The sequence below is a fragment of the Saimiri boliviensis genome, chromosome 16 (genome assembly GCF_048565385.1).
Source record: "Saimiri boliviensis isolate mSaiBol1 chromosome 16, mSaiBol1.pri, whole genome shotgun sequence".
NCBI lineage: Eukaryota > Metazoa > Chordata > Mammalia > Primates > Cebidae > Saimiri > Saimiri boliviensis.
The window spans coordinates 81,303,582-81,374,729 of NC_133464.1; the positions used below are offsets into that span (position 1 = coordinate 81,303,582).

Consider the following 71,148-nt stretch of genomic DNA (forward strand, 5'->3'; position numbering starts at 1 on the left):
TCATAATGATAAAAATTTGTATTCATTTGAGAAGTAAGCTTAGGGTATCTGGAAGATTCCCTTACTATAAAACATCTTATTTACCAAATAATACTTAAATAAGTCCTCACCATATCTGAAACAAACATGTTTCCAAATGCAGATTATATTTCAGCACTTAGATGTGTAAATCACATTTTTCTTGCTGACCATCAGGTAGAAACATGGCTCTGAAAACCCAAGTTCAGCATTTGAAAACCTCAGCTAAATGAATGATTAAACTCATTCAAAAGCTGAGCCTAGTATTTATCGGAGAAATGCAGCTGAAAACCACATAAGGCCTTAATATGATGTGGCACACTGAACATCAGTCCTAGGTAATCATAGGTTTCCAGCTGAAGAGCTAGCGTTTACATCACTCTCTTTTGAAAGACCAATTTCCATAACAGTTCAGTTCTTGAACAGAAAATGCGGAGTAAAAGAATTATGAGAGCGAGCATAAACGACATACACAGACATCTGTAGCCATCTTTCTTTGCTTACACATAGAGATGCAATAAACAACTAATTCTGCCCAGTAGTATGCTCTAAATTTAAAGAAATGCACCTTCGGAGAAGGCCACTTTGGTAATGTTTAATAACTGGGAAAACTTTACTAGGAGGGCTGAGAGAAAAATTCACACAAAGAATCTTCTAGAAGTTGGAGCTCTGCATCTGACTGCTGGAGTGTTCCTCCATTTCCAATAGGGATTTTTTTAACAGATTATTTTTGACTTAGCCAGGCAGGGAGCCTATTTCAAAGCTCCCAATTTGAAAATCATGGAAGCTTTATAAAGTTTTCCACCTGCATCTCTTTTTAGGAACACAGTTCTTTATTCTCTAAGGGATGAAAACCTCTAGCATATAAATACTTTGTTAAGCTGTCAGTATCAATAGGGGGAAAAAAATAACAGTGGACAAAGAAGAAACAAATTGCATCTTCGAATAAGTTTTCTTGAAGCTCTTGTTAAAAGCTATAACCTCTGATGTTAACTAAATTTAACCCATTCTGACCCTCGTGGCGGCCCTTAACCTCTTCTTTCTTCTGTTTCCTGTGGCTGCTGGAGAGAACTGGCCCAGTCATTGGAAAAGCGTTCTCTGTAGCACACAAAGGCCCAGCCTTCCTGCTACCCCATCAGGAGGCCCCGAGTCGACCGAGGGGTCAGCACCTGTGCCGAGAAGCAGGTGACAGTGAACTGCCTGCATCCTTCTACGGCAAGTTGTAAGAGTGACTATCCTTCAAATATCACACTGCAGCTTCAGGCATTCAAGCCACTGAAGTTCAGATTTTCTTTGTGAATGCAGACTTTACACAAATTAATCTATTGCTGTTCAACTGAGTGTAAAATTAGTAGATTTACTGTTGCAAAAAAAAAAAGGAAGAAAAAATAAGAGCTTTCACTTCCACTTTGGTAAGGTCAGGGATGTGTCCTAGGCTGCCAACAAAGCAGGCTTTAAAAATCTTCTCAGCGGAACCTAGCAACTTGCAAGGCGAAAAAGCAGCAAAACAATGACTCCAATGTACAGTGGAAAGTCTGCTTCCCTATACAGTAAACATCTGAAACTCCACATCTGAGGAACTTCCCAAAATGTAATAATTTGCCTTTAATTCCATTTGTCTCAAAGATGGGAAATTGTGGGAGCACAAATTTGTTTTATCACAAGCATTCTATTTGCTGTCAGTCCTCTCCTCCTTAAATAGTCTTGTAACTATGTCTCTTGTAGGTGTTTAAAAATAGTATAGAGTTGCATTCAATTTTTTTTATTTTGAGATGGAGTATTCCTCTGTCACCCAGGCCTGAGTTCAGTGGTGCATTCCTGGTTCCCTGCAACCTCCACCTCCCTGGTTCAAGGGATTTTCCTGCCTCAGCCTTCCGAGTAGCTGGGACTAAAAGTGCACACCTCCATGTCAGGCTAATTTTTTTTTTTTTTTTTTTTTTTTTTTAGTAGAGATGGGGTTTCACCATGTTGGCCATGCTGGTCTCAAACTCCTGACCTCATGATCTGCCTGCCTCAGCCTCCCAAAGTGCTGGGATTGCAGGCATGAGACACTGCGCCCGACTGGGTTACATTCTAAATGTCAAATGCTAATTCATCATTTGGTCCTGGTTTGCTTTATCTACACAGTAATCAGCATAGTACATTTTGCACTAGCTCTTTGTTGTTCCGCATGATGTCCTATGATGGCAATAGAAATTATTTTCATTGTTTCAAAATGATCAAAGTTAAAAACTCAATACCTCTGAAATGGAAAGACATGTCTCTGTTGTGTTCCAGATGAAACTTTTGAACCTATTTTCTGCTTCTGCAGTTGCACAAGAGACTTTTCACAGAAGATAAATGGATCTTCCATATACAAATATTTTTATTTAGCAGTTATGAAAGCTTTAAAAAATTTATTACAATATGTCATTCATTTTGGACCAATTTATTTTGCTGATTCACAACCACCAGCACGTTTTAATAACGGATACCATCATATTCTGACAAAAGAAATGATTAATCTGGAGTCTAATGTTATGGGAAATCTTACTCATGGTAAGGAAATTCATTCTGAATCTAGTAAATAGTGTGAGAGCACACGAAGGGTTATAACACAGATGCGGTCACCAGATGTTCTCCGGCTCTACTGCAGAACCAGACTAAGTAGAAGCATGACAGATTTAGGTTACAGAAAGGAAAAGATTCCCGTCTTATAAAACATTGAAATGAGAAGCTAAATCTCCTTGCCTCGAGTTTTTTTTTTTTTTTTTTTTTTTTGTCTTGTTTTAAGTATAGAGATGTATACATGTTTGGAATGGATTAATTACAATCCTGCCTGAGGAAAATAATGAAGTTTCCACAAGAAGGCTTCCAGCTTTAATAGTTTTTACATACAATAATAGACACATGATATTAGGCTGAGAGTATCTTCAGGAAGTTTTGAATGAGTTACCTAACACTCAGCCAAAGCCTCTTGCATGCCTTGTTACTATGACTTTTTTAACAAGTCTGTAAACATCAACTAAGGAGAGCATGGACCCACTTGGCTATTAAACTGACATTGTAATGACGGAGTTGCTGCCATTGAAGATAACTGCTCTCAGCTACATTTAGTTGGTACTACATAGGATCTCACACATTATAGACTTCAATTCCACCAATTTTAGCACAACTGCTCAGGAAAGAATTTATAATCTGGGGAGGGAGGAGTATATAATCTATGAACAATTATTTGTTGGAAAATATTCTTAATATCTGAACCACATGGGCTTTAAAGTTTGAAGATGTTCATAACTTTTAAAATAAATCACCCACAGACTGATTCTTTTGTGGATCAGATATGTTGTACCTCAATGATCTTGGGTTAAGCAAGTAAATCTCACATGCAATCTTGTTTTGGAAGGTCCCCTCAGCATTGGAAAAAGGTAGGGGAACTTGAAAAGCTAACAGGCAAGAAGAGGGACAGGATATTTCCATTATCCCTTCACCAGAGCAAATCACCAATATATTCATTGAAAGAGAAAGTTCATGGGCATGCTATGGAAATTAACGCAGAAATTACTATGTGGTAGAAAACACAGGCATTTTTAGAGTCATCATGATTTGAGTCTTACTGAGTTACATTTTTGAAGGGGGTAAATTATGTGTAGAAATGATAACAATTAGGAAAGCTCTCCACATATCTGAGTCCTCTTCTCTGTACATAATGAATCAGTTTACAAAAGATCTTTGGTATAGTAATATCACTTCCCCAAACCAAAGTCTTCATCTTTATTCAAGGATCTTCCAAGTCTGCCCCCACCAAATGGAGCTCAAGGCTTTCAATGACTCTTTAAAAGCTGCCAAATGGCTGGGGGTGGTGGCTCATACCTGTAATCCCAACACTTTGGGAGGCCGAGTCGGGTAGATCACCTGAGGTCGGGAGTTTGAGATCAGCCTGGCCAACATGGTTAAACCCCGTCTCTACGAAAAATTCAAAAATTAGCTGGTCCCACAGGCATGCGCCCGTAATCCCAGCTACTCAGGAGGCTGAGGCAGGAGAATCGCTTAAACTGTGGAGGCGGAGGTTGCAGTGAGCCGAGATTACACCATTACACTCCAGCCCGGATGACAGAGCAGAGCAAAACTGTCAAAAAAAAAAAAAAAAAAAAAAAAAAAAGCTGCCAAGCTTCATTTCAGCTGGAGGTCAAAGTATAGTTCAAAGGAAAAGATTAACAACAACAAAAAAGGCTTCTCTCCATCTGCGGGCAGGTCTGTAATAGCATCCCATCTCTGCATGTCTCAACTCCCAGACTAAAGCACCATCTTGTAGGTGTGGAGACACCTGACAATGGAAGTCTAGAAAGCTTCCTAAACCACCTGCTCTGGACACCGCAGCCTTCAAACAGGGTTTGCAAATGGAGGCTGGCCGGTAGCTTGTTACCAGCGATTACTTGGTGTGAAATTATTTGTGCGATTACCTTACCAAACTTGAAGTATTTAGTTTGGGCATTAAATGTTTCAATTACTTGTACATATTTCATACCGTTTAATGTTCTCATGTACTTTTAACTTTACTGCTTCTCTCACTACTTCAGTCCAGCAATGCAAGGAACATTTAAGGTTTGACTGAGTTTGGGGTTGTCTTTTTTTATTATTATTTATTTTTTATTCTGCTACTAGTGTGATCTTGGGCAAATTTCTTTCAGTTCCCTCATCTGTAAAATCGGTAATAATAGTAATTGGCTCATAAAGTTGTCCTGAAGATTAAATAACTTGAGATATGTTCAGTACTTAGAACAGCGTTTGGCACATAGGTAAAAGCAATAATAAATGTGGGCAATGCTAGCTTCTCTTCATACCAGGAATGCAAACATTCCTGGTATGAAGCTAGATTAGGTGGCTTCACTAAGCCACGACTGTGGACTCGCAGTCCGCCCTCGAGGAATCTCTTATTGAAGCAGAAGATGAGGGGGGACAGAGGGTCCACACCCCCAGCACCTGGCTTTCGAGCGGGCTCCACGGGTCTGGGTCCGTTTTCCCCTTCGCCAGCTGGGGGCCCCGTTCGAACCCCTCCCATCTACAACGCTGAGGCCCCGACGCCCCGGCCTCCGCGACATTTTGCCTCTGGGAGCCGTTCGCACTCCGAAGCTCACCTGCAAATCGGGGACAGCGCCCTTTCACTCACGATCCTTATAAAAAAACGCTTATAAAACATTTTATTCGGTGTTACATTAAAAAGACGTTTGTGAAAGCTCTTTATAAAGCCCCAGTGGCAGACCGAGATTGGTGTTAATGTAACTGGAGGACAGCTGCTCTGATTGCCGCAGAAACTGGACACCGGCCTTCACCGCACCTGCGGAGCGGCGGGAGCCAGGTGAGCAGCAATTTCCCGTCTGGGACCTCCCCAGCGCCCTTCGCATTTTCGGTCGGCGGAACTGAATCCCAACAGCAGAAAACACTCCGCACGTCACCTCTCCTTTAAAGGACGCGGGAAGAAGCCCCGCCCGCTACGGAGAGCGACGGGGTATCGCGGAGGGGCCGCTTTACTTGCTCCCGCCAGAGCGTACCAATCACTTGCACCGGCACAGGTAATGCTAAATGTGAGGCGCGCAGAGTGCTGCGCGGACGGGCACTGGGAGGACGTGGCGTTGGAGGGTGCGCCTGTAAGGACATCGGGAAGGTCAGGGCCACACCGTCCTGCCGCCACCAATGGCGGAGAGGCCCCTCAGGTCCTGCTGCAGAGTCGACGGGTTCTGCCAGGTTATAAAGCCATTTTCAGAGAAGTCGCTGCACAAACTTCCCAGGTTGTTGGACTAGAGTCGGCGCCGGCCCTGCTAAACTCTCCTCTTTCCAACCCACCTTGCCGGCCTACCTTCGTGCGCACGCACGCACGCACGCACGCACGCAGTACGTCCCCACGTCCCGCCGCGGACGCGCCGGTGGTCGCCTTCTTGTGGGCGTGGCTGCTGCTGTGACCCAGGACCCGGTCAGCTGCTCCCGGAAGCACTCTTTCCCTTCACTGCCTGGCACCGCTAGGGCAGAGCAAGCCGGGAGAAAGGCGCCTGCGCAGGAAAGGCAGGACTAACGCATTATTCTTTCCGCCTGCTGCTGCGGGAGGAGACCTTAGTGGGGAAGGTCGCGAAGGGACTGGGATTTTTTTTTTTTTTTCTCATGTATCATTTAGTAGGCTCTGTGGCTTAAGACTCTGAACGAAGTAAAGTAAGTTGTCTTACTGAGAAGTCTCAGCTCCAAGTATGTTATGAAAGACCTAAGTCAAAGAAAAGTGGAGGGGGAAGGGAAGAGTCTGGCAAATGACTGCTAGTTACTGTGCCAGGTACAAGACAATAAGAAGTCAGTTTTATTCCTTGGTTCGTAGAATTTACCGTCTAGTGATGGAGAGCAGTAGTACTAAGATTATCGCAAAACTGTAATTGTAATGAATGTTTTAAAGGAAAGATAAACTGGACTATAGAAGCATTCAGTGTTAAGCTCAGTATACTGGGTTTGGGATGGGAGACCTGGCTTAATTTGGGAGGTAATCAGAAGAATGAGCTAGGCATTCATCTGGTGTTTCCTAAACCAAGGACAAGAGTATTGTGTTTCCAGAACCCAGTGACCAGTGTGACCTTAGGCATAAAGGAGAAGCTGGAGAGGTGGCAAGGGCCTTTTGGCCTGGTGAAGGTGTAGCTCTTTAATCTCGAGGGCAGTTTTATTTAAGGTGAGGAGGGTCCTGGGTGTAGTGAACGCAGTGCAGTGGGAACTGGTTGCCAGGGCTCAAGCTGAGTTAAGAGACTGACAGGAATGCAAACAAGGTGGTGGGTGTTTTAAACTGAGGGTGGTGATGGTGCTTGTGGAGAGAACTGGATGGATTTGAATGGGGTTTAGGAAATGAAGTTGATGAGTCTTGGTGTTGGGTTGACTATGAAAGTGAAGGAGAGTGGAGGTGTCAAATGCGTCTTCTTGGAGGTGACAGGAGGTTCTGGATGGGTAGTGATCCCATCACTAAGATAGGGAGTTCTGGAAGAGGACTAACATAGGATTAACATAGGAGAATAAGTCAGTTTGTTTATTTTTTTTGAGAGTCCCGCCCTGTTGCCTAGGCTGGAATGCAGTGGCATGATCTCAGCTCACTGCAACCTCTATCTCACGGCTTCAGGTGATTCTCCTTCCTCAGCCTCCTGAGTAGCTGGGATTACAGGCTCGCTCCACCACACCTGGCTAATTTTTTTTTTTTAATTTTTAGTAGAGATGGGATTTCACCATGTTGGCCAGGCTGGTCTTGAACTCTTGACCTCAAGTGATCTGCCCTCCTCAGCACCCCACAAAGTGTTGGGATTACAGGCGTGAGCCACCTCACCTGGCCATAAGTCCAACTTTTAATACTGAGTCTTTAGCTCTGGTTTTAAAGGCTTTTTAAAAACATATTCAAGATGGTTATTATTTCAGTTTAATAGCTAAAGAAACATGGTTAAATAGTTGGCCAAAGATACATGTTAGCTTTTTCCAGTGTTCTAAATGGGAGTTCTAGCACTTAAACAGCTCAGCTTCATTATGGGAAGTACTTTGTGCTCCCTATGGAAGAGCAAAACCGGAGCCAAGGGAGGGCAGCATGAAGGCCTCGTAATGATAGTGCAGGTCGTCTGGAATTAAGACTCTGCTGATCAGGCTAGAATGGGGCAAGCAGGACAGTTTGCAGGCAAGACTTTATGAAGTCCTTGCAGAAGCAAGGACTTTATGAAACTCCTTTGGGATGTTTAAAAGAGTTCTCAGGGTCATAGGAATTGGCAAAATTAATTTCACAAATATTTAATCCACTAGAATCTATGCAACTTTGATCCAGCCTCCCAGGAAAGAACAGATAACAGTTACGAGCTTGTGAATATCAGCTATATGAGAAAAGCAGTGAGTGAACAAATAATAGAAGTTGTTTTCGTCTCTTCAGTCCACATGATTTCAAATGCATGCAAGCTATTTAATTTCTTACAGGACAAGACTGCCGACCCACTCACCCCTAATAAGTGTATCTGCTAAACCATACATTTAAATCATGTTCCAGGAAGTTTCCTTGCAAATACTTTATCAGTACTTCTGGTAGAATGCAAAATAACAGGGACTACAGCTGTCCTTTGGAGCAGTAATCATTGTCTTTTTTTTTTTTTTTTTTTTTTTTTGATACAAGAATGTTCACAGCAGCTATTCATAAGAACCAAAAAAATGGGAACAGCCTAGGTGTTCATTAACAGAAAACTAGATTTAAAAACTGCAGTATATTCATATACTTGGAGGACACTTCTTAGAAACAGAAAGGAACAAAGTAATATACCTATGTGAATGAATCTTGTAACATTATGCTGAGATGCCTTACAACAAAGAGTAGCTAGTGTTTGATTCCATTTGTAGGAAGTCTTAGGACAGGCTATGATGGGGAAAAAGTCAGAAAAATAGTTGCCTCCTGGGGATGGAGATCAAGTTGAAAGTGGCAAGAGGGGACTTTATGGGATGATGGTGATATTTTACATGTCAATAAGAGTTTTGGTTACAAAGGTATATGCACTTGTCAAACTCAGATAAAGTCTGAGTAATCATTGAATTAAAAATGGATGTCTCATACTATAAAGTTATGTATTTTAAGTTATTGACATTAAGATCATTGGCTTTTAGAATAATGTGGGTGTCTCGGAGAGTATAGTTGTGGGAGTGAGAGTGCAGCAAATGCACCAGGATTGTCATAAGAACCTAAGCGTTTCTATTTTGAGTTAGTCTCCTGGCCTTTCAGCCTCGTGTTGTTTACCTCACAGGCATCAAAGACTTTTATCAGAGAACATGGCTTTCTATTTTTTTTCAACTTTGAAAGGTTAACGGCAATCTCAGGCATCCTAGCATCCTTGACCCCACTTATATTACAATGTTTTCTTACTCTTTTTCTTTTTTTTTTTTTTTTCTTTTGAGACAGAGTTTTGTTCTTATGGCCCAGGCTGGAGTACAATGGCACAATCTCAGCTCACTGCAACGTCTACCTCCTGGGTTCAAGTGATTCTCCTGTTTGAGCCTCCCAAGTGGCTGGGATTACAGATGTGTACCACCATGCCCAGCTAATTTTGTAATTTTAGTAGAGATGGGGTTTCTCCATGTTGGTCAGGCTGGTTTCAAACTCCCAGCCTCAGGTGATCTGCCCGCCTCAGCCTCCCAAAGTGCTGGATTACAGGCGTGAGCCACTGCACCTGGCTCTTACTCTTTTTCTTAAAGTTCATCTTTTTTATTTTTTTTCCTAATCCAGTGGTTCTGAACAGGATAAGGAAGAGGAAACATCTGTGTTTTGAAAAGCATCTCCAGGTGATGCCAATAGGCCCCGGTTTCTGAGAAACACTGCCCCAGCATACGCAGGTTAACTTTCAACCATTCACTAGCAAAAAATGGTACAAGTTCTTCCTCAAACTGAAACCATCACCATTGTATTTTTCATAATTTTTTAATTTCAGTAGCTTTTGGGGTACAAGTGGTTTTTCATTATATGGACAAATTCTGTAGTGGTGAATTCGGAGATTTCAGTGTGCCATCACCCAAATTATGTACATTGTACCTAATGTATACTTTTTTTATGCCAGCCCCCTCCCATCCTCCCCATCACTGTTTATGATGAGACTTTTAGACTTTAGTTTGAGGAAAACTAAATGAAGAAATAAAGGCAATATGCGTTACAAAAAAATTAGAATTTACAGTTTCTAAAGTTCCTTATTTATGGGTCACTTAGATATAGGCTTGAAACTGATAAAGGGAATTTTTAAAGAATTATGTACAAAGCCAGAATGCCAATGTATTAAATTACAGTGAAATTTAGAACTTACTTAGACTAGAATAGTTACATTGGCATTACTAGTGAACCCTTCCTCCCTCTAGACTATTAATTTGTTCTTTAAAAATGTATTGAACACACATATAACTATAACCTACATTCAGCAAATGCTGCCAAATGTGCATTGTTTATATTTCCGGCTAAATGGTTTCAAAGTAAGTGACACATGTCATGACACTATCCTAAATACTTCAGTGTTTGTTTCTTAAGAATTTCATTTTCACTCCTAAGGAAATTAATAAACCGGGCGCGGTGGCTCATGCCTGTAACCACAACACTTTGGGAGGCCGAGGAGGGTGGATCGTTTGAGGTCAGGAGTTCAAGACCAGCCTGACTAACATGGTGAAACCCCATCTCTACTAAAAATACAAAAATTAGCCAGGCAGTAGTGGTGCATACCTGTAATCCCGGCTACTTGGGGTTCTGAGGAAGGAGAATCGCTTGAGCCTGGGAGGCGGAGGTTGCAGTGAGCCGAGGTCACCCCACGCACTCCAGTCTGGGTGACGGAGTGAAACCCTGTCTCAAAAAAAAAAAAAAAAAAAAAAAAAAAGGAAAATTAACAATACTTCCCTAATAGTAGCTAATAGCTATTCCCTATTCAGATTTTCCCCTCATCCCCAACATGTCTTTTCAGCATAATTATGTCTCGTTGATTTTTTTACTCAAGAATAGCTTCCCCCTTCCCTTTTCATTCCCAAAAGCTTTGGCTTTTTTAGACACTAACCAGTTGTCTTGTCCCATCTGGATTCGACAAGCTTGTTTCCTTTTAACTTCTTCCACTTTGTTCCTCTGAGTCTGGCCCTTGTATACCCTGGAAACTGGAAGCCAGGTCCTGACCCTGCATCAGGTTCAGGTCGCATCTTTTTGACAAGGCTGCTTCATAGAAGGCGCTGTGCACTTCAGGCGGCTTCCCATGCAGAGATATGGCAAGGATGGCAGGTTGTCCCACTGTTGGAGTTGCCGAATCTGATACTTGGTTAGGATGACAGACAGCTGTCTCCTTGGCAGATACGCTTTTCCGTTTGGGTCTGAAAGTAATCTGTGGGTGACCCTTTGGCATCAGCTCTCTTGCATCCATCCCTGCCAGAATCGGTGGTTTCATTGACGCTGGAAAAATGGTGATTTTCTTTCTTTAAAAACAAAACAAAACAAAAATAGGGTCTTGCTCTGTTGTCCAGACTGGAGTGCAGTGGTGTGATCACAGCTGACTGCAGCCTCAACTTCCTGGGCTCAAGTGAACCTCTTTCCTCAGCCTCCCAAGTAGCTGAGAGTACAGCTGCGTGTCAACACACCAAGCTAATATATTTTTTGTAGAGACTGGGTCTTGCTGTGTGGCCCAGGCTGGTCTCAAACTCCTGGCCGTAAGTGATCCTCTCACCTTGGCTTCCCAAAGTGCTGGGATTACAGGTGTGAGACATGATTTTCTAATTAATTTTACTTTCTTTTTTTTTTTTTTTTGTATTTATTAGCTGTCATTCTCCTCTAAAGAAGAGCTTTTCCTCATCAACAAGGGATGATTATAGTTCTTCCTAAAAAGGTAGGATAAATGCTCAGTTTTTTAAATTTAATTACCAATTTTCAAAGCAAAGAATCAAGATAATAGTCCCATGCAGTTGTGGCAAATTATCATTTTCACAGATTTTTGCATATTCAGTGTGTTGCAATGAATGACAGTAATTATGCCTTAATGTTTAAATTACACCAGAATTGACCAGTGGGAATCTCTTCATGCTGCCAAACTGTAAATGACATGTAAACAAACAAATCATAATGCCATCATGAAAATCTGAAAGCTAAATAGTTGACAAAATAAAGGAACTGTTTTTAATTGGGATAATGTTATTGTGATTATCAAAAATATTAAAGAGTACCTCTTAGAGATAACGTGCTATTTACCAAAAAAGTAGGATTGACTTTGAAATAGTTCCTGGCTGTTGGGGAGGGAGATAGTTGAGGGGGTAAAGATGAAACCATATGCTGTTTATTCAGTTCTTTCTGTACAAGGTTGAAAAGTTTCCTAACAAAAAATTTTAAAATTACAAATTCATGTTGTTGATAGCTGCAATTTAAATTTAATATTACAGGTTGTTTTAATTTTGTATTTATATTTTTATCTATAAGGGCCTATTTTGAAGAAACATATATTTTCAGTTTTGCTGATTTAAAGCCAGTATTATTAAAGGTTAATTGCAGTGAATTGCATTGCCTACTATATACATCAAAAACATTTGAAGCTTTTTAAAAATTTAAGCTTGAATTTGAATAATGGCAAAAGACGTTAAAAATTATATAGTTTCGCCGGGCGCGGTGGCTCAAGCCTGTAATCCCAGCACTTTGGGAGGCCGAGGCGGGTGGATCACGAGGTCGAGAGATCGAGACCATCCTGGTCAACATGGTGAAACCCCGTCTCTACTAAAAAAGTGCAAAAAATTAGCTGGGCATGGTGGCACGTGCCTGTAATCCCAGCTACTCAGGAGGCTGAGGCAGGAGAATTGCCTGAACCCAGGAGGCGGAGGTTGTGGTGAGCCGAGATCACGCCATTGCACTCCAGCCTGGGTAACAAGAGCGAAACTCCGTCTCAAAAAAAAAAAAAAATTCTATAGTTCCAGTGTTTTTCTCCTCTTTCCTTTTCCTTCATTTCCTTCTTGGAAAGTGTTTTTAAAGCGTTTTTAAAAACGTACATCATTTTTCTGAAACAGTCTTTATTTTTTAAATAAATCAAATGTGTTTTCAAGTATAAAAATAATACTTCCTCATTATAAAAAAATTGAGAAATACTGGCAATTAGGAAAAATAGGGGAAAGAATTGCTTTTGCCTTCAACTTCAGCATTTTTTTTTTTTTTTTTTTTGAGACGGAGTTTCACTCTTGTTACCCAGGCTGGAGTGCAATGGCGTGATCTCGGCTCACCGCAACCTCCGCCTCCTGGGTTCAAGCAATTCTCCTGCCTCAGCCTCCTGAGTAGCTGGAATTACAGGCACGTGCCACCATGCCCAGCTAATTTTTTGTATCTTTAGTAGAGACGGGGTTTCACCATGTTGACCAGGATGGTCTCGATCTCTCGACCTTGTGATCCACCCACCTCGGCCTCCCAAAGTGCTGGGATTACAGGCTTGAGCCACCGTGCCCGGCCCTCAACTTCAGCATTTTTAGAATTTTTCCCCATCTTTTCCTATATCTAGTTATTTTGTTTGCTTGTTTGAAAAAATCCTACATTTTGAAATATTTTTATTTTAATATGTTGATAATTTATTAAACAAGGCACTTTAGCTTTTATTCATAACTACTAAGGGAAAAAGATAGCCAATACTGAGTTAGTATTAAAGCTTAATTGCAGTGAACTGTTTTGTCTACTGTATACATCAAGAAAATTTAAATAATTTATATATATATCTATTTAGTAATATGATTTTACATGTGATAACTTCTATATCCTTGTTGCTAATACAGACTTTGGAAAGAAGCGACACTGATTCTAGACATCAAGTTTATAGAGCAGGCTTGTAAGCAGGAACTTACAGTCCACTAGCAGAATACCTAATGAAATTTGGGACAGGATGCTGCTGCTAGTTTTCTGATGATAAGTGAAAAAAAAAAACAAAAACTTCTCTGATCTCTTCAGATTTTTCTTCTTTTTTGGTTTGGAGGCTTCCACCATTCACAAAAGATCTGACGTTTTATTAAACAGTGTCTCGGTGACTTAAAAGCAGTTTGCTCCCACCTTAGAGCCTTTATAGCATCTACAGCTGGAGCCACCAACTGGGTAATAACCATAAATCAATGCATGTCATACACTGTGGATGGAGCAGCTGGCCACAGATCCTCACAAAGACTGGGAGCATCTGAAATGCCAGCTAGAAATGTGAGGGGTGTGGCTTGTAGGCATTCGTGTGCATTGGTGGGGCGTGACACATCCAAAGGCGTAGAGGTTCAATGCCAGCAGCCCCGCCATAGCTCCTTGGCTGTTTCCTTTGGCCTGTGGATTCATTTGACAGGTACATGCTGAGCCAGGCAAGGTCATGGGTTTGAGGTTGGGGTGTGCTGTTTTGTAGAGGGGTCAGGGAAGGGCTTGCTGAGTAGGTACCATTTGAGCAGAGAAGAGGTAAATGAACCAAAGGCTGTCTCAGGGAAGAGTGTTGCAGGGAGAGAGAACTTCTGGCTGCAAGGACTCAGAAGAGGGGTGTGTTCAGTGTTTACAAGGAACAGCAAGGAAGCCAGAACAGAGTGAGCCAGAGGAAGCACAGTTGGCACAGGCCAGGTCACAGAGGGCACGGTGGGTCGTTACGAGGGCTTGGCTTTTACTTGGCGTGAGATAGGACCCAGGGGAGGGTTTTGGGGTTGTGGGCAGAGAAGGAACATGATCCAATTTATGCATTTTTTAAGGATTTCTCTGTGTGCCCTGGCAGTAATAAACCCTAGGGCGTGAGAGCAGAGGCAGGAAGACCAGTCAGAAAGCTGTTTACTGTGACGAAGTTGAGTGGCATGCACGGCGGTTTGGGGTGGGATGATAGCAGTGGAGAAGGTGAGACGCAGTTATACTGGTTGAACGGCAGGTTTTGCAGATGGATTGCTGAGAGCAAATGAAGAGTCAAGGATAACTTTGGTATTTTTGGCCTGAACAACCAGAAGAATGTATTGCCATTATATGAGACAGGGAAGACTGAGGGAGGAGCAAGTTTCACATGGAAAATAAAGCATTGAACTTTGGACATGTTAACTCTCAATGACTGTTAGATATCTAAGTGGAGATGTTGGGTAGGCAGCTTACCCGACAGGTGTAGAACTCAGAAGAGACTGGCACTAGAGCTATAAATTGGAGTGCTGGGTGTTACCAGGCTAGGTAAGGAGGGTGTTTTGCACGTCCATCACTTTCTGTTTAATTTACCATATTTTTTTATATCACTCTTGAACATGAGGGGTGAGGGATCAGTGGGTCGTACAGCCTGGTGGGATCAAAGCCAGGGAGCAGAGAGAATTTCCAGTTGTAAACACCCCAGGAGGTTCTGGGACCGTTCTTAGAGAAGCACCCTGAAGACACCTTCTGTTTTCCTATTTCATCTTTGAGAAGTCATACCTCTCTGAGTTGGTGATTCTCTAATGATTCTTAGCATGCCCTAGATGAGATGAATGGGTCCTCTCAGCACTCTTTAAGCCTGTACTTCTGAGGTTTACCAGGTGCATGAATGAAAGGACAGAGATGCAGTTCAAACATCAATGTGCCATTTTTAAGTGCTTCAAATTCAATCTTAGAACCATAAAGTAAAACCACGGTCACCATACATGCCTCTGTTAACGTTTGGTAGTAATACCTGCCTTGAGAATGATCTTTATAGTTTATGAGGTCAGCACTTTGATTTATGTCACAGTGTTTTCTGACGGTCTCAGTTATTCTTCCAGTGGGCTGGCTTCCTTCCTGGAGGGGCCCCTTTCCCATAGTGTGTTCCTATCTGCTGTATACCATCAGGAGTATTGAAAAATTGTTAACAGTTAATTATATTAAAAGTTTATCAATTGGTGTTTATGAATCACCAAGCTTTTTACATACTGCATCCTCATAAATAAACCCCTAAGATGATACTCGCTTCTGGAGTTGGCACTACAAGATGCATGAGAGATTACAGTAGGCCCTAGAACAACACCAGTTTGAACTGCATGGGGTCCATGTACATGTGAATTTTCCTCCACCTGTGCCACCCTGAGAGCACAAGACCAACTCCTCCTCCTGCTTGTCTTCCTCAGCCTATTTGATGTGAAGACAGTAAGGATGAAGACCTTTATGGTGATCCTCTTTCACTTAATAGTAAATATATTTTCTCTTGTGATTTTCTTAATGACATTTTCTTTTCTCTAACTTCCTCTATTATAAGAATATAGTATTCAAATACATACAAAATATGTGTCAGTCAACTTTATGTTATTTGTAAGGCTTTCAGTCAACAGTAGGCTGTTAGTAAGTTTTTGAGGAGTCAGAAGTTACACAGATTTTCAACTGCACAGGGGGTGTGTTTCCCTAAGCCCCAAGTTGTTCAGGCGTCAACTAAATAGTCAAACGAGATGATGTGTACAGGAAAAAAAAAAAGTGAAACCAAAATGCTATGTAAATCTGGTTTACTCTAATAGCCACTTGTCTCAGGGACAGTACCACCATGAGTTAGTCTGGCCAGAGTCACCTGCTAGTCCACTTTATCAGTGTAGACTTTTGTGTGTGGATCTGAAAGTCCAGAGAACAGCATTTCCCTCACACTTGCAATTACAGTCTCCACAGCCTCACACACGCCCTGCCTTGTACCACAGTGTCAGACCACGGGCATAGGTGATTGAATTTTAATGAACTCTTCTTACTACTGTCTTAGGATGGCTGCTCTTTCACTAAGGAGGTTAACACTACAAGCCATAAAGTCTGAAAAGAGTTGCATTAGATGTCTTGGTAAACACATTGTGCAGAAGACAGCACCAGCACCGTCGACCCCTGCTGCTTCTGCCCCAAGATTCTCCTTCCTAGTTCATGCAAAAGCCTTTAGTACCGCTGAAGACACCCAGAATGAAGGAAAAAGCAAAAAAAAAAATGGCACAGCTTTTAGTAGCACTGGAAGAAAAATCAGTCAGCGAATTATTCACGTGTTTGATGAGAAGGGCAATGATTTGGGAAACATGCACCGAGCAGATGTGATTAAACTCATGGAGAAGGAAAAGCTCCGGCTGGTTCAAAGGAACGCCAGCACAGAGCCTGCCCAGTACCAGCTCATGACAGGGGTGCAGATCCACCAGGAACGGCTGAGGCTGAGGGAGATGGGGAAGGCTCACCCCAAAACTGGTAGGTATTTTGCTCTTGGCTCTCTGAATCCTTTAAGAGCTACAAATCAGCATTTTAAATCCTCGCATTTGTCAAGGTGCCTGTGACAATAGGGAAATGAGAAACTGGAAAATTCACGATTCCACCACCGTTCCCAGTGTCTATGTGTTTGCTCCTTCATTCTTCACTTAACACCTGTTCCCTTTTTTCCCTGTTTTTCCATAATACCCTCCCCATTGTCTCTTCCTTTTAAACCTATGTAAAATGAGGGCAATACCAGGAGAACACACCAACGTGAAGAGAACTCTTTCCCCTGTCCTGTGGCCTTCTCCCAGTGCCACAGCAAGCAGAGTAGCTGATGGGTGAAATGGAATGAGATTAGAAGGGGAGCGTTTAAGTTCCCTGCCCTCTGCCTTCTGCTGGGCCACTCATTTAACCTTTCTCTTTTTGTTTTTCTTCCCCTTCTTCAGTTCTAAAGTGGAGGTGTTTGGTGAATTATCTGGAAAAATCTTTTTATTTTTTTGAGATGGAGTCTCTGCCTGTCGCCCAGGCTGGAGTGCAGTGGTGTGATGTCGGCTCACTGCAACCTCCTCTTCTCAGGCTCAAGCGATTCTCCTGCCTCAGCCTCCCCAGTGGCTTGCCACCACGCCCAGCTAATTTTTGTATTTTTAATAGAGACAGGGTTTCACCATATTGGCCAGACTGGTCTCGAACTCCTGGCTTCAAGTGATCTGCCTGCCTCGGCCTCCCAAAGTGCTGGGATTACAGGCATGAGTCACTGTGCCCAGCCTGGAAGTGCCTTTTAAACTCTAAAGTGATTCACAGAGCATCTCCCATCCCAAAGCGTTTTGTTACAATATCATTAGCAACACTCATTTATATATTTGACCAGTCAGTTCACAAGGCACTTGTCATTTAAGCCTCACAGAAGACATGAATTGGATATTAAGCAAAGATGTTTTTCATAGTTCCTAAAAAGTGCTGATCATTATGAAAGTTCAGTGGATGGCGCACGGGGACAGGCGTCAGATGACTGTTCCCAGCACTGCATGAGGTAGTGTGCCTTCAGAAAATCACATTATGTGCATTATCTGTGGCTCAGTTTTGTAACACCACATTTAACAAAGATGTTGACTGGAAAACTATATTCAGAAGAGACCAGGGAGGATAACGACATCAAACTGTGTCACCAGTTTGGCCAACATGGTGAAACCCCATTTCGACTAAAAATAAAAAAAGTCACTGGGCATGGTGGCTCACGCCTGTAATCCCCAGCACTTTGGGAGGCCAAGGCAGGTGGATGGCTTGAACTCAGGAGTTCAATACCAGCCTGGGCAATATAGCAAAACCCCATCCCCATCTCTACAAAAAATTTAAAAATTAGCCAGGTGTGGTGGTGCAAATCTGTGGTCCCAGCTACTCGGGAGGCAGAGGTGGGAGGATCCTTTGAGCCTGGTAGGCCAAGACTGCAGTGAGGATCTATGATCATGCTACTGCACTTTAGCCTGGGTGACAGAGCGAGACGCTGTCTCAAATAGGAAGGAAGGAGGGAAGGAGGGAGGGAGGGAGGGAAAGATAAAGAAAGGAGGGAGGGAGGAAGGAAGGAAGGAAAGAGAAAGAAAGGAAGAAATCAAGAAAGAAAGGGTCTCGTTTTGTTGCCCAGGCTGGAGTGCAGTGGTGTGATCTTGGCTCACTGCAGCCTCCATCTCCTGGGAACCAGTAAGCCTCCCATGCAGCTGGGACCGCAGGCACACACCACCATGCCCAACTTTCACGTTTTGTAGAGATGGGCCTTGCTATCTTGCTCAAGACAATCTGCCTGCCTCAGTCTCCCAAAGTACCTGGCCCCCAGTCTTTATGATGAACACTGGTGCATACTTTAGGGTCTGTGAACCTAAATGGATCAAACTGCTGTAGCAGCAGTGTATGCAATTTCTCTTACCTCCTCACCTCATAGTGTCAGACTCTCGTTTTTGTCATTTTGAGAAATTAACGTGTATTTCACTATCTTTTTTTCTTCGGTGAACTGCCTACTTATACTCCTTTTTCTACTTTGATGGTTTATTTTTCTTCCTGATTTATAGGGTTCTCTGTTGTATACGATGCAAAAAACCTTACTCAGATTTTAACTGGTTTTTTTTTTTTTTTTTGCCTTTTTTTGTTAATTCCTTCCCCTATCCCGAGATCACAAACCATTCTGTCTTTTCTTCTATTTAAGTTGTGTTTTCCACCTACTAATGTAGACCATTAGTACATCTGGGGAGATCTAACTTTTTGTCATCTATAGACTTCTCAACTGTCCCAACACCTTTACTGAGTGGCCCGTTCCTTCTAATATTCCGGTAGGCAGGATTTCTGGAGACAGAGGGCATGAACACAGGATGTAGGGACCCTTCCGTGTCCAACAGCCTGGCTGACCCCTTAGTAGCAAGGAGTGGGGAGAGCACTCCCAGATGCCAACCCACAGCTGAAAGATAAGGATATTAAGTGTACCATAAAGCCAAACCTGCTTCTTTAAACAACCATCTTTTGGTGTCCTTTCAACAAATGATGGTTAACAATAAATGGAAGCATTTCAGATTTTAAACACCCTTCCATGGCAGGTAAAAATTGGTATCTTTATGTTTCTCTCCCCCATTTGAAAAGGCATTTACTGGTCTGTGAAACTGCAAGCCAGACAAGAAGTCTGTCAGGAGGCAGCCTAGGATTTTTTGAAGGGCATGTTGGGAAGTTCAGGGGTCACAGTGGACCAGTCAGTAGTCCTTGCACCCTATTTGTTTCAAACCAGGACCAACCCTGACAAAGGAACTGACTTTTTCTTCAAATATTGGACAAAATGATTTGGAAACAAAGACTAAACACATTCAGGAGTGGATTAAGAAGCAACACCAAGTTCGGATTACTATAAAAAAAGGGAAAAATGTAGACGAGTCAGAAAATAAAGGGGTAAGTAAAGAAGGTACAAGCCACTGCTTGCGCTGTTGTTCTTCTGATCTAAAAATATAATTGTAGAAAATGCGGAAAATTTAAAGACAAAGTGACGTAATTCTTCCACCCAGTGATGTCAACAGCTTTCTAGTTTGCTTTTCAAAATTAAGCATAGTGTAGGTAACATTTTCCATCACAGCATATTTTGCCATATGGAAACATTCTATTTATACTTTAAAAGCAATATACTATTGTTTTATAAATTGTAGAATATCTAACCCTTAAATAGGAAAATTAGAAATTTGATATGCTGGGCGTGGTGCCGCACACCTGTAATCCCAGCACTTTGGGACCAAGGCAGGCGGATCATGAGGTCAGGAGATGGAGACCAGTCTGGCCAACATAGTGAAACCCCCGTTTCTACCAAAAATACAAAAATAGCTGGGCGTGGTGGTGCGTGCCTGTAATCCCACCTACTTGGGAGACTGAGGCAGAACTGCTTGAATGCAGGAGGCAGAGGCTGCAGTGAGCCAAGATCATGCCACTGCACTCCAGCCTGGGTGACAGAGCCAGACTGTCACACACAAAAAAGAAGCTTTATAGATTGATCTTTTGTTTCCTCTCATTACTTTATGAGGAGCATTAATTATGTAGACTGTTCTTGTAGAAAGTATGTAGTTTCTAATCCCAGAAGTTTATGGAATACCTATTTTGCTTTTTTTTTTTTTTTTTTAAGTTAGATAACTTTATCACCCAACTAAGGATATCCTTAGCAATCCAGCACCACAGTAGAGTCACCTAAGTGACATTCAGCATGTCACTTTAGTTACATGGTGTTATTGTACAGATTTCAGTCAGCTTAACTGATTAGCTAATCACTTAACTGACAGCAACAATTCAAGGGTGCTGGGTTTTGTGAATGTTTGAGCAGTTAACACTAGAAAGCACTAAAGCCTCTAATTTGAAATTAATCTTTGGCTGTTTTCCTTTTTTAGGAGGATATTTTTCATCAAATACTCCAGACTATGCCTGGAATAGCTACATTCTCATCTAGGCCACAAGCTGTTCAAGGAGGAAAAGCCTTAATATGCGTTCTTCGTCCTTTGAGCAAGAAGGAAGAGAAGGCACATAAAGAAACTCAAGAAATCCAGGAAAGAGATACTTTGAGCACAGACCACGGAAATGATAAGGAATCAAATATTCTGCATCAGCAATTTTAATAAAGAAAAATATGCTTCTGAGAGAAAGTAACTAAGCTCACTGGTATACAGTCTCTTAAACAAAGCAGTGCGGTTTTTAACTGAGGCTAAGTACCGCAACTGTCGAGAGCACCTTTTCTTCCACACGGTTGGGTGACTCTCCGTTTTGACACAAAGATAAGCCTTGCTCTTGTTTCCTTTTGGGAGGGATATATCCACTGAGACGAGAGGCCAAACTCCGTTTTTCACGAGATTTTTTTACCTTTAGGAATAAAGAAGAGAGACAATTAGAATTCAAAATCAAAGTTAACTAATTTTACAACAGTTACATGCACCAGCAGGTACAGTATACAACATTCCTTTATGAGGAAGTAAAGTCTTCAACAGTAGTGCAGACTCACACAGTAAAAGCAGCTGAAAAGAGGTCCAGACAGACTCCATCTGACTTTAAACAATTTCCATTTGAAAACGAAGCTTGCCTATGGTTTCAACTTACTTGGAGGTTCATTTTCTTCTTGTCAGGATCATGTACAACAGCATGCCTAGTGAGACTTTGCTACAATGAAAGAGAAAGTTACATTTTTTAAACAATGTTCTAAAACATCAAATGTTGATATCTTAAAAATAGGAAATACTAATATGAAAACCCCATGAGTTATTTAAGTGAACTATCAACCTTTCTGTTCTGGGCTGTTGAGGCATTTGACCTCTACCTAACTCCCCCCAACAGAGTTTCTGGACTTAAATCATTACCTTTTCCAAGAATCGAGGTTAGGAATTTGCACAGTCCCAATCACCAGTAGTTTTTAGTTCTTTTATAAGTGGGGGAAAAGCTGTTAACTCTTCCAAGCTGAAGGAGGTTCTTTTAACTGAATCTGTCTAAATAATGTTCATAAACACCAGTGGGAGCTCCAGCCAACGTGGCTTTGATGGTAATGCCAGCCAGCAGCAGCTCCCAGCTGTTGTCTAGCGGTTTGGACCTGTACTGAGCAAGCCTCATTACCCTCTGCAGTCATTATGAAAATGCACGCTAAGAACCTGTAAGAACCAGCCAGAGGTGCAAGAGTCTGCAAAGCTGCACAGGCCCCCTCCATTAAGTGCCAGGTTCTTACCTGACTAGATCCCAACGTTGTGGTCCCTCATCTCCCTGCAGCCCATTTCCCTTCTCAGTTCCTAGGTGATGGTGGTCCAAAAGGACACTTGAAACATCAGCACACTCAAAAATAAACATATACTAAGGCCACTGGTTCTCATTTACAATGTATAAGAATCCTCCAGAGGGTTTGTTAAAAGCAGCGTCCTGGGCCCCACCCCGGAGCCTCTTAATTCAGCAGGTCTCGAGAGGGCCCTGTGAGTGTGCACTTACAGCAAGTGCCCAGCTGACGCTCCTGGTCCAGGGCCACACTGTATGAGCCACTGGCCTCGGCAAACCTGGCTGTTCTGCAGACCTAAAACCACCCCAGAGGAAGCAAGAGTGGCAGGTGTCCAGAGAGAGCCCATGCTGGAATGTGAGGCTCCCAGGAACTGTGTTGTGAAAGCATACAGAACCGCGAGTGTGAGGGTGAGTGCTTACTTTCATTGCAAATGCTCTGCCACAGCCAGCATGTTCACACACAAAAGGGCGTCTTTCCTCATGGAAGGAGAGGATATGGCTTTGGAGATTAAACACAGTTGTGTACGTTCTTCCACAGCCTTCTCTTGGACAGCGACACACATCCCTTTCTGGGGCATGAGTTTTCATGTGCTGCTTAAGGTAATCTTTGCGTTTAAATGTTTTCCGGCATATTTCACATAGTATTTCCTCTGGTGGAGTAGACAAACAAATTTCACCAATTTCCCAGATACTATCATTTAGAAAAAAATACCTAAGTAACATTCAGTGCCTGAAACCTGATCACTAGATACAAATCAGAAATTCCCAAGGAAACTACCCCAGTTTTTATCACCTTTAGAAAGTTTTTCTCAATTCTCTGAAGTTCTTAAATTCCACACAGTCACCGTTCACTTGCGAAGAGGCAGGGGTCTCAGCAAGGTGACTGCGAGCAGGTGAAATATGAAGTAGACCAAAGTGTCCTTCCTTGTCTTCCAGTATGCAGGGTGCTGTTCCCCAGGCTGTCCCACAGAATAGTAGTGCCTGCCAAGATTATTTCCTGTAGACCTGCTGCTGCCTCCAGCAGCCTAACTGTGCATGGTGGGGGTGGCTCAAAAGACCTGGCACAGCTCTACTCACTTTTCCAATACCGTCATACCCAACACTTGACAAAGTATCATATAGAAACTCTTTTACTTTAAAGCGCACAGCATTTCACTCTTGAAAAGCATTAAATCAGTTCTGCGGGGACAGACATTTACCCCATGCCTGCCATTCATGCCTGCCTTACCTTTATGGGTTTCTCTCACATGTTTCAGAAGTTCTGTCCATGTTTTTGCCACAAAGCAACATCCTTTTTGACATACATAGCCTATTAAAAAAAATGGTGCACTGCTTATCGTGAATACTCAGTGTAACCACTGACCAGAACTAGAAAGGAAACTTGGGTGCCTATGTAATTTTCCATTCCCCTCCCAATAGTAGTCAACTCTGCCTCTCAAGGTAGAAATAAAAACTAAAGAAGATTTACGTTACAGTAAAACCAAACAGTTGCACAGCAAGGTGCTTCCCTTTAGGATTTTACCTTCCTGTGAAGCAGACTTCACAGAATTCCCATCTTCTCAGTGTGATCACGGAATAGGCAAACGTCACAGGAAGGATGCCTTTCCCTCTCTAAGCGTTCTCAGGAAGCTGGGTGGGCTGTGTATGGACTCCCAGCTGCTCTAACCTCCTATCTCCACATCTCCTTTCCCTTCCCCTGCCTGCTCTATCCTTGCTTCTGTTTTCCTCAGCAGACACTCTGCGGTCAGTCTCTTGTCCATGACACACCACCACCACCAGCTCTCTGTGGTTAACCATGCCCACCCCTGGCTTCCTCTAGTCTTGCCATCTTGTCAGTGTCATACTGCACAAAAAAGTAGAGTACATTACATTTTAACTTGATCACAAAAAAAAAAAAAAAAAAAAAGGCTTTAAAAAAAAAAAAAAAGCAGAGTACGGCTAAGGAGGAAGATAAACTGGAAGGACCTAGAGGAAAATACTGAATAACAATGGATATGTGCAGAGCACTGAAATGGGATTAATAATATACAACAGCAAGGCTGTGTTTCACCCAATTAGAAGCTAAAACAATGAGGCTGCCTCTCACTGTTAACTACTAACCTCTTTAAAAAAAAAATTATAAATTCTAGGACATGGAATATTGACATACAGATTAGCAAAAATCCCTCTAGGAAACAGATAATAGACGCAAGTCGTTAATGTAATCAAGTCTTGTTTTGAGAAACCTAACATCTGATGGCTCTCAAAACGTCACACTATGATCCAAGCCTTGGGAATGGCCAACAATGAAATGAGTGGCACAGACAGTAAATACTAATGGAAGAGGTTAAAAATGACAGAAGCATCAAAGCCGTGGCTAGAGCACCAGCACATTCGTCAGTGTCACGCAGAACTGGGTGCTTGTGAACAGCAATGACATGTAGTGAAAGAACAGACATAGACGCTGCCTCTTTGGACAAGAGCGTAAGACCCCAATAAGCAGGATGGTGTCCCCCACCCACAGAGTTCCCATCTTGTCAGCGTGATCATGGAACAGACTCAAAGGCACCCCAGATTTGGCATCCCTTCAGAGGAGCACACCCAGGCTGTCCATACACACCCTCATGGGCCTTGGCATGTCGTTTCAGCTTGCTGGGTGAGGCAAAGTGTTTCCCACATCCTTCCTGGGTACACCTGCGTTGGCAACACATGAGGTATTAGCCAGTCTATTTTCACAGAGAACTCCCCTCACGGTCAATGGTACTTTGTCCTGTTTCTCCCACCAAAGTCATTCTTCTTCCCACAATTAGGTCTACATGTTAAAATGTAGACCTAATCACAGGTGAGATTCAACTTACTTGACCAGCTTTAGGGCAAAACAAACTGTTGGAGAGAAAAGTCACGTTACTGTTTTTGACCCAGTTAAACAGTTTTCACCTTTAAACCTCTGAAAATATACTCTGCTTTCACGCCTACAAAAAGATCCTTCGAGAAGTTATCTGGCTTGGCTTAGGAAACCCCCTAAGCCATTCTGAATCACTTGTGTCTAGCTTTCCTAATGATGCTGCACAGGGGTGTGCAAGAGAGCACAGCAGTAGATGCATCTGCCTCTGGTGAGCAATCAAAAGCACCTGCCCCCTCTGTGCTAAAACCATCAGCAGCAAAGAAAGATGCAGCAGACCCACAAGCAAAGACAGGCAGGGTCACTGCGGCAACTCCAAGACGAGAGCAGCCCGCGCAAGCCAAGGGAAGGTGCGGGACGGCCAGAGCCGCGCAGAGAGCCGCTGGCCCTTTTCGCAGTTCTAGCCAGCGTGTCCAGCCACCCTCACGCTCCTCGAAAACCCTCTCTACCTGCAGAGAAACACAATTACTTGTTCTATAGGAAAAGCATAATGAGTGGCTCCATAATGACATTTCATATAGTTGAACAGGCTCTATTTGAGTAGTTAAGTAATTTCTCAGCCTTCCTTTTAAGCTTAACTACAACCAGAAAAATCTCAAGTTATTCTGAAACTCATTAAATATTTCTTTTAGAGCAAAGTAAACCTTTAGAATGCCCCCAATATAAAAATGTGCATACGCAGTACATATTAACAGAAAAATGTTGAGTAGGAAGCTTTCAGAACATTTGTCCACCGTTGGTAAAATTTCAATAGCTTTTGGGATACAGATGTTTTCTCATCACGTGGATGAATTCCGTAGTGGCGCTGTGATTTTAGTGCACCCGTCAGGCAAGCAGCATACACACACTGTACCCAATATGTAGTCTTTGATCCCTCACCCCCACACCTCCCCACCCCAAGTCCCCAAAGTGCATTAAATCACTCCATATGTCTTTTTGTCCTCATAGCTTAGCGCCCACTTTTAAGTGAAAACTATGGTATTTGGTTTTCCATTCCTGAGTCACTGTACTGAGACTAATGCCCTCCAGCTCCATCCAAGCTGCTGCAAAAGACATCATTTCAGTCCCGTTTCTGGCTGTGCAGTATTCCCTGGTGTATATACACCACGTTTTATCTACTCATTGGTCGACGGGCACTTAGGTTGGCTCCATATTTTTGCAATTGTGAACTGTGCTGCTATAAATGTGTGTGCATGTCCTTTTCATATGGTGACTTCCTTTGACCAGACTTCAAATTATACTACAAGGCTACAGTTACCAAAACAGGGCAGTTTAAAATAGCCACTTAGACCAATGGAACAGAATAGAAAACCCAGAAATAAAGCCAAATACTTAGAGCCAACTGATCTTCAACAAAGCATACAAAAACATAAATTGGGGAAAGGATACCCTGATTCAATAGATGGTGCTGGAAAAACTGGATCCCTGTCTCTCAGCTTATACAAAAACCAACTCAAATTAAGTCTATGACCTGCAATCATAAAAATTCGAGAAGGTAACATTGCAAAAACTCTTCTGGACATCAGCTTAGGCAAAGAATTCTTACTAAGACCCTGAAAGCAAATGCAGCAAAACCAGAAATAAATAAATGGGACATAATTAAACTAAAAAGCTTCTGCACAGCAAAAGAAATAATCAGCAGAATAAACAGACAACCCACAGAGTGTGAGAAAATATTTGCACATTATGCATCCAATAAAGAATGTATATCCAGAATCTACAGGGAACTCAGTAAGAAAGAAAAAAATCCCATCAAAAAGTCGGCAAAGGACATGAACAGACATTTCTCAAAAGACATACAAATGGCCAAAAAACATGAAACAATGCTCAACACTACCCTTGCATTTCAATCTTACTCACACCTAGAATCCAAGGGACTTTTAGCCACATGAAGTACCTACTTGAATAGAGGCTCACTGGTATGCTGGCACTGATGGATTTTCAGCTGCTGATGTTTCTTAAAGGTCTTCTTACAACCTTCAAAATTGCACTGTTAATTGTAAAGTCTTGTTAGTTTTATGGAAAGTAAAAAAAAAAAAAAATCAACAGTTTATTACAGAATCTTAAAGATAAAATTATTTTGGAGATTATATAATTGCTACTTTTACCCATTTTGTTACTGTAACATTCTGCTTTATCTTAAGAAGGTTTGAAGAGTCATATGACATTTGAAAAAGCAAAATTGTTTCACTTGGAATAGTCTCCCAATATACTTCAGTTTGTACAATGTTTGCTTCCAAAATAAAACCTTTATCATTATGAAAGCATTAAGTAAATTCAGATATTTGACAGACAAAATTTAGTTGATGAAAACGTTTTCACTTTTATTTTTCAGAGACAGGGTTTCTCTCTGTTACCCCCAAATTTTTTGTTTTGTTTTCTGTTTGTTTTTGTTTTTCAGAGACAGCATTTCACTATGTTTCCCAGGCTGGTCTTAAATTCCTGGCCTCAAGCAGTCCTCCCACCTCAGCCTCCCAAATAGCTAGGATTGTAGGCTTGAGCCACTGCACCTGGCTGAAAATGTCAGAAACATGGGCAATAAGTGTAAAAGTACTCAAAAAATTTAGGCATATAAAATCATCATACTTACTACATATTGTTTTTGTTGATTTTCATGTTTGCGTTCAAAATGTTTCTTCAAGTTTGATTTTGTGTTGAATTTTTGATCACAGCCATTAGCTGTACAGCTGTAAGAAGTTGTATAAAGCAAATATGAATGAACCAAGGGAAAAGAAGTTTTAAGACACATATATCCTCCTACTTTATAAAAGCTAATTATTCCAAAGAGTATTAATACTATAAAGTAGTCTTTAGCGAATTCCAAAGTGTTAAAGCCATACCACATAGACCTCTCAACCTGATGACTACAATGCTTTTTCATACAGGATTCTGAAATTAAACACACTACATCAGGCATCCTTTATACACTAGAAAGAAAGGAAGGTGAGATACACTAGTCCCAAAAGCCTACACCAGGCTTAAATCATGCTTAAGATAAATTATTCTCAGCTTAGACTACCTTAATGCTGTTTGAGATGTCATTATAAACTGCATTTCTAGAAAGACCTCAAAACAATCTTATCTTCGCTTATCATTAGATGTAAAACAGATACTCAGAGCAGAACTATAAGCATTATGCTGCCCTGCTTATCAGCAAGCCATTCTAGGTTCCCTTATCTTGGCTTTGAATGATCTAAATCCTTTGGGAAGCCTTTTTTGTTTTTCCAAAGAAAATCTGTGCCTCTTGGGATGAGCCTTGGTAAGCCTGAGGGATGAAGCAGGACTTCCTTTCCCAGCCTCAATCTTAGCCATCACTCACTGATAACCTTGAGGCAAGCACTGCCCCATTCCTAGGGCCAAGCAGAGACAGACAAGCCAGCAGTGACCATGGGAGGTACAGCACAGAGGCCCACACATGGGAGGGGTGCTGTGGCAGAGACCCTAGAAACCTCCCTAACTGCAGGGACAGAGTGCTGAGTGTTAGCTGGACAGGTGGCCAACAGAAAGAGCACTCTCTGGCCTCTCCTGCAATTAGCGTGGCTTATAAGTTCCAGCCCATCCTGCTCAACCCCCACAAAGTCTCTAAAGAAGGGGGCATGCCTCTTACGCCCTTTCCTCCTTCCTGCCAGTGGCATGCTTATGCAACAGCTGGACCCTAACGGGCATCACAGTCAGTGAGGTTGAAGCCCAAGATGAGGCTGGCAGAGACCAGTCAGAAGGGGCCCCAGAGCCCCTGCTTCTGTATTTCTGCATTTCAGTCACACATGACAAAGGGCCCATCTTTGTTTAAGTGTCTCTTGTGCCGGGTTTCCTGCCGTTCTTCACTCTGAACCTGACGCACCCAACTGAGTGTAGGGCAGGAGGACAGGCCAGAAGGGTCCTGACGGGAACCAAACAGGCGAGAGAGACCTCGGCACACTCGGAGAGGGGGCTGGTTAGTTAGCACAGCTGGACCACAATTTCACGTCTGCAAGTCAAGCACGTGGGGCAAGATAAGCAGAAAAGGGCCAGATCACATAGGTCATTGGAACTTGGGCTTCATATGTAGGTCGTGCTTGAAAGCAGTGCACAGCTTTAAGGGAAGCATGTGGGAGGGCACCTGGGGAGTTGCTGGCCTGCGGACTGTCATTCCAGCGGGAGGAAGGGACCGAGATAAGATGGTGGCTGCCGGAGCAGGGGAGGGATCTGAGGAGTCGGTTACAGGACCTGGCGACCCACCTGTTGCAAGGGATGGGAGAAAGAATGAAGAGTCCAGGGAGCTGCCTTATCTTTGCTATGGGTCACTGGGCACAGTGAGGCCGCCTCTCCAGACAAGAGCATGAGAGAAGACCAAAGAGAAAAAGTGAGCTCAGTTTGACTATGAGGAATTTGGGCCACATGGAATTTTTTTTTTTTTTATAGAGATGGTCCTTACCATCTTGCCCAGCCTGAACTCCTCCCACCTCAGCCTCTCCAAGTGCTGGGATTACAGGCATGAGCCACCACACCCAGCCTACCACATGAAATTTAAGACACAGAGACAGCTAAGTAGCACTGTCTGGCGAGCAGTGAAAAGGGGGTCTACAGCTAAAGAGAGGCAGAGTCTGGGCTAGCGCGCGAGCTGGTAGAGGCACCAGCCAGTAGTTCCTGGTTGCATATTTCCTCCCATCCCCACCCCTTACCTGGCCAGGAACCCCCACTGTCCCCAAGCCAGATGACATTTTTAGTTTTGTTATGTAACTTTAGAGACTTCTTTACAAATAGGAACAAATACATAAATAGTTGCTTCCTGCCCACCCAACACCCACTACTCACCCTTCCCAGCCCCAGCTTTACACACCAAAGGTGGCATACAGAGGACTCTTCTGCACTTTGGATTTTCAATTAAAGTTCCCTGGCTTTGCAGAGGGCAGCTGCATTCATTTTCCTGGCTGTAGCGTATCCCACTGTGCTGATATACTTTAACCTGTCCCCACCCATGAGCATTTGGTTGACTCCAACATTTCGCTACTATTTAGCGTTGCACCTAACCTCGCACATCCGCTTGACGCCAGTGTACTGTAAATTCCCCAAAGTGAAGCTTCCAGGTCAGAGACTAAGTCCCAGCTCTACTTAGCAGGCCACTTTGGTTCCTCTTGGATGGTCTTGTTGAACTATGTAGGTCACTGATTTTCACAACACACTGTGTGTCTGAACAGGGTTTGAAATAAAGACACCTGCCATCCGTGGTCCTTTGCCCATTCCCGCTGACGGGCACGCTGACAGGACGGGGCCTGGGCTGTCTGTCTGCCACAGAGGAGATGGGTCTCCACGTGGAGAGTGACAGTGAACTTTGTCCTGTCAAGAAATCACCTTCCTCCGACTGTCTGGACTTTAGTGAGACATGAGACACTTCACATTCACTGCCCTCCTAAAACTAAAAGGAGGTCGACTTAGGTCATTAGAAAACCTTACCACTAGCTGGGCGCGGTGGCTCAAGCCTGTAATCCCAGCACTTTGGGAGGCTGAGGCGGGTGGATCACAAGGTCGAGAGATCGAGACCAACCTGGTCAACATGGTGAAACCCCGTCTCTACTAAAAATACAAAAAATTAGCTGGGCATGGTGGCACGTGCCTGTAATCCCAGGTACTCAGGAGGCTGAGGCAGGAGAATTGCCTGAACCCAGGAGGCGGAGGTTGTGGTGAGCCGAGATCGCGCCATTGCACTCCAGCCTGGGTAACAAGAGTGAAACTCCGTCTCAAAAAAAAAAAAAAAGAAAACCTTACCACTTAAAGAACTGACTCATAAGCAAAATTATGATATTAAAGCCTGACATCTAAACAAACAGCTCTACAGCTATTTCCTGACATGGTGTCCTGCACAGAGCTCTGGACATCTGCTATGGTTATTTTGTTTTTTCAATGAAAACTAAGTATTTCCATGATTCTGAAAGTGTGGGAGCCAGACCAGCAGCAGCAGCATCCCCTAGGAATGAGCTAGAAATGTAGATTGTTGGGTTGCACCCCCCACTCAATCAATCAGAAACTCTGGGGTGGATCCAGCAGTCTGCATTTTAACAAGCTCTCTGGGTGATCCTAATGCACTCTAAATGTAAGATCCACTGCTTTAAATAAGTAGCTGGTAGGAAAGCAGTATCTCTACCCTTTCAGAAAAAAATGAGCGCCTCTGCAAGAATAAAGTGAAAACTTGTATGGTAGTGGTACAAAGACTTCATTCTAAGAAACACATGATAAACTACTAAAAGCTCTACTTCATGCTCAAATCTCTATCCCAGCAGCTTGTTAAGACTGGACTGTTCATAGAGACCCTGAGAATGCAGAGCCAAGAGTTTTCCAGGGAGCCATTTTCTAACCAGTCCAAAGTGCGTGTCTCCCAAGCCGGATTTCTCATTCACTATGTATTTTACAGGGAAGTGAGAGGATGCAAACTCAAGAGAACTTCAGATTCACTCATTCCTGAATTTACTACACAAAATGACCCACAAAACCCACTCTCCCACATTCAAAACCTGTTTCCTCTTCTACATGAAAGACATTTTTTTTTTTCCAGACAGGCTTTCTCTCTGTTGCCCAGGCTGGAGTGCAGTAATGTGACCACAGATCACTGCAGTATCCACCTCAGTGGGCTCAGGTGATCATACCCACCTCAGCCTCCCGGGTAGCTGGGATTACAGGCACGAACCATCACCCCCGACAAAATTGTTGTAGAGAGGGGTTTCACCAGGTTGCCCAGGTTAGTCTCAAAACTCCTGAGTTCAAGCGACCTGCCCGCCTCAGCATCCCAACGTGCTGGGATTACAGGCATGAGCCACCGCACCACACTGTGCCTGGCCAGGCGTCACATTCCTGATCTCATGAGTTAACAATCAATCTTCTTCCCAGGCTTATATGCCCAACACAACCCACTTCAATAGCCTAAAAGCAGGTCTCTACTTACACAAATGGCTTTTCTCCAGTGTGAATCAGGACGTGGCGGCTCAGATGGTAGTCCCTGATGAAGGCCTTGCCACACCCTTCATACTCACAAACAAATGGTCTCTGGCAGGAAAAAGAAAAAGCATGTCACTCCGGCACTCGTTAGTAACTCTGGTATTATTTAAAAGCTTAAACTGCCTAGTGTTAAGGCCACGGGCTCCCTATGCAGAGATGGTTTCTACTCAGTGGAGTTGTGCACCCGCTACACCAAGGCAAGACACAGTGTTTCCGCACAGTTACACAACATAAATGCCGTAACTTCTCACAAAGTCACTGCACAGACTTTTGTTCTACGAACAGCATTTAACCTGCTGCCAACCCAGCAGCAGGCTTCCACAGCAACCCCCTCTAAAAGACGCCCTGGCTGTTAGTTAGCATGGCCTGTCAGCACAGATCCTCGCCACTGCATGACGTGTAAAAAGCAAGCTTAGGGCAGAGGAACGAGGCAGGCCTGTCTCATTCCAGACAAGCCTGGTGTCTGTGCTAAGAGAATGCCAAGCACAGCTATAGGAACGTTGTGTCATACCTGAAAAAGCTCATAGATGCCCGAGCGAAGCAAAGAAAACAGCTCAACTCCCTAAACGCAACCACCTTTTGTGACCCAGGAGTTGGGAGCGGATGACTCATTTTCAACCGATAGGAAAAGCCAAAGACACACCCCAAATAACCAGTTTGATGCATCTCACTATGAAAAGCATATCACCAAGGCGTCAGGAGGGAGGTACCGAGGCCTCCATGAGTACTAGGAGCAAAGCAACACAGTAAGCTGTATCACCAGGGGCCACAGGACCTTGCTCAGTGGCAGGCGTGGAGCAGGCTCCATAAACATCTGTCAAATGAATCTGCATGAGAGATTTGGAACAAAGATGACTCCAAGTTTTTCAACCTGTATTAAAACTGGTAGTGCCAGTATCCAAAATGCAGCACACAGGTCGAAAAGAAACGGCAAACTCTGATTTGGATCTACTGGTAATACAGAGCCCAGACTTTAGAGGCTAGAATGAGCAAGAGAAAGGGCGGACGGGCAAAACACAGAGGATGTTATGAGCGATGCCAGTGGCTACGTAAGACTGCAAGAGGGAGCTCGGTGGGGTGGAAAACACAGAGGGCAGAAGAGGACCCAATGAAAAGGGGAGAGAGGAAGAGGAAAAGAACCAGAGAAGATCTTAAGGAAGAAGTGGTCAGCCTTCCAGCTGGCGAGGGTGAGAAGGTGGCCCATAAATTGAAGGAGATGCAAGGCGCAAAGGTGCGCACAGCAGGCCTGTGGTTTAAGAAATAAGGGCCTTACACTGAGGCAGTGTGAAGTTTGGCTCTGCCAAACACTGGGAAGCTGGGCAGATTCCTTGACCTCCGTGAGCCTCGTTTTCCTCGCTTGTGGGTCACATGGGCTGCCATGTCATATCACAGTATCTGACATTCTCCTGCCCTCAGAATAAAATCCAAACTCCTACTGGGCCTAATTCTCAGACTTCCCACCTAAGCACACACACCTGCCTCCACCCCGAGGACCACACGCTCCCTTTGCGTGCGCTCTGCCCGTCTCAACTGTCTGCATGTTAAGATCCTTCCTTCACATTCGGCTCACACAGAGAGGCTTCTCCTGTCCACAACACTGCAGGTCATTCCCACCTATCCTGTGGTCGGCCCAACCCACTGAAACGTAAGATCCCTGGCAACAGAAACCCTGCCTGGTGTGTTCCCTGATCTCTCCAGTGTGGAGTTATGAAGAAATGAACACATGCTGCTTTCACGAGCCCCGGAACATGCAACCCATCTTCTGTACTAGCTCCAGGGGCCAGTATTTGGTAGGGGTCTAGAAGCAGCGGGCCCTCAAACCTCGCACTTATATGCGGATTACGGGAGGTGCTTGGCTGGCCCACACTCACGATCATAGACAGGTAAATGATTGCTTAGTAAGCCTTGAGCCCCCGGCATGGACATCAAGGTCCCAGAAAGAAGGTCCTAGAACTTCTTGTCTACTTCCTCAGCTCCCTCCCTAAGTCCAGGATGTCAAAGTTGAAAGCACTGCAGAGCGAGGCCTGCGGCCCTGGCACTGGGCACGACTGCAGTGGCTGCCTAGGGGCCACATGCCGTCACCAGGCCACTGGTCAGAGCCCACTGGCGAGCCATCGCCATCCCTAGGCCCAGGGTTGGCCGCCTCGCCTCACCTCCCCCGTGTGCTTGCACAGGTGCGCGTCAAGCTTCCAGGCCTTGTTGTAATTGGCGCTGCAGTCGGGGAAGGAGCAGATGAACCTCCTGGGAAGCGCGGGGTGCGGCGGGGTCGGAGCTGAGCTCTCGCCAGCTGCGATGAACGCGTCGGCGACGGTCAGGGACAACACCGACTCGGCGACCACGGCCGGCGGATCCAGGTCGCCGGCGCCTCCACGCCCCGGGCACGGCGCGCTCCCACGTGGCGAGCCACGTGCCGGGAACCGGCGCCGCCGGCCCACTGCTCCCCGCGGAACCTCAGCGCGACGCCGGCACACTTCCGGGAGCGCACTCGGGCACCAGGCCACGCCCCTCGTCGGCGCTGCGGCTGCGCCTGCTCCGGGAACTCGCGCATGCGCCAGGAGGCCCCGCCGCGGCCCGCGCCCCTCCCGCCCTGGATGAGAGGTGGGGTCGTCTGAGTCCTCTGCAAAAGGCTACCGCGTTTCACAGGCCACGCCAATCCCGAGGCACTGCTTAATAAGTGGGTCTTGTTTCCCCTCCTCCAGTACTCTCTGGAGAGCACTAACCTGACATCACTTAAGCTAGTCTGTTCTTGCCACATTACTAGTGTGTCCTATTTGTGAATTCGTTTCCTTGCATGCTCTACATGCTTCTGCTGCAAGCCCCAGCTCAGGGTTCCTAAGCTCAGAATCACGTGGAGTAGAGCTTTCCAAAATTCCAAAGCCCAGAGCATACTTGGACCAATTAAATCACAATTTCTGGGGGTGGGAAACACACATCAGTATTTCTAGAAACTTCCTAGGTGATTTCAATGCACAGAAAAGTTTGGGAACCACTATCCCGGCACGGTGGTGCACACCTGTAATCCCAGCTATGTGGGAGAATCGCTTGAGCCCGGTGAGACCCCGAGCTCTAAAAACGTAAATACAGTTGCCTCCCCATCCTACCCCTCCCCAAACCTGCAAACTAACCAGGTGGTTGAAAAAAAAGGAAAAAATTTGGGAACACTGCCCTAGAGCCTTGATGACCTACTTGAAACAAATCTCCAGGTAATTCAGTGCCTATTAAAACTTAGAAGCACTTTTGAGAGGCCTGAATGAATATAAGTATCTTAGTTTATGAGGACCACATGCCTAAAAAATGTCCTTGGATACAAATAACTGGTAGGATGACTTGTCGGGTGTTCGCCAGATTCACATTTTTCATGTCCTGCATTATTCTAAATCATTAAGCCCCTGTTGGAATCTGACGAACAGGTCCCTGCACAGCAGTGCAGTTCTAGAAACAAGCCAGGGCTTAACATCAGTGCTTATGAACTGAGTATTCATAAGGAATGCTTATGAACTGGAATACTCAGATCATAAGCACTCCTTGCCCCAGTCGCCTCATCTTAAAAGTGGAAAGGTAATAACGCCTGTCTTGTCCTCCGTCTCAAGATAACGGGGCTGTGAGAGAGTGTTTATGCCGTGGGTCCACCTCTTTTTTTCTTCGCTTGCCACTGGAGCCCCACCCCATGACTGGGAGAATTCTACACACATCCCTCCCACAACTCTGGAAGTCTGAAACAGTTTCCCTTGCGCTGGTTCTGATTTTCTCTTCCCCACGCCTCATGCCCAGGGCCAGAGTGCACAGTAAATCTCTGAGATCCTCCTTTCTTTTGGCCTCTCTTGGCCACTGACCCATGTAGCACAGCCACATTCATGGCTTCCCCCTGCCTTCCTGACTTGTCCTGTCTCCTTGGACAATCGTTCTTCCACCCTTTTAGCTTGCTGTTAGCACTATGCACTGATGTATTATAGCAGGCAAACACTGGCTTTCAGCCTCCATTCCCTGACGTTGGATTCCAACTCTAAATTTACTAACTGTAGGATGTTGGATAAGGCTCTTTGAGTTTCTTTGCTTATCTTTAAACTGAGACTGTTAACACCCACCAGTTAGGGCCATTTTTAGAATTAAATGAGATTATATTAACCAATAGTCGTGTTTATTATGTGCTATCCTCTGCTAGACACATTTACCACCAGCTTACAGCTCTCTCAACAACTCTCCACGTAAAGCAGCTCATAGGGTCCAGGTCATTCCTATACTCAACTGCTGGTCTTTTTACTTCATTCTTTTTCACCCTTTGATCCATGGCTCTACCTCCTTTCTCTCTGCAGTTTACTTCCCAATGTGTTTTTCTTTCTTTTTTTTTTCTTTTTCGTTTTTTTTTTTTGAGATAAAGCCTTCCTCTGTTACCTAGGTTGAAGTGCAGTGGTGCAATCTCAGCTCACTGCAACCTCCATCTCCCAGGTTCAAACAATTCTCCTGTTTCAGCCTCCTGAGTAGCTGGGACTGCAGGTACGCACCACCACACCTGGATAATTTTTGTGTTTTTAGTAGAGACGGGGTTTTATTATGTTGACCAAGCTGGTCTCGAACTCCTGACCTCAAGGGATCCACCCACCTCAACCTCCCAAAGGACAGGAATTACAGGCATGAGCCACTGGCCCCGGATGTGGTTTTCTAATATCCCACATTTCTAGATAATAAGTGGGGTTTTTTTGTTTGTTTGTTTTAATGTCAGGCAGTCACCTTAAACTCAACATTCTTTGCGAGTTAATCTCACTGCCTTTGTCTGGCCACGCCTCCTTTTGCCCTTTTTCTCTCTGTCAATGGTGGCATAATTCTGTCTCCAGTCACGAAAACTTACAACAGTGGTTCTCAACCCTGGCTGTACATTAGTCACCTGGAAGCTTTAGAAAATGCTGATGCCATCATACTAGTGAAATGAGTCTCTGACTCAGAATTGGAAACCATTGACAGTATCAGCTGCTCTCTCCTCTGCACTTCCCTAGCTGGCTTCTGCACCTGACCTGTCCATCTTCTTCCTTCCTCCACCTCTGTTAGGCTTTTCTTTGCTCTAGGCCTTGACACCTGTAACGGCCTGTCAACAGATTTTCCTGCATTTATACTCTCCTGCCTTTAGATTCTCTTGCATACAGCTGCCCAAGTGCTCTCCCTAAAACACCTGAGAATGTACAGGTTTAAATTTGCAAGACTGGTATTTGCAAAGCATTTTTATTCCTGCTATTATTCCTACAAATCAGATAACAATGCTCAGGTGGGACATGGAGGCCCAGGGTGCAGGCCTCGTCCAGGCCATTACCTACCTGACCAGGCCAGATCAACTTCTACTTCCTCCAGATAAGCCTCGCCTGATGACTGCAACCTGTACCCTCCTTCTCTTCCTTTGAACTTTTCTGGCCCTTTCTTTCTATAGCAACCCTCAAATGTGTTGGGCTATTTGTAACTATTCAGGCACATAATTTCTTACGTCCCTGATCTTGATTTAACCTTTATAAGGGTAGGGACTGGAAGATACTCTTTTCGAGTCCTCAGTATCAAGATGACATCCATACATGAAGGGCTAACCTTATCATTTGTTAGTTGAACAACTATGAACTTATTGTGTGAAGCCTTAAAGATTTTACATGAATGTCTTCAGCAAGGAATATTTTGTGTGCAGGAAACATAATTCTATTCAAACCAATCTACTGACAAGGATACAAGGGGATCTCATGGGACCAACTACAGAAAGGCCTCAGGGTGGGGGAGCTGTCTGCAGGTGCTTTGGGTCTCAGTCTGTCGCCACTGGGATCTGCTGTCCTCCTTAGTTTCCCTCCCGCTTTGCGCTCCAGGCACCTCTTAGACTGCTGCATTCACGTCCTGTGTGCACGTGTGTGTGTTGCTCAGCCCTGCCTCCCTTCCCTCCTTTCTGCCCACCTACCCTCCCAGGTTTCAAGTCCTCACAGGCCCAGGCCCCTCCTCACCTCTGCCTGTCTATCCACTCTTTTCTCTGCAGATCAGCTTCATGTGTAAGGCTGAGTTTCTGCCCCTGTGAGAGGAGTTTTCCGAGGGCTTTGGCTCCACCCAAGCAGCCCAGACCTTATGTAATCGGTTCCCTTAATTCCCCATGGCTAATGACCCCGGAAAGAGAACCTTTGGCCCAGTTGGGGTTCAAGCTCTTCCCCAGGCCCAAAAGCTTCCGTCTGGAGAGGATAAAACTGTGAGTCATGAAGGTCAACCTTGAAGGTGAACTTAAACGAACTATGGTGTGCCTGCTCAAGTGAGTAAATGTCATGTACTAGCCGCCCTTTGCCATGTGGCTTTGTTTTGCTTGTAAAGCGGGGTGGAGATATTTTCTCACCCATTGTCTGTGAGTCCATCTACATGATGTGCTTCGGTTCCGTAAGTTGGAACTGACAGAGGGACAAAGCTGAGCCAACCCAGCTGAGCCTGGCATTGATCTGCCTCCCATCTGCTGACCAACAGCCAGCTGTGATCTGTGACCATAAGTGGGTATAAGCCAAAGCTCTAGGGTAGTTTTGTTATGCAGCAGTTTTGTGACAATCGCTAACTGATACACCCTCCTTGCCCGTGCTTCCCCTCAACCAATATACATGCTCAGGTCTCTTTGTCTTAGTCCATTTTGCATTGATATAAAGGAATACCTGAGGCTGGGTAGTTTGTAAAGAAAAGAGGTTGATTTGGCTGATGGTCCTGCAGGCTGTACAAGAAGTATGGTGTCAGCATCTGCTTCTAGTGTTGGCCTCAGAAAGCCTCCACCATGGCGGGAGGGAGAGGAGCCGACATCACATGGAGAGAGGAAGGGAGCAAGAGAGAAGAAGAGGTGCCAAGTCTCTTAAACAACCAGCTCTCGTATGAACTAACAGAACAAGAAGTCTGAACTTGCTTCTGAATTCACAGCCCACCTCGCGAAGATACCGAGCAATTCATGAGGAATCTGCCCCCACTACCCAGACGCCTCCCTTGAGGACCCACCTTTAACGACTTGATCCCCTTCAATTTGAGGATCAAATTTCAAACTGAGATTTGGAGGGAGAAACATTCAAACTATATTACTGTTTCATCTCTTAATCAGGCAACTCCCTTTATGCCTCTCATAGTCATTGCTGGATCTCACTCCTTTCCTTGATGTCCAAGTTCACTGAAAAGATTAGTCCATACTCTTTTTCCTGTTTGCCGGTTCCTACTTTCATCATACAAGCATTTTGTATATGCTTAAAACAGAAATTTTAAGCATATACAAAAATAGAGTAGTACAAAGAACTCCTTTGGACCTATTAACCAGTTTCAACAGCCAATTTTTTGCCATCTTCTTGCATCTAACTGCCTCCAGTCCCAATCTACGACTCCCAGACCTCAATGTCAGCATATTCAAAACTGCCCTCCCTGCTGACCTCAGGGTTTCCCTGTCTCCATGAGCAGTGCCACCCCCCACCCAGCTGAATGAACCCGTGGCTCCTTCCCTTCGCTCACCCTGGCATTTAATAAATGATCTGTCACTGCTGATTTACATCCCCATCTTCAGTTGCACCCGGGGAAGGCCCTGGTCTTCTAGCTCCCATAGTCAGCTGTGATTCCATCAGAAAAGGAGTGTCCAGGGAGCAAACCAGCCACCCCCCAGCCATGTGGAAAGAGCCCTGCTCAGGGGCCATTGTCCCCCAAACGGCTCCACATCTCCCCAATTCTCCCATTATTCTGCCAAGCCTGGGCCTTCTTTCCACACCATCTGAGTGAGTGTGATTTTGTTATGGGCACAGCCTGTGGAAATCCACGTTAGCCTCCCCCTTACCACTCTCCAACTGATGAATGAAGTTGCATCAAATAGAAAGCCAAGATCCCTTCCAGCGCTGACATTCTGATTCTTTGGTAGGAAATGGGGAGATGGTGAGACATTTTTGAGCTAGAGGTTGTCAAGATGAATATGATACTTCCAGCTCTAACGTTCTGTGATAAGAAAGAGGGAGGTAGTGATAACTTTTTGAGTCAGAGCTTAACGGGATAAATATGGTACTAAAACAAACAAGAATATGGAAGAGGGTTAGGAGAGCGTCGTTGAGGAGGAAGGCACACAGTATCATCATCATCCCCAGAGTAGGAGGTCTGGACTCCAGGGGGTGCCCGTGGAACCGAAAAGAAGGGGGCAGCAGATTTCTCACCGTCTCCCAGGGTCTGTTCTTTGAATGTTGCCCACTACTTCCCTTGGACGTTTGCTTATCTGGAGTCACCTGGCGGGTGGTGCTTAGACACAGTACCATCTTGCCTTCTTGATGATGGGCTCATCCGTGACTCTGGCCAGGCTCCTCTAATGAGCCCTCCTCTCACTTGGTCGGAGCATCACGTTTTCCTGCAGCTATAATTGCCCCTGCAGGGTACCGCCACAGGCGTGGGCTTAATCACTGCCATCCACTTCAAATCCATTTCCGTGCGGTGGCCAGATTCCATCTAGTGAGCGAGGCCTAATTGCTCTCTGATTACCCACGGGGTCAGGTGCTTGAATGTGCACAGTTTCCATCCACAGCACATGCAAGATCTTTGTGTTTGCAAATTTCCTCTGACAGCTTTTTACTCTGAGCCACAAGAGATGCTCTGGCAGAGGTGAGCAGTCACCTGTAGGGAGCCCTCGCCCCATTTCTGGATTGGCTTACTTTAGGGGTAGAATCCATCCATCTCTCTTCACCTCCTGAAGAGGATGGGGAAGCCCAGGCTCTTAGCCCAGACTATCAGGTGCCTGGTGCCCTCCAGCCACTGCAGGGAAAGACTTAAAACTTGAGGCAAGTTCTCTCCCTCTTGGAACTTTCAAACTATTGGGTTTGTTTCTCTTTGCTCAAAAAAAGTTCATGTTGAGGAGATTCCCAGCCCCTATGTTGATCTCAACAGCAATGTAAGACAAAAGAGGAAGGTGAAGGCTAGTCAGGTTCTTTTTTGCTTGTCTCTGGAGCCCGCTTCAGAGATAGGAACTATCTCTCTTGCAGTATAGGGCTGGATGGAGAAGGGATAGAACAAGAAGCGTTTCTGTTCTCCTTGGGACATCTGGGGTCATGTCTGAGGACTTGCAGGATGCATCTTGGAAAACCACTATTCTACTTTACGTGATGATACAAACTTGCCACGGAATCTCAACAGGACCTCCATAAATATTCTCTTACCCGTGGGGAAGAGAAAACAGCTGGTCTCAAATGTTCCATCTTCTAAAAACAGGGATGAGAGCAGACGTAGGCACAGTTGCTAATTCTTCTGTCTGTGCACTGCCCCTCCCCATCCAGAGGGAGAAAAGAAAAAGAGTCCATGCCTTTATCTACTTGCAGCTGGGATGGGATGGGATGAAGTGTTTCCTTTCACTTTTCCCTAATGGAGATAGGGTTATGGGCATCTCTTTTAGCACATGTAGAAAAAAAAAAAAAAAAATACAGCACACCAAAAGCTCTTCCTTTGTCACCCTTACACTGCATTGCTGTATCTCTACAGCTGGAGGATCATCCCAGGGTCGCCTCCCCAGAATATACACACAGAAGCAAAAACTATGTCATGCCGTTCCATGCACTTTGGACCCCAGGTTAAGAATTCCTGCTCCCAAGGTGAATAGAAAGGATCTCTCTTCTTCCTTTTCCTTCCCCTCCCCTCCCCTCCCCCCACTCCTCCCGCCTCTCCTCTTTCTCCCTTCTTTCAAGACAGGCTGTAGTACGGTAGTGATCATGGCTCACTGCAGCCTTGAACTCCTGGGTTCAAGCAATCCTCCCGCCTCAGCCTCCCCAGTAGCTAGGACTACAGCTGCGTGGTTGTCTTTTAAATTTTCTCGTGGAGATGGGGTCACACTATGTTACTTCAGGCTGATCTCCAACTCCTGGGCTCAAGTGATCCTCCTGAGGGAACGTGTTCTCTTTCCGGGTCCACAAGGGGGCGTAGTTTTCAGGGCAAGAACTTCCCAGCGCCATGCCCCACTCCCCTCTCTCTGCATCAGGGAGATTTAACCGTCTCTGTTTTAATTTTCTCCCGGGAGGGAAAGGGTGAAAAGTCAATCATTCCAGTGTAAGTTCTAAGGCACTCCTTTCATTGGCCAGAGGTCGTGGAGAAGGCGGGGCTTCCTCCCAGGTTAAAAATCCCTTTCTTCCACATCCCTTGGGACTCCATGTTTGGATCTCCTTCCACAGACTCTCTCATGGAAGCCATCTTTCTCTCTCCTGGATTTTCCCTCTGGAGTCCCCTTCCACATTCTCTCTCTCTCTCTCTCTCTCTCTCTCTCTCTCTCTCGTGTGGAAGTTTTCTCTCTTCTTCTCCTTTTTTATCTTTCTCTACCTGAATAAATCCTCATTCTGCAAAAACTCTGTTTGGGGTCCGGTATTTATTTTGTGAGTGCACTTGGTCCCCACTCTCATTCTTGAGAGAGCAGGAAACCGAGAACCTTGGAGAAACGTCCTCTCGGGGAGCTTAGGGCTCCCCTGAACCCCAACACTCCCACCTCGGCCTCCCATAGTGCTGGGACTATAGGCATGAGCCATGGCACCCAGGAGAAAAGGAATTTTCAAAAGTAACTTAGGGCAGCTGAGATGGGACGGAGATAGCAACCCAGTTTGAAATTTTAGATCTTTCAGTTGGTCTTCATTGTCACAGTTTAAGTCCTGGAGCTGGTGACTGTTTCCAGCATCCCAAAAGTGGGTGGCCCAGGATCCTCTGAAGGGAGCCTGTTTTACCATGGGATCATCTGTGACAAGGAATCCTGTGCATAAGCAGGTGGCTTTCTTATACGTGGCTTCACTTCCCTCAGTGACTGCCACAGAGAGACATTTGCTTATGGTAGCAGTGACAATGAGTAAACCTGAATGTAATGGTTTCAGGTTGGTTCTTTCAGATTTTGTTTTTTGTTTTTTGTTTTTTTTGAGTCGGAGTCTTGCTCTGTCACCCAGGCTGGAGAGCAATGGCGTGATCTCAGCTCACTGCAACCTTCACCTCCCAGGTTCAAGCGATTCTCCTGTCTCAGCCTCCCAAGTAGCTGGGATTACAGGCACACACCACCATGCCTGGCTAATTTTTTGTATTTTTAGTAAAGACAGGGTTTAGCCATGTTGGCCAGGCTGGTCTCAAACTCCTGACCTCAGGTGATCCACCCACCTGCGCCTCCCAAAGTGCTGGGATTATAGACATAATCCCAGAGCCAGGGTGCCCGGCCATCTTTCAGATGTTTATTGGGCATTTCTGTGTGGCATGCTGTGCCAGCCCCAACGTGATGCTCAGGGCATGTGCCACAGAACCTTCCAGCTCCCCGCTGTCTATTAAAGGCATTGAGACAACTGGGGCCAGTGCCGTATTAGTGGTTAAAAAGTATTTAAAGCATTAGTGTGTGAAGTTACTTGTTTATAGCAGGATTGGTAAAGAGAGACTTCATGTGAGCTTTATTCATACCACATACAGCCTTTTAATTAAGCTTATTTTGCTTAATAAATGAAAGGATATAAATCTGGGAGAAATTTAGGTTATAGTCTTCTGGAGAAAATTAAAGGGCTAGTTTTTCTCTTTCAAAGTTATTTTGAGCAACAGGAAATTTTTTGTTGCTGTCTGTGTTTGCAAAAAAAAAAAAAAACTCTCTGAAAATTATAATTTTTCTAAAATTGACTTTACTGAAGCACTAGTATTTTTACTTGAAGAAATTATACAGGAGTGGTAATATGGCCGGGTGTGGTGGCTCATGCCTGTTATCCCAGCACTTTGGGAGGCCGAGGTGGGTGGATTATGAGGTCGAGTTCAAGACCAGCCTGATCATATGGTAAAACCCCATCTCTACTAAAAATCCAAAAATTAGCCGGGCCTGGTGGCACGTGCCTGTAGTCTCAGCTACTCAAGAGGCTGAGGCAGAAGAATCGCTTGAACCTGGTAGGCTGACGTTGCATCGTCATAAGCCAAGATTGCGCCACTGCACTTCAGCCTGGGCGACAAAACCAAACACCATCTCAAACAAACAAACAAACAAAAACAAAAGGGGTAGCAATAAACAACAAGACTTAATCTCCAGAATGTAGCCCACCCATAACATTAATGCCCACATGGACGGAATGGCTGTCTCTATGGAATGATTTCGGGGGTTTAAGAAAGGACTTCACCCCACAATAGTTCTTCTCCTTCAAGCTTGAAGGCACACAAGTTGTTGGATACCTGGAGAAGCAAAGCGAATCTTCCTGGGAAGCTGCACATCAGCACCCACCAGCACAGTTTTCTAGGACCCCCTGCGGTTGAACAAGTTGGGTTTATTGCCCATCCCATGTGATGTACAAATCTGGAAAAGTCTGGCTGAGAGATGCAAATTGCAACATATTGAACTATATTTTAGGACCTGCAGGTATTTCGAGGTTACCACCCAAGTCCTCTCAGATCCTCTTACATCTCAGAGGTAGGTCACCAGCCTTCTGGGTGCCCTGGGGTGCAGGAGCCTCTCCGCCTGTGCCCTTAGCGCCCTCCACCCTCTCCATCTCAGTGCCTGGCCCTCCGAAGCTGCTGGAGGGAGTGACAAAGCCCAGCATCCCTTCCTGGAGCTTGAGCAGGTTCCGGGGCAGTCTGGGATGTGCTTCTCCCGCCCTTACCAGTTTCCCCTGGGAGCACTTTCTTAATAAGTCACTTGCACACCAGTCTCCATCTCAGGGTCTGCTTCTGGGGAACTCAGAGTCAAATCATTTTTATAAAGCTTATTGTGAAAAACGATGTGCCATCATCCCCTGGATTCCCTTCCATTTCTTGTTCTTCAGAAGCAACCATTCATTCTACGTTTGTTTTAGCTTTTTTCTCCCTATGTTCCTTCAGATCTCTAAATAACATTCCTATGGTGCTACTTCCTGATTTGTCAGTCTTAGGCACTTCTGTTGATTTCCCTCTATGGAATATGACAGACAGTTAAGTTCCCATCCTCCATCCCCACCCCCACCTTCAGCTCACCTCTTTCTCTCCATTTTCCTGATATTATTGCAAGACAATACTAGGTTACTCTTATATAGAACTTACTACGTTCCTGGCATTGCTCTAGGCATTTTATACATGTTAATTCACTCAATACTCCCTCAAGCCCTAGATAACAAGTTCTGCGATGATCCCCATTTTACAGATAAAGAAACTGAGTCCCACAACTAGTAGGTGGTGGATACAGATTTGAACATAAACGGTATGTTTCAGAGTCTATCTGTTATGCCATAATTTTAGTTAGACCAATCTTCAGTATTTATACTAATATGATTACACCAGTGCTATCCAGATGGCAAACTGTGATTTCTCTTTTCTTCTTGCAAAACTTTTTATTTTACCCAGAGTCTAAAATTATTTTTTGTTTGTTTGTTTGTTTATCTGGTCTTTTGTGTCTTATAAACATCACAAATTCAACTTATCTGAGTCGCAGCTTAATATCGCATCAGGTATTTGACCAATTTTACCTTCGGGAGAAATTTCTCCTGGAGCACTTCTCAAACTCCTTACTTGAGAAGGAGTCTTGGCCTCCCAAAGTGCTGGAATTACAAGCATGAGCCTCTGCACCTGGCCTCTCCTGGAGCACTTCTGACCTATTCCCATGTGAACTGGGAACCTGCTTCCAGAACCTGCTCCAGAGCCCTTATCCTGGGATCCCCTCTTCTGATTATTCATGGGCTTCCCTTTGCCCCTCTCCTATTTCCTGGATCCCAAGTCTTTGTCTTTCCTGGTTTACTTTTTTGTCTTGATGGAATGCTCTGTAGCTTCCTGGAGATGGGAGAAGTCGACACAGGAAGGAAAATTGGGGAAACTTTGTATATCTCAAAATGTCTTTTGGTTAAGCGCAGTGGCTCGTGCCTATAATCCTCGTACTTTGGGAGGCTGAGGTGGGTGGTCCACTTGAGCCCAGGAGTTTGGGACCAGCCTGGGCAACATGGAAAAACTCCTCTCTATAAAAAAATTACCTGGGTGTGGTGGCACCCACCTGTAGTCCCATCTACCTGGGAGGCTGAGGAGGGAGGATCACCTGAGCCTGGAGGTCAAGGCTGTAGTGAGCCATGATCACACCACTGCACTCCAGCCTGGTGATGGAGACCTTGTCTCTAAAATAAATAAATACAGCTGGGCGCGGTGGCTCACACCTGTAATCCCAGCACTTTGGGAAGCCGAGGTGGGCAGATCACGAGGTCAGGAGATCGAGACCATCCTGGCCAACATGGTGAAACCCTGTCTCTACTAAAAATACAAAAAAAAAATTAGCTGGGTGTGGTGGTGCATGCCTGTAGTCCCAGCTACTCAGGAGGCTGAGGCAGGAGAATTGCTTGAATCCAGGAGGTGGAGATTGCAGTGAGCCGAGATCGTGCCACTGCACTACATCCTAGGTGACAGTGCAAGACTCCGTCTCAAAATAAATAAATAAATAAAAATGTCCTTTGTCTGCCTACCCTCATAATTCACTGATTGCTTAACTGACTGTAGAATTCTAAGTTTGAAATATCTTTTCCTCAGCATTTCAAAGGCATTGCTTCATTGCCCTCTAGTTTCCAGCATTCTGCTGGAAAGTCTCAAGACATTTTGACACCTGATCCTTGTGCCTCTACTGGCTTTGTTTTTCCTCAAGCACTCTGGAAATATTTAGGATCTTCTCTTTCTACTCAGTTGTTCTGAAATGTCTCAGTGACATGCAACGATGTATCTTGATGTGGTCTATTTCATCCATTGAGCTGGGTACAAAGTGGGTTCTCATTATCTAGAAATCTGTATCTGTAGTTTTAGGAGCTATTCTTGAATTACTTCCTGGATGCTGCCCTCTAATCCTCTAGTGTTTTCACCTTTTCCTTAGAAAGTGTTTCATTTCTTTTTCTTTTTTTCTGGGAGATTTCTCCAGCTTTATTTTCTAACCCTTTTATTAAATTTTTAAAATATTCTATAATATTCTATCATATTTTTATGTTTTAAAATTTCTGCTATGTTTTAAATTTAATCCCTGCTTGTTATTTTTTCATAGCATCCTGTTCTTGTTTCACGCATGTGCTATCTTCTCATCTATTTGAAGATATTAACAGTAGCGATTTTGAAATTTGAAACTCCCTGCGTGGTCTGTTTCTTCTACTTTGCATTCTTCTCTTCACACTGGTCCCTGTCTTACATCAGATAATTCTTCAGCTATTTGGTGATCTTCTGGGACTCAGAACACACCACCCCAAAATACCTAGGAGATTAGAAGATACCACCCCCAAAATATACTTCTTTGGCATGTTTTGAGCTGGTTATTCTGGGAAACTGCAGATACAGGAGTAGTTCTGAAAACGTATCCTTTTGTAAATGAAAGTAACATCTAGAAAGAAAATCTAGCAAAAGTATCTGTATCAGACCTTATGTGGTGGTACATACCTATAGTCCCAGCCATTCAGGAGGCTGAGGTGGGAGGATCGTTTGAGCCCAAGAGGTTAAGGCTGCAGTAAGCTATGATCACACCACTGCACTCCACCCTGGGTGACAGAGCAAGACCTGTCTCAGATAAACAAACAAAGAAACAAAAAAACTCTGTCTTACAATGTCATAACTTCTTTTAAAAAGTGAAAACAAAAAAGCATCTGTATCAAGAAGAGGGATGCTGCAGACAACTTTTAGTACCTGAAAGACCTTTTATCTGCACAAGACAACCTTTGTTCACCATGCATTCCCACCCCCCTTCCTCCCATAACTTGTCGCCCCCTCCTGCTAGAAGCCCGGAGACCCTGTTTCTTTCTGTAGCTCCGGATGGGATATAAGCTTTGGTCATCTGGCCCTTCTTCAAGTCTTATATATCGTGAGACTGCTGTGCATATGTACCATAATTAAACATGGTTTTTCTCCTGATAGTCTGTCTTATGTCCATTTAATTATTTGTAGCCCAGCCAAAGAGTGGAGGGAAGCCCTTTTTCCCTCCCCTACAGATCCCTGGCTGCTTTCTCATATTTAATTAAAACTGGCCAGGCACAGGGCCTCACACCTGTAATCCCAGCACTTTGGGAACCCACATGGGCAGACCATCTGAGATCAGGAGTTCGACACCAGCCTGACCAACATGGTGAAACACTGTCTCTGCTAAGAATACAAAATTATTTGGGCATGATGGTGGATGCCTGTAATCTCAGCTACTTGGGAGGCTGAAGCAGGAGAATCGCTTGAACCCGGGAGGCAAAGGTTGCAGTGAGCCGGGATCCCACCATTGCACTCCAGCCTGGGCAACAAGAGCAAAACTTTGTTGAGCAAAACTAAAAAAAAAAAAACTGAAGTTCTGGATTCATGAGTGATGAGCAAGGGCTGGTCTGTTTCACTGGGAGCCTGGTGTCTGTAGGGCTTTCCTCTTGGGGTGGTCACAGCTTTCAAGGCCCTGCACATGGCTTTCTTCTGGCTGCTGGTTATGGGGAAAGAAAGCAGGAGTTGTATAGACTTTTCCTTAGTTTCTGTACCCCCAACTGTACCATTCCCATCAATCCAGCGACCCGGTGCTTTTTCATCTTCATTGGGTGTAACTATCTCCAGGCTTCTTCTGGAAAGGAAAAGGGGAAATTGCCCACAGTGAGGAGTGAGTGCATTTGTGTGTGTGTTGTTGCATGTTGTAAGACCTAAAATATCATGTGCTGTGTGATGTCTTTGAGTCTCACAGGACCCAAAGGCCTAACCATGACTTTCCCTGCTCTGGCCAGATATGATCCCCCAAGCAACAAAGCACCCCCACCTGGCCAGTTCCACTCTCGGCCAGGCCAGCAGCACTCCACCCAATCCTCCACCTAACAAGCTTCACCTCCTTGCCAGTCTATGGAATTCTTCAAACAAACCAATCGCATCCTCCTGTGGGAGCCAGGGGGCACCTCACTGTCCTGTGACTATAAAGGCCCCTCCCACAGCCCCTACAGGTTCACTCTAGTGCAGCACTGTGTGGCCTTGCACGGTGTGTGGCGTCCTCCTCCCCAGGCTGTGAGTGTGTGTGACTGATGAACTGTGGCCATCTCATCAGCCTGGTGCTGGATGCCATGTGCTCAGCCATCTCGTACTGTTTAGGGCAGAAGATCCTCCTCACTAACAGGGTTACTAGAAGACAGTCAGTACAGAGTGTGTGTCTGTGTGTATGTGTGCATGCGTGCATGTGTGCAGTGTACTTAGGGCTCTAACTTCTTAAACAGACCTTCCGTCAGTTTTTCCTTTTCTAGCACCTCCCCTCTTCTAGCGGAAAGATAATAAACGCTGCTGTCAGACTGCCTGGAACTGGATTCTAGTTCTATTCTGCTTCCTGATGGTGTGGCCTTGGCAAGTTATTCAACTTTTCAGTACCTCAGTTTCCTCATCTGGGAAATGGGAATAAATAAGGGTGCAGGCTTATTGTGATGAGTCAATGGCACTACATGCAAAGGGCTTGCTTTGGGCTTCTTATTAAAGATGGCGAATTGAATGTGAGCGTTCCTTCTGCTTCCTCTGAATCCTCAAATAAGTAATGGTGAGGTCCTTTTTCAAAAAGCGTATTAACCCAGAAGGACAAATGAACCAGAGACAAGAGACTGTAGCAACAACATTTTTAGATGCTGGAAAGCAAACGTGGATGGTAAATGATTGAACACAGGCAAGAAGCTATGGGGAGAATTGAATAAGACAGTCACATGCAGTAAAACTACCGTGGAAAGCTTTAGGCTGGTAGAAAAAGAAAATACTTGAAGAGGCTGAGAGAAGTCCACAGACTTCCTGAGAAAAAGAACTGACAGCAGTTGGTACTGCCTGGGAATGGTAGGTGAGGAAATGTGAATAAGGCTGACTTTTTCCCAACTGAAAGTCTTGAATGACACAGGTTTGGGGAGTTTGGAAAGGAATTATATTAGTATAAACAGACAGAGGAAATCAGCTGTATGTTAAATTTATGTAAAGCTTGACCACCCTTCCACGCAGGTAATGAATTTCAGGCAGCGCAGCCTGACGTGGAGGTGGATGCAACCTGGAATTGACATGACTCCCACGGGTACCACAGCCTCCACTGGCATGCCCGGAATTTCTAAGCCCAGTTTCAGGCCCTGCTGTAAGCACTGGGAAGACGGTGACGAACAAAATAGGCAAAGTCCCTCCAACATTGCAGGATCTAGATGCTGGTGGGTTTTTTGTTGTTGGTTTTGTTTTGTTTTGTTGGAGAGACAGGGTCTCACTCTGTCACCTGGCTGGAGTGCAGTGGGTCATCTCGGCTCACTGCAACCTCCGCCTCCTGGATTCAAGCGATTCTCCTGCCTCAGCCTCCTGAATAGCTGGGATTACAGACGCATGCCACCACGCCCAGCTAATTTTTGTATTTTTAGTAGAGACGGGATTTTGCCACATTGGCCAGGCTGGTTTCAAACTCCTGACTTTAGGTGATTCACCAGCTGCCCAAAGCACTGGGATTACAAGCGTGAGCCACCGCGCCCAACGCAGATGCTGTTTTAACCTCCAATAGAGGGAAGCCAAAGGCACTAGGTGCCTGGGGGAGAGGATGGGAAGGAGAGGGTTTCACTCAGCAAGAAAAGGAGGCTGAAGTCACTGGTTCAAACCAGCTGCCCAGTTTTGACAACACCATTGCCTAGAGTGTGTGCTACTTCAAACCATGGATTTGTCCTGGCGCCCCGTGGCTTCTGAGAAGAAACCACTACAGAGCCATCTTGTGGTGGAAAAAAGACACACAGGTTTCGCCAAGAATACATCATTGGATTTTACATGGTATCAGCAGGTGTAAATACATCTGCATGCTATTGTACACTTGAATCCTCCCATATGGTCCAGCAGCATTTTAAAGTGGTCAGCAAATGTTTACCGCAATCTATACTTGTCCCGCTAACACATTTACCACAGGTAATTAACTTAACTACCTGATAAAAATGTAATTGGCGTGTTGTAATGCGAGCTATTGTCTGAGAAGACTTTGACTGACAGTTACTTACATCTGCTTCTTGGTTATCTTTATAGGCACATAATCAAATCCAAATTCGATCATTATTTTGTGATTTGCTTAAACAGTCAAGTTGGGTAATCATGATCCAGAAAGATTTATTATTTGCCTCAATTATGTGGTTTGGATTTTTATATTGTTAGAGCATAATAAGAAATTAGTCTGATTGCTCTCTCGTGCTGTCAAATGCTGTGCTGCCCCACCCTTCACATCAGGGAGAAACCTGATTCAGCAGAGATGACTTCATAAGGCTGTGGAATATCAATCTGTGTGATTCCAGGACTCATGTTGCCTCTCCTGGAAGCATCCATCATTGCATCTGAGCCATGCAGCACATTGCAAACAGCAACAACACATTCTGAGTTCAATGACACCACAGAGAGCATCCCCACCCGGCACAGCGGGCAGAATTTCAGTGCATGGATTGCAAAGCAGCTGCCAGCTGAGCATGGCGCCTCTGCTGCTCCAAGCACTAGTGTCACCTGCAGATCCTGGGCTGCTATAAACAGCTTGCAAAACAGTGAAACGCCTCCTCAAGCTGCTTCAGCTACGATTGGTGATACACATGCAGCACTCGTCTGCATACAAAATTCAGCCCTCAAATAAGCAAACAGCCTCCTGCATGAGCTCAGCAGATGCCCCTGTCTTCAGCACTCAGAAGAGACACTTCGAAAATGGGACTTTTAAGGGTTCTTCTCACTCTACTTAGAGAGTGGTCAGGATTCACCAGGTGCTCCCACAGATTTGGGCAACATCGCAGTGGCCTTCCCAATAACGACGCCTTGGCTGAGCTGTGTTTATAAGGCCAAGGCTCCAGACCACAAACAATGGAGCCACCGTAACAGCTTCAGCTGGGTGCCAGTGTTCCAGGCACTAAGTCACAGCCCAAACCCAGTCCACAGGGATACTCTGCTACAGATGGCTTTGGCCATGCCCTTGAAGTTGGTTAAGACAGAATTCTGTTCTGTTTTTCTGGGTGGCGGAGGTTGCAGTAAGTGGAGATAGCGCCATGTATTCCAATCTTGGTGACAGAGTGAGACTGTCTCAAAAAAAAAAAAAAAAAAAAAGGATTCAGTTCAAGTTTTAAAATAACTAGTTTTCCCCATATCCTTAGGGAAACCTGGAATGTGCTTCCTGCTCCTCCACACCTGTCCAGCCTCCCATCCCGGCGCCAACCTGATCTTTGCCCAGCAGACACGGAGGCGCCTGCCCAACCTCAGCCCTGCGCCCACGAGGGCCTCGGAGCCTGTAGACTTCCTGCTGGGACCTGCTGGCCTTGCTCATGTTTTAGCTCCTGGCTCTGCTGGTCTTTTCCTGCTGTCTCGTGGTTTCACATGTAACACCCACATCTCCCCAGTGAGACAGTAAGTGACACGGGGGCAGCGAGCAACAGGTGTAGAGCAGATCGCACGATCCGTGTGTTCGCTCAGCAAATACGGAACACCTGCTCCATGCCAGACCCTGCTCTACACCCTAGGAAGACAGCAATGAATGAGTAAACCCATCACACCCTATATGCACAATCTGAAGCGTGGTCACAGGTAACTCAGGACAAGAATAAAATCAGAGCCTTCAGTGGTGGTGCAAGTCAATCAAAACCCCGACTTTCAGTCTGACTGTGCATCACTCTGCACTGACGTACATGCCTTAGATGACATGTGCTTGACGAGGGACAGGCTCTGGGTAGTCCGTGGGGCTGCTCACATCTTAGTAATCCAGTGACTCTCACAAGATATGCAGCATTTGTCCCACTGGCGGGACTCGATGACCATGGGCCCTGCTTCACTCACCTCAACACAGTGCCCAACAGCAGCAGGAAGTCAGGGGGCCATTTACACTGCCCATTTCAAATTACCCTTAGCAAATACAGTTCACTTTATAGAGCAAACAGGATCAGCCAGTTAATCCATGGAGCAAGAGAGAAAGAACTTTACCCGTAATTAATGTTTTACTACCTGTCTCAAAAAGCGTAACCTTTAACCCCCAAATCAACTCTAAACCGAGGGGAAGGAGGAGCAGCTCCTGGTCAGTCACAGAGCTGGCTCTGTCCCTCTGCCAAAGCTGTTTCGATCTGTAGAAACAAATAAACAGAAAGATAAGCTCTTTACAGCACACGATGAAGCAGACTCCAATTTCCAGACCAGAGACAACCTCGAGTGGAGTGATATGTGGCTGTCTTCCCGAGCGCTGCCCTGGCTGAGACAGAGCTGGCCCCATGAGTAACTGGGGGTGAGGGACACCTTCATGCTCTGGGGAGCAGTGTGGCAGGAGGTACGCCTGCCTAGAGCTGACTGCAGAAATCCTCCTGTGGACTCAGCCCCAGCAGCAACTAATTGACTACCTCAAGGAGGTAATGCTTCCACAAATATGCCAGGCAGTGCCAGGAGCCGCCAGCAAGGATCTTAGTTAGCACAACCATTGCATTGGTTCCAAAGTCAAAGTCAAACTTGGTGGTGATCAGAAATGACCTTAGTGAAGCCCGAGCCAGGAAGAGTGCTGTTCTGTGTAAGATATCAGTGAGGTGGTAGAATTCTCTAGAGCCAGTGCTGCTAACCCAGTGCCCAGCCTGCCTCCTGCTAAGCAGATGACGGATGCAACCACTCGGGTTCTTCCTGCAGTCTACTGTGTCAATGACAGGCAGTTCCAGACACTTCCATTTTCATAGAAGCCTAATTATTTGTGACCTAAGAAGTGAGTCATTAGGAGTCAGTACAAGTTATTATTCACACACTAAAACTAGCACACAACTAACTAGCATTTACCAAGGGTTTAACTTCAGTGCCTTCCCAGAGATCTGGCTGCTTGGCTCTGTGGCCCGCACATGCAGCATAGTTGGAATTCCTGGAGATTGGAAGAGGAACACTTTGTTATTAGCGCTGTGTTGACTTGATCATGCTTTACAATTGCTGCTTTTCTTGCTTTCAATTATAGCCTTACAGTTGGTTTTGTGTCTTTATTGCCAACTTAGCTCACTGTGGGTTGTTTGGTTAGAGGGTGACAGGACATCCTAGCATCTGCCTATGCTGTTCTGGTCACCGCACTTGAGCACATAAATGTACGGAGTTCAAATATGAACCACTCATGCCACTACTGCTAAATCAAAAATGTATATGATTCTGCCAGATGTGTGTGGGGATCCCTTTTCCTATGCCATATGGAAAGCGAATGAGGGACGAAGGCCATGAGGCTTCTGGCTCGTCAAAATAGAGTGCTGTCAAAAAAGTTTTGCAGGCCCTAGTCCTAGAAGTCTGGCACTGGTGTGCTAGCAGAGATGTTTGCAGCCAGCTTTCAGGGGTAAAAAGTGTGTCTCTGTGTGTGTTTAATATATGCTTATTATAAATATTATTGATATAGATGTGTGCTATACAATTTACAAAAAATATACAGTTAAATATACAATACTCTTAATCATAAATCCCATATAAAGAACTGATGCTCACTGAATGCTTTCAGTTGATTTTTGTTGAACTCTTGCATCCATAGCCAAACTGTAGTTGCAACTGAGGAACAAGTGTGGTACATAAATGCTAGTTGTCATCTTAAGAGTAAGACAAAAGTAGCTGGTCTGAAGTAGTGAGCCATCTCAGCTGATGCCTCACAGTTACAGACCCAACTCCGTTCTGCACATTCCTCCTTCTCATTCCTGCACTTGACTAGTGAAGGAAAGAAAGAAAGAGAGGAAGGAAGGAAGGAAGGAAGGAAAGAAAGAGAAGAGAAAAGAAAAAGGAAGAGAAAAGAAAAGCGCGCACTGGCTCATGCCTGTAATCCCGGCACTTTGGGAGGCTGAGACAGGTGGATCATGAGGTCAGAAGTTTGAGACCATCCTGGCCAACATGGTGAAACTCCATCTTTCCTAAAGATACAAAAAATTAGCCAGACGTGGTAGCACATGCCTGTAATCTCAGCTACTCAGAAGGCTAGGGCAAGAGAATCGCTTGAACCCAGGAGGTGGAGGTTGCAGTGAGCCGAGATCGCGCCATTGCACTCCAACCTGGGGTCTGGGTGACAGGGTGAAACTCCTTCTCAAAAAAAAAAAAAAAAAAAAAAAGGGCCAGGCATGGTAGCTCATGCCTGTAATCCCAACACTTTGGGAGGCTGAGGCAGGCATATTAACTGAGGTCAGGAGTTCAAGACCAGCCTGACCAATATGGAGAAATCCAGTCTCTACAAAAATTAGCCAGGCGTGGTGGTGCATGCCTGTAATCCCAACTACTCAGGAAGCTGAGGGAGGAGAATCGCTTAAACTGGGAGGCGGAGGTTGCAGTGAGTCAATTGTGCCATTGCACTCCAGCCTGGATAACAAGAGCGAAACTTTGTCTTGGAAAAAAAAAAAAAGTCAGGCATGGTGGCTCACACCTGTAATCCCAGTACTTTGGGAGGCCAAGGCAGGTGGATCACTTGATATCAGGAGTTTGACATGGTGATACCCTGTCTAAAAATAGAAAAAATAGCCAGGCTTAATGGCAGGTGCCTGTAATCCCAGCTACTTGAGAGGCTGAGGCAGGAGAATCTCTTGAACCTGGGAGGCGGAGGTTGCAGTAAGACAAGATCATGCCATTGCACTCCAGCCTGGGCAATAAGAGCAAAACTCTGTTTCAGAAAAATAGACTGTGTGAAATAACGAAGACTGTGTCAAAACTTCAGTCCTTTATCAATGATCAGAGTGACTCTTTTGCTAAATCAGATAGTATTTTCAAAAACTAGAAGACAGTATTTTCAATGTTTAAGCTATTTGTAATTGACACAGTTTTAAGTTTAATCTGCATAATTAACATTTTCTCCATCACTTTCTTAAGCCTAGGCAATCAACTAAACAATCAATCCCTGGCCTGTGGTGTTTGCCCTTGTTCTGGTAAACACTCCCACGTTGGCTGATTTCAGTCTACTGACAGGCAGTGCTGAATGCGGAGTTGGGGAAAGACTGTCAGTGATACACCTTTCTATAGTATTCCTGCCATGCATCCACAGTAGCCTAAGTAACCTCAAGAACGTAAATCACAATACAATGCAGCAAAAAACAAATGAGGATGTAATGAGCTTTGAGCATTTGTACCTTTGATTTTTATATGCCTTATTTCATTGTACCTTTATAACAGTTAATTATCAATAGTGGCTATATTTAATAACCGGGAATTTATTAAATATAATAATATTTAGACTCCTGAAGATGCTTGCCAGCCTATGCCAGCCAGCCTTGGCACACGGTTGAGTGCGGCTGTGCTTTAGGAAAGCCCGGTTTTTCCTTGTGTTTCCCATTCCTATTCCCCCTTGTCACAGTCCTCGCCCATGTCCTGCTCTGGGCCGAGCTGTAGCTAAGCTCTCCGTTTACAGCCAAGGTGGGCTGGGCAAGTCTGCACGTTTGGAGGTGCCGTAATCTCAGCCCCACCATAAAGAGGAAGTGCTGGAAGCATTGTGAGAATTAGGAAGAAAGTGCTAGCTAGTGACTAAAAGCCTAGTGCAGCCTAAAATTCTGCCCCTAAAACTCTGTCCTGAGAAACAAGCTGTTAGCTTTAAAACTATTCCATTTTCTCTCCCTTATAACCTTAACCAAAAACTTTAATTATAAGCAGATCATAAAACTCAAATTCCAATACCAAGGGACGTTTCCAAGGGCATGTATGCATGATTTATACATTTTATAATACCTACTCAATGACTAAAAAATGTTTTTTTCCTCCATGTGAGTAACTGCTTTAGTCCTTTTATTGGCCAAATGTGGATTTTTAAAGTTTTCTTTTTCATGCTATCTGATTTTTATTTTTATTTTTTTGAGATGGGGTTTTGCCGTGTCACCCAGGCTGGAGTGCAATGGCGCAATCTTGGTTTACTGCAACCTCCACCTTCCCGGTTCAAGCAATTCTCCTGCCTCAGCCTCCCGAGTAGCTGGGATTACAGGCATGCGTCACCACACCTGGCTGATTTTTATACTTTTAGTCGCGATGGGGTTTCACCATGTTGGCCAGGTTGGTCTCGAATTCCTGACCCCAGATGATCCACCTGCCTCAGCCTCCCAAAGTCCTGGGATTACAGGCGTGAGCCATCACACTGGCCCTTGGTATCTGATTTTTAATGACAATGGATCTGAATTTCTTTCAAAAAGGATCCATTCACTTAGAAATATAACAAGACAAAAACATTCCCTCCGTCTTTTGCTTCCACTTTTTTGCTGAAATGAGTGAGGGTGGACAGGCCCTGTCTCCTTGCCCTGCTTCCATTAAGGGCTGTTTCTGAGTCGTCCCAGGTGCCAGTTCACATCTCAGGTTATTACAGTAAGGAAATAGATACTTTGAAACTATTCTCTTTTTAGAAGAGTTCTCATCTGGGATCTGCTTGGGAGAAAAATGTGTGAGTGTGTGTGTGTGTGTGTGTGTGTGTGTGTGTATAAATTTGGAAGCCATCTCGAAGTTTTGAGTACTAAAATCTGCCCTGTGGAAAATGGTACAGAAAAAATATATTCAAATAAGCATCGTCTATTCAGTAGTATTTAATAATAAGTTGAGCAACAGCCAATGAACAATTCTTGACTTAAGAAGCCTGAACACAGTGGGCAGAGGCCTAACTTCCTTCTGTTAAGTCAGGGGAAATGGCAACCTTTTGAGATCCACCAGTTTGGTTTTCAAGAGGGACATACCCGGAGAAGGAAGAATGCAGACAGCCTTGGCAGAAATGGAACTGTCACCCGCAGTCGCAATAACATCAACAATGACAGTCTTCATGTACTTCCACATAGACCCGTGTCTTTGTGCCCAGACCGTGCCTTGTCACGGCGGCTTTAATGAAAAGGTCTTTTAATAGGAAATACATTTTGGTTTTTGAAATGCTTCTGCATTTCTTGCCGGCTGGGCTTCGTTGATGAGTTTTAAATGTCCCTTTGTTTCTAGTAAACCTGGTTCTCAACTTGACTCATCTTGGTAGTGACCAGGGTGCAGGGAGCAATGGACTGATGGGTTTTGCAATTTGCCTACACCTCCCAGTAGCTCGCTGAATTCTGCTTTCTGGGGTCTGCTTCCTCTGCACCTACCTACCTATGTGTGTTTTATGGGTATCCTAACAGAGTAGCCACTTCTCGAGAGGCTGTGAGCCCAGTAAGACAAGGCAGTGAACATGCTTTATCTGGAACGTGCTTCAGTCCTTCGTCCCTGCAGCAGCCCAGGTGGGGGCAGAGTTCTCCAATGGGCCAAGAACGTATCACTGGTTGTTTGAACAAGACTCTTTTACAAGCTTATGCAGGTGTCTCTTGTTGGCCACAATGAGTACATTTATCTTAAAAACTGGAAGTCCTGAGACTAGTGGATGAGGAGGATGAGAGGTGACCCCTTCTCGGACCCCCTTCCTGAATAAAATGACAGCTCTCGCAGCAGCATTTTGGGGAGACTCGCTGTGAATCTAGGCTATCAATCGTTCAACAGGTTATTGACTAAACAGTGCTTAACCCAAAGTAGAAAACAATTCTCTGAATGTATGCCAAACATTCATATGGGAAGTGACTAAAATAGTTGAAATAAAACTCTTGTTTAGCCAGGCACAGGGGTTCACGCCTGTAATCCCATCACTTTGGAAGGCTGAGGCGGGTGATCATGAGGTCAGGCGTTGGAGGCCAGCCTGGCCAACAAGGTGAAACCCCATCTCTACTAAAAACACAAAAATTAGCCGGGCGTGTTGGCGGGCACCTGTAATCCCAGCTACTCAGGAGGCTGAGTCAGGAGAATAGCTTGAACCCAGGAGGCGGAGGTTGCAGTGAGCCAAGATTGTGGCACTGTACTCCAGCCTGGGCAACAGAGTGAGACTCTGTCTCAAAAGAAAAAAAAAAAATCTTGTTTAAATAGTCCCATCTATATTTTGGCCAAATTTCAATCTCTGAGGATAAAGTTATGTTACAGCAGCAACAGCCTAAATTAATAAAAGCACAAGAAAAAACTTGGATAGAAACTGGACATTTCTGTCACCTTTACTCAATCCAGAAATGTGGGGCAATGCAGCTAAGACGTCACCTACAGAAGCTGGCACTGACCGCATCTCTGAGGACATGAGTCATAGGTTCAGCCAAATGTGGCTCCACTTTTTGGTCACATGGCTTCTCACCATACTCAAAGACAAATCGTCGTCTTGACTGCTGAGCCCAGCACACAACAAAAATGGAAACTGGATATTTAATAAATATTCTCAATGCGAATGAGAAGGGTTTTTACAAGTTCGGACCAGTGAGCCGAGATTGTGCCACTGCCCTCCAGCCTGGTGACAGAGTAAGACTGTCTAAAAAAGAAAGAAAAAGAAAAAGAAATGTGGTCCTGTCATCTGCCACTCTGGCTCATCCTTTGTCTGGTGCTCTGAGGCTTCACAACCAGGAGGGTTATGAAACTGGATTTGAGAAGACATTTGGATTCCTCTAACTACTTGATAGGGGAAACACACAAAAGATTTGTTTTTGTAAGGAGATGATGCCGATCCTTGTAAGTGGAATAAAGAAAAATGTTCTCACTCTAATGATTGAGAATTATTTGCAAATATTTGTATATACACAAAAATTAAAAAGAGAGAAGAGAAGCAATGGGTAGGAAGAGGAGACAGAACAGGGAGGAAGACGTGCTCTGTGAAGCAGGGAAGAGTTAGAGCGGGCGAGGCGGGAGCATAAATAAACATTCCTTCCTGGTTTCCAGACATTGAATGAGGAAAACTACTCTGATAGCAATTCTTCAATTCTTTCAAAAACATATTAATTCTCTCTAATACAGGCTTACGTTTGTCGTCACCAAATGAAATAATACAAGTGAAGCTCTTATAAGAATAAATTTTAGTCCGGGTGCAGTGACTCACACCTATAATCTCAACACTTTGGTAGGTCAAGGCCGACGGATCACCTGAGGTCAGGAATTCAAGACCAGCCTGACCAACACGGCGAAACTCCATCTCTACTAAAAATACAAAAAATTAGGCAGGGCGCGGTGGCTCACACCTGTAATTCCAGCACTTTAAAAGGCCAAGGTGGGCGGATCATGAGGTCGGGAGATTGAGACCATCCTGGCTAACACGGTGAAACCCTATCTCTACTAAAAATACAAAAAAATTAGCCAAGCGTGGTGGCACACACCTGTAGTCCCAGCTACTTGGGAGGCTGAGGCAGGAGAATCCCTTGAACCTGGAGGCAGAGCTTGCAGTGAGCCAAGATTTCGCCACTGCACTCCAGCCTGGACGACAGAGCAAGATTCCATCTCAAAAAAAAAAAAAAAAGAAAAGAAAAGAAAAGAAAAAGCCTGGCATGATGGCATGCACCTATAATCCCAGTTATTCAGGTGGCTGAGGCATGAGAATCTCTTAAACCCAGGAAGCAGAAGTTGCAGTGAGCAGAGATCATGCCACTACACTCCATTCTGGGCGACAGAGTGAGACGCTTGCCTCAAAAAAAAAAAAAAAAAAAAAAAAAATGAGTAACTTTTAGTCAATAAATATTAACTAACAACTGCAACACTAAAAACAGTGTGGTGTGCAATCGAGGGACAATTTACAGGGGACTTTGTATTGTGGGGCACTGTGCCTGGCACTATGAATGATGCGGGGACTACAGGACACTCCCTTTACCCTCCTCATGCTTACAGTCTCCCTGGAGAGACAAATGTGTGGGCATCTAACCCATGATTTCAGCAGAAAAAGGCAAAAATGCCTGCAGAGGCATGCTGGAGCCACTGCCCACGTCTCTTCCCAGCCCCAGGTTCAGCAACGTCACAGTGGTGGCTTGAAATCAGCCACAGGTTCCAAAACAGGAATGGCAAACGCGACGAAGCAAGGCTTATTCTTTTTCTCCCCAGAGAGCTAGTTGTTAAACATTTACCATTACTGTTCAGAGGTGGGAAGACATTTGCACTGGGCTCAGGCGGAGAGTGATTTCTGTTCTTCGGAAGTATGTACTCCAGCACTCTGCCCTGTCTTGCCATTTTTCTATCAGTCGTGGGTTTGCTTCCAGCTGCAGGCTCTGAAGGAGAGAAGGAACAGTGGGAGCCAGCCTGCGGAGCACCCGGGACCCTCCTATGGCCCTCCCAAGTCAAGGCTGAAGCGCAACGCTGACCCGTGTGCTGGGATCACATCCAGTGAGACAGTGTTTGAGCAGAACCTCTCTAAAGTGAGAGGGCAAAAGCTGATGAAAATACAGCATCGTGGACAGGAAAACTCTCACTGTCCTAAACATTTTCCTATTCAATTTAACCTAAATGATCAAAATCACTGAAATCAAATTTGTCCTTCAGAAATAACTGGAGGTATTGATTTGCATTCAAAGTGGAGATCCACAATCTCTATTAATTTCATTTTCTTCTTGGTGTAATTATATAAATCACCTTTAAAACAATTATTAAACCATTAAGGATTTATGGGAAAACATTCATTGTCCAAGTAAGATGCTATTGCTTTTTGTAGCTATACACACAGTCTTAAATATAAAGAGGAGGAAACCACAGTTATATCCATGAAGTGGCAAAGGGATGTATGCTTATTATATATCCTCTGATGGAGGGTTTTGAGCCAGCTGGAGTGTCCGGTGAGATTACTAAACCTTTCTCAGTAACTACCTATATTTGACTTTGGCACCTTTTTAAAAGTCAAGAGAGGCATTTGCAAGCAGCCATAAAAAGTCATTACATAAGCAGAACAATTGAGGCTCCTCAGCATCTAGGGAAGGCAACACATCTGTCTTCTGTCTATTTCTTCCCTAAATGTCTCCCTGAATCAACTTTTATGGTGGTGGGGGAGGTAGGAGGGTGTCGTAAATATCCCATTCTATTTGAATCCCAGAGTTAACAATACCCCCTGTGACTATAAACACAAGATGTTGCATTCAGGAGAGAGGCGCACTCAAGTAAGCAGAGATCTTTGTGACAGTGGTCTCGGTGTGGGCCACAGGCCAGCTAATCACATTACCATGAGAGCCAAGAGGTGGCCTGCAGACAGTGAAATAAAGAGGAGGGGAAAAGCAAGACTAATCTCGTTAAAAGGAAAGCCATGATAGACGCTACTTTTACACAGCTGCTTAAAACGCCCCATTTTCCCAGGACAGGATCACCTGGGCTTCCTCTGCGGGCCGGGTTCGTTTCTGAGCATTGTTCCGTCCCGCCAAATGCTGGAGCCTCCTGAGCGCTCGCAGACCTTGTCTTCGGAGTCTTGTTTATAAGAAATAAAACAGACTTCACCACCTCCTGTCAAAAAAAGCCTTCTGGAGACGACGTCTTCCCTCATTATCTAATTTTCAGTTGATTCTTCCTCAAATTTTCTAGAAGAACCACGTTGTCCAAGGATCCCTGGGGGACCCAAGACACTTTCAGGGGTTCCCAAGACACTTTCAGGGCTTCCCAGGCGTCTCCCTTTCCTAACAGCATATCTGGTGATGCTGGGTGTTAATATACTGCAACTCAACAGCTTATTAACAGATTGAAACAGATGTGAGAACCAGCTGTTAAAGGGATTTGCAATCTACAAAGCAAGATATTAAAGAGGTTTGCAAAAATGAAAAGCAATGCTACTCTTTCCACTGAATGTTTTGTTTGGAAAACTATAATTATTTTTGATAAAAATATGTGTGTTGACATCTAAAGGATTTATTACTGTTATTTTAAGTGAATTAACAAATCAAGTTTTTTTCCTCACTCTGTCACCCAGGCTGGAGTGCAGTGGTATGATCTCAGCTCACTACAACCTCTGCCTCCCGGGTTCAAGCGATTCTCATGCCTCAGCCTTCTGAGTAGCTGGGATTACAGACCCATGCCACCACACCTGGCTAATTTTTGTACTTTTAATAGAGACAGTTTTGCCATGTTGCCCAGGCTGGTCTTAAACTCCTAACCTAAAGTGATCCACCCGCCTCAACCTCCCAAAGTGCTTTACAGGCATGAGCCACCGAACCCTGCCTCAAATCAGTATTTTTACATTCCTCTGTTCTTGATAAATGGGGGTAGACGTATAACTCACACAAACAAAAGCTCTTTAGCTGTGTAAAGATGTCCTAAGACCAAAAAAAGTCAGAACTCCTCCATTAGAATGACATACATCAGCCTGAGAAACATACCAAGTCCTCATCTCTAAAAAAATAATCAATTTACGACAAAGAAACACATGAATATGTTCACATGTAGATATTGCTCATTGCTCTAGACCTTAATTTTGAAGACCATGGCTGACCTGAACCTTTGGATGGCAGTAGGGATTTTCCTCAATCTGTTCACCAGGCCTTCTAAGGCCAAAGCCTTCAATTAGCCTTTGATCAAAGACACACGCTGTTCAAAGAATAAGCTGTAGAAATCCAGGGAGGTCAGGAAAATGACAAATAAGCAAGCTAAGGCATTTACCAAAGAAGGCCCTTTTTATTAATACCACTTCCCACCAGTCCTCCCCTTCCTTAAGTTCTGGTAACCGCTAGTCTGTTCTCCATTTCTATAATTTGGCCATTTCAAGAAGGTAATGTGAATGGAATCCTATAGTATGTAACCTTCTGGGATTGGCTTCTTTCACTCAGCACCATTCCCAAGAGACTCATGCACATCGTTGTGTGTGTTCGTTGTGTATTCCTTTTTGTTGCTGAGTGTTATTCCATGGTCTAGATGTTCTACAACTTCACGCATTCACCCACTGAAGGGCCTTGATGTTGGTTGCAAATTTTTGCCATTATGAATAAAGCTGCTATAAACATTTGTGTACCAGTTTTTCTGTGAACATAAATCTTCATTGCTCTAGAACAAACGTCCAGGAGTGCAATTGCTAGATCCTGTAGTAATGGCATGTTTAGTAAAGAAACTGCCAAAACGTTTTCTACAGTGGTGGCATCATTTTACAGGCCCCAGCCACGTGTGCATGATCCAGCTCCTCTGCATGTTTGCCAGCATTTGGTGGTGTCACATCTCTTCATTTATTGATTTAGTTAATTTTTTGAGGAAGTTTCTCTTGTTGCCCAGGCTGAAGTGCAGTGGTGAAATCAGAGCTTACTGCAGTCTCAAACTCCTGGGCTCAAGCAATTCTCCAACCTCAGCCTCCAGGACTATCGGCATGCACCACTATGCCCAGCTAATTTTTGTACTTTTTTTTGTAGAGATGGGGTCTCACTATATTGCCCAGGCTGGTCTCAAACTGCTAGACTCAAGCTATCCTCCTGCCTCGGCCTCCCATAGTCCTGGGATTACAGGTACGAGCTACCATGTCTGACCTTGTCATTGTCTTTAATTTTAGTCATTCTAAAAATTTCATGGTTCTACATTTTACATTTCAGTATGTGATGCATTTAAAGTTAATTTTAGTATTGCGGTGAGAGAATCGGGTTAGGTTCTTTTTGAAAAGGGGATCCTTTCCTCCATTGCATCTTTTTCAAAAATTAGTTGTGCATATTCAGAAGAGTCTATCTTTGAGTTCTCTACTTTGTTCCATTGATCTGGATGTCTATCCCTCCACCAGTATCACCTACTCTTGGAAAACTGTAAATACCTAACGAGTCCTGAAATTAGGTAGACTGCAACGGATTTCCTGTTGAACATTTATTTACTTAACCTAAGTACTCAGTCTTGCTTTATAACAAATAGATTAGTTAAAGCATCTACATCTTCTTCACTTTTTTTTGCTTGGAGGTGTAGTCTCACTCTGTCGCCAGACTGGAGTGCAGTGGTGTGATCTCGGCTCACTGCAACCTCTGCCTCCATTCAAGCGATTCTCCTGCCTCAGCCTCCTGAGTAACTGGGACTACATGCAAGCGCCACCACACCCAGCTAATTTTTGTATTTTTAGTAGAGATGGGGTTTCACCATGTTGGCCAGGATGATCTCAATCTTGTTCGGCCCTTGTGATCCGCCCACCTGGGCATCCCAATGTGCTGGGATTACAGGTGTGAGCCACCGCGCCCGGCCTTAACGTCTTGTCTATTACCACAATTTGCATATTTTATTATAATTCTTATCCTTTCCCCTGGTTCCGCCACTTACGTTGTTCAGGTTACTGTACCCCTCTGAATCCCAGTTTTCTCATCTGTAAAATGGGGGGAGAATGGTCCATCCCTTGTTATTTGTGCATGCTTTCCAGGAGGTGCTGGCAGTATGAGTGTATGAGAGTTTGTGTCAAAGCCACAGCACGCAGCAGGTATGCAGTGAAGTTCAGGTACTTCCCATCCCTGTGTCTCCTGCCTCGGAGTTATTCCAGTGCTGATGTTGAGAATATGTGAAATTGTTCATTGCATTTCTGCAACTTATTCTCATTTCTAAACCCAGCACCACGTGACTGATACACAGCTCTTTTGTAAAGATCTATCAGGCAGAGGCAATTATATTAATAAATATAAAATCTCGAAATGCATTCTAAATGAACCGTTAACTGGCTGATAGCTGGGATACTCTGATTATTGAAAAGGCTTCCCCCACTGCCTAGAATGGGGCAAATCTATAGAGGCTTCTAGAAGCTGCACTTGCAATAAAAGTCACGTCATTTCCCCTCATTACTCGAGTCTCTTCTGCCTTGCCCTACACAGACACCCTTTGACCCAGCAATTTCTCTTCTACAACTCTATCCCAAAGGTACACTGGCCAAAATATGAAAATACACCAGCATTATTTGTAATGGCAAAAATGTGAAAATAATCCAAATGTCCATCAATAGGGGACTGGTTGAATAAATTGTGATACTTCTTACAGTACTTTTATGCAGTGCAGTTGTGCAAATGAACGAGGGAGCCCTCTATACACTGATAGGGAGGAATGTCCAGGATTTCTTGTTAGTGCAAAAAGTAACGTAGAGAAATGTGTTTAGTAGATGCCACTGTTATCTAAGAAAACACATACACGTATTTTAAAAGAATGAATTTTATGGTATGTAAATTATGTCTCAACAAAGCCCTCGTAAAAATGTATACAAATGTTTAGAAATGGAAGAATAAGCCATATTTTTTTAACTCTTGCTGATGGAGAAAGAGAATAAGATCAAAGATGCCAGAAAAAAAAAAAAGGTGAACTTTCTTTTTTTCTTTCATACTCTGTACAATCCGTGGGATGAAATTTTTCCCTATACCAAATCTTAGAGCCTGTTTTGGAACCAGTAAATATTCTACATAATTACAAAACAAATTAAGAAGCAATTCCTAAAAATTAAAAGGAAAAGGAAATAAATGGACCCAAGTGTGTCCCTACCCAGACAGGAACGAGTGTAACTGACTTGAAAGCACTGTTGCTCGACTGTCCATGCTCAGTAGGATATACCCGAAGGACACAAAGAGCTGCAAACAGAGCCTTCTGTGACTTTCAGTAAGCATGGTGTTGATGGGCACACTGATATTGTCGTTCTGAGACTGTTGTCTGTGTATTTGTGGGACAAATCAAATGAGTAATTGTGCTCTCGTCTTTGAGAACTTTTCGCTATGGTTGGAAGGAGATAGGGTGTAAGACTGATGAAGTTAAGTACAGTCCTTGTAATGCTGGGTTTGCACTGAAGTATCAGAGTTCCAGCTTCTTTAATAAAGTATACGTATTTTCTACATCTGTTCACAGAAAAGGCCTAGAAACGATGATCCCCCTGGGGATCATTAACACTCCCAATACCCAGATCATGATCTCTACACAGCATTTCCCATGAAAAACAACCAGGAGTCCTCGGAGAAACAACCCATTGCAAGTCTGAGGCAGCAAAAGTACCATATTTTCTCATACCAGAAAGCAAGCAAGGTCTCAAGGCTACTCGCTGGTACCAAAAACTTGGAGCCAAGCTTGGAAAGTCTCTCATTGGCCAAAGACAGGACAATGTAAACATTTTTTTTTTTTTTTTTTGAAACGGAGTTTCTCTCTTGTTACCCAGGCTGGAATGTAATGGCTCGATCTCAGCTCACTGCAACCTCCACCTCCTGGGTTCAAGTGATTCTCCTGCCTCAGCCTCCTGAGTAGCTGGGATTACAGGCATGTGCCACCACACCAGACTAATTTTTGTATTTTTAGAAGAGACAGAGTTTCGTCATGTTGGTCAGGCTGGTCTCAAACTTCTGACCTCAAGTGATCCACGAGCTTTGGCCTCCCAAACTGCTGGGATTACAGGCAAGATCTACCACACCCAGCCAACATTTTTGATAAGGATGAAAATTACAGTGGATTGAAACAGGTCAAATATGTTTAAGTCTCCAAGTTCACAGTGATACAAAGACCACCACAACATAATAGCAGCTTACCTGGTAACTTTGGATCATTTTAAGAAACAAAATCTTTATTTATTTTTGAACTGGTAAATCAAGGGGAAAAGTCAGTCATTTGTCCCTTATTTTCTATAAGATCTGGACCTCAGGGTAACCCAAAGAACTGATGACAGAAGCTTTGCTTTATAGTGTACAGTACTGCTAACAGATGAAGAAGGATTGCTAGCATTAGAAGGTCGGGCATGGTGGCTCATGCCTGTAATCCCAACACCTTGGGAAGCTGAGGTAGGCAGATCACTTGAAGTTACAAGTTCAAGATGACCCTGGCCAACATAGTGAAACTCTGTCTCTACTAAAAATACAAAAATTAGCTGGGCATGGTGGTGGGAGCCTGTAGTCCCACCTGCCTGGGAGGCTGAGACACCAGAATCGCTTGAAGTTTGTAGTGAGCTGAGATGGCACCACTGCATTCCAGCCTGGGCGACAGAGTGAGATTCTGTCTCAAAAAAAAAGATAGAAAGAAAGAAAGAATTAGAATAGCATCATTTTGCAATCCAAATAAATGAATGGCCCTAGGCAATACCCGTCAATAGCTAGTAACATTACACAAGGGGAGAAAAATAGTCATTGTGTGCTTCCAATAAGGATACACACCACCCAGGAAGCAGTCTCGCAGACGCACACCTGACGCAGCCTCTCATTCTGGGAATACAAGGAACAGAGCACACATTAAAGGCAGCGATAAGAATTTCAGCAGCAAAAGTTGGCCAGGCAACTCTCCAGGAGACACAATTCAGTTTCTGAGGGATGGAGGCAGGTATCTACATACATTAAAAAATACTCAAGAGACATATCCCAATGCCCAGACCTTCTATGGATTCCAATTCAAACAAGTAAATTGTAAAATAATTAACAGGCAATAGGCAATTAAAGAAATGTGAACATTGATTGGATAACTGAATGATATTGAGGGATTATTGTTAATGTTTTAGATGAGATAATACTGTGGTTATATTTTTTAGAGTCTTTAGCATTTAGAAATGCTTATTGAAATATTTATCAATGATGAGTTATATAGGATATAATTAATAATAGAATAATAACAAAAGTGGCCAGGCACCACGGCTCACGCCTGAAATCCCCGCACTTTGGGAGACCAAAGCGGGTGGATCACCTGAGGTCAGGAGCTTGAGACCAGCCTAGTCAACACGGTGAAATCCTGTCTCTACTAAAAATACAAAAATTAGCCAGGCACGGTGGTGGGCGCCTGTAGTCCCAGCTACTTGGGAGGCTGAGGCAGGAGAATCGCTTGAACCTGGGAGGTGGAGGCTGCAGTGAGCCGAGACCATGCCATTGCACCCCAGCCTGAGTGACAGAGTGAGACTCTGTCTCAAAAAAAATGCATAATAATAATTAAAAAACATATTTCAAAATAATCGGGGTGGGGAAACAAACTTAGCTATGAGCTGAAAACCGGAGTTGGGGACAGGTACATGAGAGTCATTACGCTATGCTCTCTGTTGAAGAATATCTCACCTGTCAATATCTCCAGCAAGGCAGGCAGTAGGAATTACTGGGGCCTAGGAGGTTAGGAACAGGAACAACAGGATGGTCTGCACACGTCTGTCCATCCATCCATCCATCTGTCCACACTTTCCTGGGTTGGAGGTGGCAGACTTCTTGGCCACACAGCAAGTCCCTAGCCCTCACACAGATGAGTGTCTGTTAAGCAAAGGAGCGGGCTGAGAGCTGTGAGGTGTGAAGAATGGAAAGACAGCATCTCCCATCAGAAGATAACAGATCTTCAAATAACTAGATAGCAATCTGATCTCAGTGGTTGGGAAGCCTTATTTAGATACCAAAGCAGTTGACAGAGGACGCAAAGTAGGTCAAACTTGCCTGGAGAATAAAGACATGCAAAAAGACAATTTTTGTTTCTGTCTGCACTTTCTCTCTCTGCATCCTACCCATTCCCACCTAAAACTCTCCCCTCTCCCTCTCTAAACCTTCTCTCTCCCCTCCCATGCCTCCCCCCTCCTCCTCTCTCTGTCTTTCTGTCCCTGCTTCCTTGTCCCTCTCACTGCTGGCCCCTGCACCCAGGGTCTGTGTGAGGAGGGCTCCGGTCACATACCCACAACAGAGCAGCACTGAAGCGTCATTTTCACAAACCTGAGGCCTGTGTAGCCTCTGCTGTGTTCCTCTGCCTGTTTCTCTCTGCATTGCAGTTTCTCCTTAGAATGCGTCACGGAGAACCCAAAGTGAAATCAGAACTCTTCTGCTGAGATGCACCAGCAGATGTTTGTAAACGTATCTTCAGAGATCACGGCTCTGAGCTCTGTTGCCAAGCCACCCAGCAGAAAGTGAACACCCCCTTTCTTTTATTTTCTATCCCTTTTCAAAAAAAGGGGGTGGGCGGAGGTTGCTGCTGATGTTTCTGCAGCTGGAACATGAGCATTACACATTTTCAGAAAATCGGACTCAGAAAAGTTGCTATGTAGTGTCTCAAAGACTCAAGCACCAGCCTGTGGGCTCTGGGAGCCCCAGCCTGCCGGACCCTCTGCAGCCTCCTATGGCCACACAGGACTGGACCAGAGGGGAGCTGCCAGTCCGAGACAGGAAGTGAGCATTAGCACCTGGTGTCATCCTCACCCCTCGCCTCCTCCCCAGCTCCTCAGCCCTTTGCACGCTTGTGGTGCAGCCAGTTACCAATCACACAAGACTTAGGGCTAAAATGAATCAAGCAGATGGCCTGCCACAGGATTTAGGCTAAATTGAAAAAGTAGGCCAAATGTGATGGCTCCTGCCTGTAATTCCAGCACTTTGGAAGAGGCCAGGGTGGGAGGATCCCTTGAGCCTTGAAGTTTGAGACCAGCCTGGGCAACACAGGAAGGCCCTATCTCTATAAAAAAAAAAATACAAAAATACTAATAATTACAGCTGGGCTTGGTGGCATGCACCTGTAGTCCCAGCTCCTCAGGAGGCTGAGATGAGGATCACTTGAACGCAGGATTTCGAGGCTGCGGTGAGCTCTGATCATTTCGCTGCACTCCAGCCTGGTGACAGAGTGAGACCCTGTCTCAAAAATAAATAAATTAATTAAATAAATAGAAAGAAATCTGTAGCCATCCAGCCGCTTCCTCCCTCTAGTCGCTCCTGTGCTAACGACAGCCCATACCCTGCTTCCAGCGCCACCAGGTATCGTGAACCCACAGAGCACTGAGCACCCAAAAGTCCCACAGCAAACTTGAGACTTAGGTCGTTTAGCAAATGGATCCCCATCTTGCCGTTAGCAGTTCATCTCCTCCCCGGCAGTCCTCCCTGCTATCTAGCCTCCGAGCGCCCACACACTATGTACCAGAGTGCCACCTCCAGGATTCAGAGTTCTCAGAATATCACCCCTCCTCCGCACCGGTCCACCCCCGCCTCCACCGAGAGGTGCTCCCCTGGCCTTGCCGGCCCTCCAGGCCTCTGGCCCTCCGAATCCCTGTTGTATTTTATTTATTTATTTTATTTTTGAGACAGAATCTCGCTCTGTTGCCCATGCTGGGGTGCAATGGTGTGATCTCAGCTCACTGCAACCTCTGCCTCCCAGGTTCAAGCAATTCTCCTGCCTCAGCCTCCCAAGTAGGTGGGACCACAGGCATGTGCCACCACACCTGGCTAATGTTTTATATTTTCAGTAGAGACAGCATTTCACTGTGTTAGCCAGGATGGTCTCGATCTGCTGACCTCGTGATCTGCCCGCCTGGGCCTCCCAAAGCACTAGGATTACAGGCATGAGCCACCGCACCCAACCTTCCTGTTGTGTTTCTAATGCTCATCACAGCATTCAGCACTCAATCAAAGCACTTTCCACGTGGATCATGGTAGATGTGAGCGCATCCTGTGATGTGCAAGGCAGGCTGAATCAATGGGCTCTGGCTTGGAGTTCTCAGGGAGCTGGAATGATGCAGGTACTTTGGGTGCAGAGAAGGGAACAACGGGAGACAGACTGATAAGTTCAAACATCTTTAAAGATCTAATGTTTTATTCTTAATGCACACGTGCTGCATTCTACTCCATGTTATGTTCACGTCTGATGGAGTATAAGACAGAGATTTACATCATGTGCCGTGATGAAGAGAAAGTGACTGAGATTTGGCCCTCATCTGCCATCACTCCACTAAGCACATATAGTGAGGGGTGGGAGTGCCCTGCTTTAGGAAGCACAGATACGCACAGAGTGCAGAGCACACAGGTGGAGCTCAGTCTTGACTCCGGGGCTCGCTGGGTCTTGGGACAGGTTTCTCCAAGCCCTAGCTCCCCTAACTGTAAAAGGGACCATCTACATCTCCAGAGACCATGTTACCATTCAATGGATCATGCCTGGC

General features: G+C 44.7%; 2 protein-coding genes across 5 annotated transcripts; one reads left to right on the forward strand and one right to left on the reverse strand.

Annotated features, from left to right (window-relative positions):
• Positions 1 to 5,471: 5,471 nt before the first annotated feature.
• Positions 5,472 to 20,806, forward strand: MTIF3 (mitochondrial translational initiation factor 3). 4 transcript variants are annotated; one of them, XM_003919725.4, is made up of 5 exons: positions 5,472 to 5,570; positions 11,305 to 11,372; positions 16,188 to 16,648; positions 19,416 to 19,573; positions 20,551 to 20,806. In XM_003919725.4, the coding sequence occupies exons 3-5, from the start codon at positions 16,189 to 16,191 to the stop codon at positions 20,773 to 20,775; spliced, it is 843 nt and encodes a 280-aa protein (XP_003919774.3). In that variant the 5' UTR covers positions 5,472 to 5,570; positions 11,305 to 11,372; position 16,188; the 3' UTR covers positions 20,776 to 20,806. The 4 variants fall into 4 exon arrangements, with proteins under 4 accessions (XP_003919774.3, XP_010331647.3, XP_010331611.3 ...); XM_039473207.2 differs by lacking the exon at positions 5,472 to 5,570 and adding an exon at positions 5,910 to 6,201; XM_010333345.3 differs by lacking the exon at positions 11,305 to 11,372 and having other exon boundaries at positions 5,474 to 5,570.
• Positions 20,756 to 49,033, reverse strand: GTF3A (general transcription factor IIIA). Its single transcript, XM_074387354.1, has 11 exons — positions 49,020 to 49,033; positions 48,170 to 48,237; positions 33,911 to 34,344; positions 31,705 to 31,805; positions 27,379 to 27,475; positions 26,690 to 26,778; positions 24,507 to 24,580; positions 23,136 to 23,216; positions 22,328 to 22,557; positions 21,251 to 21,310; positions 20,756 to 21,016 (listed from the first exon to the last, which is right to left on the reverse strand). Exons 1-11 carry the CDS (start codon positions 49,031 to 49,033, stop codon positions 20,852 to 20,854), a joined length of 1,413 nt encoding a protein of 470 aa, XP_074243455.1. The 3' UTR covers positions 20,756 to 20,851.
• Between the last annotated feature and the right edge of the window lie 22,115 nt (positions 49,034 to 71,148).

What these genes read in the sequence shown, in the direction of transcription:
- MTIF3 (XM_003919725.4), top strand. Translation starts at nt 16,189, where the DNA reads ATGGCTGCTCTTTCACTAAGGAGGTTAACACTACAAGCCATAAAGTCT. An exon ending in GAAGGCTCACCCCAAAACTG is followed by an intron (nt 16,649 to 19,415) that starts GTAGGTATTTTG and finishes GTTTCAAACCAG; the next exon opens with GACCAACCCTGACAAAGGAA. An exon ending in ACGAGTCAGAAAATAAAGGG is followed by an intron (nt 19,574 to 20,550) that starts GTAAGTAAAGAA and finishes TTCCTTTTTTAG; the next exon opens with GAGGATATTTTTCATCAAAT.
- GTF3A (XM_074387354.1), bottom strand. An exon ending in TGTGCAAGCACACGGGGGAG is followed by an intron (nt 31,806 to 33,910) that starts GTGAGGCGAGGC and finishes TTTTCCTGCCAG; the next exon opens with AGACCATTTGTTTGTGAGTA. An exon ending in ACTGGAGAAAAGCCATTTGT is followed by an intron (nt 27,476 to 31,704) that starts GTAAGTAGAGAC and finishes AACTTCTTACAG; the next exon opens with CTGTACAGCTAATGGCTGTG.